At 33.1% G+C, this 52,966-nt stretch overlaps 2 protein-coding genes and 2 long non-coding RNA genes across 4 annotated transcripts; all 4 read right to left on the bottom strand.

Moving 5' to 3' along the window:
- Positions 1-6,179: 6,179 nt before the first annotated feature.
- LOC136984969 (uncharacterized) lies at positions 6,180-7,395 on the bottom strand. The gene is made up of 2 exons (XR_010882264.1): positions 7,341-7,395; positions 6,180-6,328 (listed from the first exon to the last, which is right to left on the bottom strand). It is a non-coding gene; the product is annotated as an uncharacterized lncRNA (long non-coding RNA).
- A 4,694-nt stretch (positions 7,396-12,089) lies between these two features.
- On the bottom strand, positions 12,090-26,209 carry LOC136984963 (saccharopine dehydrogenase-like oxidoreductase). The gene is made up of 12 exons (XM_067282116.1): positions 25,964-26,209; positions 24,501-24,610; positions 22,609-22,689; positions 22,406-22,535; positions 20,803-20,852; positions 19,840-19,979; positions 14,866-14,983; positions 14,680-14,796; positions 13,432-13,488; positions 13,242-13,362; positions 13,092-13,173; positions 12,090-13,015 (listed from the first exon to the last, which is right to left on the bottom strand). The coding sequence occupies exons 1-12, from the start codon at positions 26,142-26,144 to the stop codon at positions 12,919-12,921; spliced, it is 1,284 nt and encodes a 427-aa protein (XP_067138217.1). The 5' UTR covers positions 26,145-26,209; the 3' UTR covers positions 12,090-12,918.
- Positions 26,210-45,793: 19,584 nt separating this feature from the next.
- Positions 45,794-46,279, bottom strand: LOC136984970 (uncharacterized). The gene is made up of 2 exons (XR_010882265.1): positions 46,128-46,279; positions 45,794-45,986 (listed from the first exon to the last, which is right to left on the bottom strand). It is a non-coding gene; the product is annotated as an uncharacterized lncRNA (long non-coding RNA).
- Positions 46,280-46,698: 419 nt separating this feature from the next.
- On the bottom strand, positions 46,699-52,231 carry LOC136984941 (uncharacterized). Its single transcript, XM_067282085.1, has 5 exons — positions 52,227-52,231; positions 47,640-47,699; positions 47,488-47,568; positions 46,873-47,013; positions 46,699-46,773 (listed from the first exon to the last, which is right to left on the bottom strand). The coding sequence occupies exons 2-5, from the start codon at positions 47,670-47,672 to the stop codon at positions 46,699-46,701; spliced, it is 330 nt and encodes a 109-aa protein (XP_067138186.1). The 5' UTR covers positions 47,673-47,699; positions 52,227-52,231.
- Positions 52,232-52,966: the final 735 nt, after the last annotated feature.

Raw genomic sequence — 52,966 nt, 5'->3', positions numbered from 1 at the left:
ATATACAACATAATATTTGTTTTTTTTTAGATACATTCGAAGGAGATCTCATCGAAAATTATTTTTTTGTGTTAATATAATCATTTTTTTTATTATAACTTTTTTGTATTTATTTGTTTTTTAATTATTGTAATATAATCTAACTTTTTGTATTGTAATTGTAATTAATTTGTAATGTAAATAACTTTTTTTTATTTGCAATAAAAATAAGAGAGAGAAAATTGTGTCAAATTAATTTGTCGACAGATGGCGCCGGCTTAACAAAAAAACATATAAGTTTTTTTATATATTTTTATTTTTATATATGTTTTTTATATATAAAATAACAATATATAAATATATAAAAAAAATAAAATAAAAAATATTGATTCTTTTAAGATGAGTTAACAAAAAAACTTATATAAAAGTATACTAATAAAAGAAAGAGGAAAAAAATATATATATCGTAAAAGAATCGATAAAAACCAAATAGCAAATGGCGCGATCCGATTAGCGACAGACGGTTCGCGCTGTTTGTTATTTTTTTAATCACCTTCGTAATTTCGAAGGACCAAAAAAAATAATTAAAAAAAATGAAGTTTAATATTTTGCCAACAGATGGCACCAGCTTAACAAAAAAAAATACTTTTATATAAAAATATCTTAAATATTAAAGTTATATATATATATATATATAAATAATAATAATTCTCTTAAATAAAGAAAATATTGATTCTCTTAAGGTCTATATATATAAACAAAACACATATATAATCATATATATATATAAAATCTCTTAAAATTATATATATATATATATATTGATTCTCTTAAGATTATTTCAAAGTCCTATTCTACAAACGCTCGTTCAAATTCGACGTATTCTAAAAACGCTCGCTCAAATTTCGCGGTGAAGTATATCCGAAGGGGCAACACAAAATGGGCGTGGTTTTAATGTCTACGAGAGCTTTTGGGATGCAAATATCGTAGAATCCGCTTTTTTTTTTTTTTTTTAACTCTTTCCGCCCTGTGGGCACTAAGAGGGCCTCTTTTAGTAGGCCCATTATGGGTTCGGCCAGGCCCACAATGGGTCGACCGGGTGGTGAGGGACTGGGCCCGACATATCCGAACGGACCACCCCCCGAAAAATTCCTGGGGATTATCTCGACCCGTTCTGGATTCGATCCCGGGTCCCCCAGAGCGGTAGGCTGCCACCTTTACCGCTTCGGCCATCCGGCCGTCCGTAGAAACCGCTCGAGCGATTCAACGGTTTTTTGCGATTTTTAGCCCCTGGTCGACGTCTTTCCCCCGGAAATGTTGAGCGATACTGAAATAAAAGTTATAAAGTCTTAAAAGTTTAACAATTTATCCCAGAGTCTCTCTTATTTATACTACTTACGGTAATCTTATATCAACTGAAAGGGGAGATCGGACCGAAGGTCCAGGTAGTGTAACTGGTAACGTGTCTGCACGGATAGCAGAAGTTGCGGGTTCGAGTACCGCTTCGGGCCGATTCTTTTCTTCCAGTTAGGCCTAAATTTATTTAAATTATTTAATTAAAATTCTAATTATTAAATTTAGCAAGAGATGGCGCCTAACGCCTAACTCTAGTACCAAATTAACTTAAATTATTAATATTACTATAGCCATTTGCTAGCCCGATAATTTGGCAGTTGTTGGTCTTTATATATAACAGGTTAGTTGTTGTTTATTTATAAATATAATATCCTCTAACTTCAATACATTTCTGCATATCTCCTTGAGTGCATATCCCCAGCATTTTTTATCTCCAGCTGATTTGAAACTTCAACCCTTCAAAGTCTTAATTTATTTTTAACTACACCATCTATAATATAATTTCTTTCTTCATTGCTGATATGATATTTAATTTATAACTATACAAAGTTTAAATTAGTCAATGTTGTTACAAGTTACCTCGTGATATTTCTTTCTTTTAAAATCTTTGAAGTATCTTGTGGGGTTGGAGGAAGTTAAGGAACAACTTTATTATATTGTGATATTTGACCACATAAAACAATATGACTTCCTTCAGTCATCTAAAATTAAAAACAACATTATTCAGTCATATTATTTTAAATAATAATATAAAATATTCAAAATAACTTTATCACTAATTTCTCCTTCAACATTATCAGAATATAGATTTATATGATGAAAATTCCATTTCTGTGCCCATTCCTACAGTATCCAGACTTGGAGATGAAGTCTCACTTGGCGACAAAGCTCGAGAAATTCAAATACGACTGCTTAGGAGCCATTTTTTATAAATATTAAATATATAAATAAAAATTATACTGTGCAATAGCTGTGTAATTATATCATTTTTCCATTTATTGTAAATAATTGTAATTCTTATAATTTGACTGATTTAATATCTGTAAATGTTGTACTAATACTGAATATAAAACATACTGTTATATGTTGAGCATCAAACACAAGACCGTGTTATTTATTAAACACTTGGCACTTTTCCACTTCTATTAGTTGAGACGAGATTTTATTTCACTCGTTTCGGGCATTTCGCCCCTCTTCAGTCAACGTTAGTTCCTCGAACTCAAGGGTGCGCGTGCATAGCACAATTTGGACCTCAAAGTTACAGCAACAAATGTAAATGTTCTACGTACGGTTTTTTAAAATCGAACGCAATAGATCTTTAATCTTCTTTTTACTAACTTTTTTCTTTTCTTCATTGGTGTTTTATCTTGACATAAAGCAATAAACGTTTGGAACCGGTGTTCCAAACGTTTATTGCTTTATGTCAAGATAAAACACCAATGAAGAAAAGAAAAAAGTTAGTAAAAAGAAGATTAAAGATCTATTGCGTTCGATTTTAAAAAACCGTACGTAGAACATTTACATTTGTTGCTGTAACTTTGAGGTCCAAATTGTGCTATGCACGCGCACCCTTGAGTTCGAGGAACTAACGTTGACTGAAGAGGGGCGAAATGCCCGAAACGAGTGAAATAAAATCTCGTCTCAACTAATAGAAGTGGAAAAGTGCCAAGTGTTTAATAAATAACACGGTCTTGTGTTTGATGCTCAACATATAAGAAAACACGGTTTCAAGAATACCTATACTGTTATATTTTTAATGTTTAAAATTTATGAAATACTTGTACATATTTAGTGACAAATAATTTTTGTAAAATATGTTCATATTAAGCTTGTAGGCTTCGGTCGTTTGCCACTACAATCCTTTGTCTAGTCGGAAGTAGCTGAGCTCTTGTCGAACACACCTGAACTGTCTCGTGACAGGTCGAAAAAAGGCGCGGAGATCTCGGTCAAACAGAAAGTCCGTTGTTCGCAGCGTCCGTTATTCGAGGCGTACGTTATACGAGGCGCCACTGTACATAGATTAGCTATTCATGTGTAATAGTTATTTTACACAGAATGACATGCAATAATTATATAGTATATAAATGGAACCTTTCGTATCAAATGATTTATTAAACTATAACAATCTTTGTTGCTAGAAGAAACATTTTAGTAATTTGTAAAATAAATTAAAATTTTGTGTAAATAGTTACAAGACTTTCCTGAAATGTGAAATTTACTTAGTAATAATATATTGATTGAAAATAGATTTAGTTACTATATCACAAATAAATGGCCCTGAAAAAAAGCCTTTTTTTTATTGTGAAGTTTAAAGTAATTAAATGACTTTCTTCTGCTTCTGATGTTGAATTCCTCAATGAAGCAGCAATTTCATGCAAAGCAGCAGCCTTGTTTTCTGCTGCTGCCACTTTCCTTTCATCCACTGCTACCTTCCTTTCAATATTCTTTGCAATTTCATTCATTGTCTGCTGTATGTTTTTTAAAACAAACAACTTTTAATCTTCAGACATATTATTCGCCGGCTACGGCAACCTACGGAGTTAGCTCGGCAGATTTAAAGTAAGGGTCGACGATACTCGCGACTGCCAATCTGTGAGCAATATATATCGTGCTCTCCCGGACTGCTCGAAGCACGATGCCGCCGGCCGACCGCTATACCGTCTCACCATTCAGAGTGGCCAAAACTGGCCACCCAGCCTAGACTTTCTGTTTATCTAAGGAAACTTACCATACCTTCCAGACTTTCGTCAAGTACGGTGGACTGTTCTCGGCTGCAGCTCGTCGACCGCACCGAACAACAACAACTTAATCATACCCTACGTCGGGGGTTCCCAACCTTTTTGTGTTGTGGGTGCATTCGAGATTGCAAGAAATAGTGGCGGGCGCAAGTCGGATTTAAAAAAAAAAAAACAATTAAATATTATGTTTTTTATTATAACATGCATTTTGTAACATAAATTTATTATAAAAGTTGAATTAGTGTGATCTTTCACACTGCATTTCATTTGCTAATTTCTCATAATTGGGAGTGTAAGATGATAATCCCAATCGTAAACAATCTTCAAGATTATTAATCTGATTTTTGATTTTATAATATTCACGGTGGAAAATAAAGATTCGCACATGTATGTGGAATCAAAACAGGATTTGATTTCGAAGGCTCCTTTTTTCAAAAGGTTATACTTTTTACGATCAACTAAATTTCAAAAGTTTTCATTGTATCGTGAGATTTTAATACGATGTCATTATGAAAATCTAAAATCTCTTCTTCGATTATCGATGTTTCTTCTCGAAGAAGTCCTTCTGTGGATTTAGCAGTTTCAGTAATGTCCACTTGTGTAGTAAAAGGATTTACAAAAAATGTAGCCGCAGGTTCGATAATGGTAAATTGCTGGAATCTACTTTCGAATTGTTCCGAAAGTATTTCAAGACGAGTAATAAATAACGTTAGGTCAAAATTATCTTATATTAATGTTTATTTTTTCCCCCGGAGATCCAGGTTTAAACTGTTCAATTTTTCACATACGTCTGTTAAAAAAGCCAAGTCCATCAACCATTGTAGGTTATCTAATTGTTCAAACGTTTGACGTTTTTCTCTCTTCCAAAACATCAAAAAAATCAGCCAAATGCCTTGCATTTACTTAACCATCTTTTATCTGTATTTAAGATAAAGTCAGCTTGGGCGGATTCGTCCTTTTCTACAAGGGCTTTAAACAATCTATGTGATAAAGGATTTGCTCGAATTTTTTTTCATTATTTCAACACTTTGACACGGGCACGTGTAAATAGCTCCGCGAGCGCACGTGCGCCCGTGGGTACAAAATTGGGAACCCCTGTCCTACACGGTCAGAAGTTACAAATATTCGTTGCTTCTAGAGAATAAATTATATCTTCTCTACAAGAGTTGTGAAAAACATATGATACTGTATTGTTTCAAATTTCTACACAATAAAAGTATTGTCTTAATAAGAAAAAATTCAGTAACGAGTCGCTTATTCCTTCCCCCGACAACATTTGGCAGCGCCATCTGTTATCATATTTTATTTAATATAAAAACTTTATATATTCTTAACTAATATAAAATATCAAACACCTAATTTTGAGGGATGGGTTTTATAAAAAATTGTAAATGCGAATAATGAGTAAAATCGTCATTAAGTCCGACCCTACTGGAGATACCCGCGATCTCCCCCCACCATGCCGATCTTTAATCACCAAAATTTAATTTCATCAATTCTCATAATAAACAAACCTCCCTGCAAAATTTCAGAAATTTTCGACAAAAAGCACAGGAGTTATTAAATCGAGGTTTTATATTTGTGAAGAGCGTTCCCCGTTCCCACTGTTGTATATTAACAAAATTTCAGACAATAGACAACAGAGGATAAAGGCCCACGACTTACATCACAACGATTTAGTGATTCTAAGCAAAGAGTGGTTTCGTCCTTTCCCATTAGGATGCACTATTCTTTGTTTTGATAAACGTGGCGGCAGTTATCAATGTTTAAAACGGTTTTAAAACTATTGTAAAACCTTTTTGTTATTTACGCCTCTAAGAGGAGTGGCAAAGGTGTCATTCGGAGAATTGGAATATTATTGTCATCTTCACTTCGTAACCCCCAAGATGGACAAAACCCTCTATCACATATATTAAATACTTAACCGAAGAATTAACCGATCGAAAGAAGTAGAGAAACTTTTACATAATCTTATAATTTTTGGTTTATCTTATGCCGTGGCCGCCATTTCGAAAACGGGTTTGCGATGACATTGGCCGTTTCTTACATTAAATACGGACGTTATAATTTAGTTAGGTAAACATTAAAATATCGCAATAAAAGTACTTTTAAAGAAATTTCAATTTTATTTCATAAAATTCATATTTTGGACGAATATTTTATTACTTTATCTCGACGTCTGTTTCATAGCATGCTAATAAACTACTCTGCGCATCATAGACTCTAATGGTCAGTGACATATTTCCAGGACGGTTCTGAAATAAAATAAGATTTTAGTAACATCAGAATAAATAATTGTATTGAAGTTATATGCAAATATCAATACACAAATTAGGATAGAGACATTCACTAAAGAGAAACTAAATAAAATTAAATGAAAACTAGTGTTACAATTTTACTCTTATTATAACTTCGTAGTTTAAACGAAATGAGAAATATTGAAAATCGACAAGCAAATAACAAAAGAACATAATACTACACACATTACATGTAAATATGCTGAGAAATGTTCATAATAAAATGTAACAGTTTAAGACGAAAGGATTTATTTTGACAAAGACGTTTTACACCAATAAACAGAACTGTAACAATAATAACACTCGCTGTAATCAAAAGTCATTATTTAACAATAGAGAAAACAAATGTTTTCTGTCAGAGCGTTCACAAATCAGTTCTGTGCAGTTGCAATGATAATTTCGAATTTCCGAAAACTCCGAACGTTCCGAGAGTTCAAATGCTTGCATTCTGTTGTACTGAAAACTCGTAAGTTCCGACGTGGGAAATTACATTTCACTATTCGTTTTAAAACTTTTATTTAAAATTAAAATTATCGAAAACGATTTTGTCATATTTTATATTTCACCAATGACAGAATTATCACGAATTAAACAATATCGTGAAATTGTTTCTAAAATAAACAACTCTGACGTTAAAAATAAATTTGTGGTTTCGGGTCCGTCCTAAGATGATGCGACCGAACGGGAAAGGACGGACCCGATATCAAGAACAGACCACACGAAAACCATTCCTGGGATGTTTAGACAGTCCGTGATTCGATTCTGGCCGGATAAGGCATTGGTCTGCCGCTCGGGGTACCCCAGAGAGGCAGACCAACACCGTATCCGGCCAGCCACCGTGTATTCTACTATCAAACCATTTCTAAAAAGAAGTAAATCATCTATTCAGGCTTATTTACTTATCTTTTAAATACAATTTATAAACAATGCGGTTCAACTAAAAAATAAGAAAGCAACAAAATGTATTCACGTGTTCGTTAGTCTCAATTACTAAGTTTCGAAGCCGTAAGAATCCAGGACCAAAAGGACATTGCTTGCAAGGTTGGCCGTCAATTGAACAAACAACAGACTTTTCCTTCACCAGCTTACATACATCGAAACTAAAAACAAAGAATGACACATATTTACTTCTTTATTTCGATAAAATTTAAATAATACAATAATACATACCGTAAGTTAGGTTGGCACGGACAGCTATAGGTGCAATTGGGGCTAAACGAAAATTTAGCAGCAAGTTCTATTCTAGTTCCTTCAGTTATGTTCGTTGACAATATGGCATCAGAGTCACTAATTATATTATTTCCAAGTTTTAGAGGTAATTTGCCAACAGTTACTCTAGTTATGGAAATTGCTTCATTTGTAGCTGTAATATTGAAATCGTGAATAGCCTTAAATCAAAGCGAAAAATAAATAAACAAACAAGCAATGTGATACTTTACAGCAATTCTCTAGTTTAAGTTGATCTTCACTGAAAATTGCAGTTACGAAGGACAGTTGAAGCAAAAGAAAAATTATCTTTTCCTCCAATACTAAACTACTGGTATTCGGAACTTGAATATTATAACTAATGCGGTGGAGAACTGATCTCTTTCAGGTGTTAAGCTTCTTTTATACCCAGTTTTGACGTCGAACAAATAGATTATCATTATTTGTAATCTGCATTAGCCTGAACAGATGTTCTGTTGGTATGTTTTCCTATATTTTATTCAATTTTACATAATAAGTGATGTTAATTAATCTATAATATAATATTTTGTTAAGTTTTCTCAATATCTTCTATTATTTAATTAATTAAGAATATACAGTTTATGTATATATTTCTTTTTCATTTTCGATTCTCCGTTATGAACTCTACTTTTAGCGTAGGCACTACGAAGAACAGTTGCTCTACGGCCCGGTTTTATGGTAATAGTCTGACATGGAACACTTCCTTCAGATCGGAAAATTTACTTCGGAATGTCCATTTTTACACGAAAATATTCCAATTTGTAGTAATTAAATGTAGTAAAATAAGAGTTGCAGGGGGTAAGTTTCTGCAGGTGTCGTTTCTCATGTGTGTCACCTGTCCCCACGCGTACGCTTTATTAATCTGTAGCGAAAAGCGACATTTTCTGTTGCCTGCTTACAGTGCTTTGCAGTGGCCTGTAAATTGCGTATAGTTTAGTACAGTCGTTGACGATGGGCCAATAGTCTCGTCTGGCCACTGTGTAGCTTGTATTATTTATTTACTTTTTACACTTTCCATCCTGTGGGCACTAAGAGGATCTTTATTTTTCGTGTTCGTTGTGAATTTGGCATACATAATGAGAGTAGCCGGGTTTTCTATCAAAACAATAGCTGCAATATGTGAGAAAAGCAAGCGCGATTGGTTCGACAAACAATAAAAACTATTGAATAATCAATAATTCAATGAAATTAGTTTAATTAGAATTATTCAGTTATTTTCTGGAGTAGTTACTGCCTACGTAATGTTGGATAACCATCAAGTTTTACAACAATGCTATTTTATAATGTCCCCATTTTCAGTTTCGAAGTTGTGGCAACCCTACTAAGAAGCCCCCGTTGAGGTCTAGTCTAACTCTCGGTGGTATAATCATACCACCGAGAGTTAGACTAGACCTCAACGGGGACGACCAAACCATTCGTACACTCTAACGACAAGGAATCGTTATGACAGGGCCATTAGATACGTTGGTCACTACACTCTCGCTGAATACAATAGAAGGACAAGCAGGCGGATTCATATTTTATTAGGCCTAACAAAAATTCTTGGGCAGACTTGTCTTCAATTTGATTAATAATAATCTCGCCATCGGTCGGAAAAATCGACAAACACATACGTCAATTTACAGATTATTAATCCATAGCAAAGTCTTTATTAAATAATTTAACTTTAAGACGTGTACAATATAAATTAAATGCAATATAAATTAAACAGAATTCTATTATAAGTTTTAATTTATATTAACATAAATATGTTTAACATGTGTACACGACGTCATCCAAGGACTCTGGTTGACAGAAAAAATTATTCGGTTGTCACGTGTCAACTTAAATAATTTGTCGCCTGAAAGCGATCCAAATGCTCAAGATAATCATGGCATCGTACTAATCGTCTAATAGCGATTAAAATCGTTAGTAAATGATCAAAATTTTCTTATCGCTTCCAAACGACTAAAAGAGTAAATAGGCTATGAAAACCGGCAGCCTTTTCATAGCCTATTTACTTGGGCAGATCTTGGCAACCTTTGATCGCCAGAGGTGATTTTCAATCGCTCTTTTACAGGGTAGCATAATTTGTTTTCTGATCAGTTTTTGTCTTAAAATTTAGTGGCCTCTTGAAAGCTGAGGCCTCAAGCTTTAGCTTATTGGTAAATCGGCATTGAGGACGGGGGCCAGAGAGGAACGTGGGACACCCTACCGAACTTTGATAGGCACGGGAATTGCACCTAATACTGGCGCTGATGTGCAGTGACATCTGATCCGAGCCGCCATATTGTGGAATCCAGAACATTGTGGAGGCCATAGGAAAGTGCTATAAAACACGTGTATCAACTGTTCACGCAGCTCACCAATCCTGAAAATTTTTTCAGTTATATAAAAAGGTTCTATATGAATCTATCATTTTAATCGGTGACTAAAATTAAAAATATTTTATTAGTAAACACCAACATCAATATCAACATAATAGTCACCAATAAAAATATCATAAGGAGGGAAAACAAACATTTAACATGAAGCAATAAAGTTAGAGAGTACATCTCCCAAAGAAGACATTTTTTAAAATAATGCTTTAAAAAAGTTTAAAATAACAGAAACCCCGAGAGTTATACATACAAAAGACATTTACATAAAATTTTGTATTATCAAAATAAAAATTTTAAAAAATCCCGTAATGAGTTACTTGTTCTTGTTCTTGTACGTGGGTTTATGTTGGAAGGTGTGACCGTTGTCGGCTTTTCTTCCGATGCGCCGCCTGGTGGCTAGGTGAAGCGGCCGGTCTTATATATGTACCGCTCAAGGGCTGAGATGTGGTGGCGCGGGTCTAAGCCCGCGTGAGGCCAGTAAAGTTGGCTGAGGTGACGAGTCTGGTGTAGATCCAAAGAAAGGGCTTGGCCCAACTCTAATGAGTTACTTAAGTTCCTGGCAACATTTGGTGGCGCCATCTGTTACGATATTTCATTAAAAACATTTTATATTTTCAGTTATTGTAAAATGGCCAAAAATAGCGTAATTTTGGGGTAGGATGGGTTTATAAATAATGTTGTAAATGCTAATAACGAATAAAATCGTCAGTAAATTCGATCATACTGGAGATATGACACTATTCCCTTTATCTCACCACCCCTCGATTTTTAATCAACATAGTTTAATAGCCTCGATCGCCCTAATACATAAACCTCCTCGCAAAATTTCAAAACATTTCGACAAAAAGCACAGGAGTTATTAAGCTTCAAACAGGGTGAACAAAATCGTGCCCCCATACACGCTGACATCTATACATACATAACCCCCTCCAGAATCTTTTGCATCTCTCCATGTTTCAAAGTGTCCAGAGTCCGAGAATGTAAAAATCTTGGGGAGTCATTCTCTGACCGATCGCCATACTTTCCCTCTGCTGTGTATAACAGCCGAGCAAAAGTAAAAATGAAGCATCTAGTAACCATTAAATAAAATAAGTTTTGCAATTTTATGTCTGTCTAAATGTGATTTGTTTATCACAGTTTTTCCTCAATAGCAATATCTGAAGTAGTTTTCAATTAATAATACGGCATGATTCTGGGTAATGGCGATGTGTCGTGCACGTGTATCTTAAGTGATGCAACAAGATCAAATTCTAAGTATGCAAGACTTCCGTTAACTGATGACAGGTATTCTAAATTTCTGTCTCAACTTTTCTCTGCCATTTTTATGTATTGCAACTCTGAACATGGATTCACATCATTTAGAAACATGATATACACTCTTTACATGGATGGATTAAATTCCTTCTAGATTATGAGCAGTTATAAATAAAATAGCACCAATTTTAAATCTATTTTTTTCTCTCTGACCTTAAACATTGCAACAGTGACACGTTATTTATTCTATAGGCAAAAAGAACAATTGCCTGAGACTTCCATCAATAGGGGCCTCAAACCAATTTTTTAAAAGAAAAGATTCACCCAAAAAATTTCTACAAAAAAAAAGTTTGAATCTGTATTACAGGCCCTATAGCAATATACTAATTCAAATGAATGAATTTGCCTGGGCTCCATGAAGCTATACCATGCCATGCATTGCATAGTATTAGGCCTACTTTTTTAATCCGTGACTGAATTTCTCTGTTCAATTTAGTTACCAATGTATTGCTACTCCTGAAAAACATTTAAGTATCCACAAGTTTTCTAATCGTAAAACTATATGTATACCTTTTCTTGTGAAACTGTATAATCTGCTCTTGTAATAACCATGGTTCGTGAGCATGATTGTCTGCAGAAAATTTTTCAAAGCTTGAAAACGAACAATTGCACAAATAAATTTAGAATTTTTTAGATTATAGAATACAGCAGGTCTGTCAAACTCATTTAAACAACGAGCCATTAATGCGACTGGTAAGGTTCACGCAGGCATCACATTTACAAATTTTCTTAAAGTTACAATTTGAAGTGAGAATGCAGGAATATAGATAGGGCAATTAAAACACATTATGTAGTTCAATGAATGCAACTCAACAATATTTGCTATATAATATGCAATATTGCTATAGTATTAGTTTTATTTAAACATTTATTTCATTTAACATACATATTTATAAAACTAAAATCAATTGTTTACACAGCAACTTGCCAACACTATCTTCCTTTTCCTAGTTTTCCAATATCTAAATTCAAAAACTCAGAACAAACAATTTTCATTATGGCAAATTAATGTTTATGTTAGTCTTTATGTTGATCTGTAAGCCGTTTTATTTCGGAGCATTGTGGCTGCAGGCCACGAAAAATCACATTTGGGCTGCCAGTTTGACACCCTGGAACACAGTATTACATCAATACAAAAGGAGAGACAAAAAGTGTCCTATGGTCCATTTTTATGATAAGTTGTGAAAATTTTACTCGATTCCTGGGGAGCAAGTGCCATTTACCCCCTCTGAAATGCTCACGCACCACTCAAAAATAAGACACAACTTTTTATGCAAACACGAAAACCGATTTTTACTAATTTTCATAACTTAACTAAGTTTATATCTTGTGCTTTAAATTTCTTACAATTGACAAACGTTATATATGTACAGTACATAACAGAGAACATTGATAAAAATATTAAACCATTTTATTTCACCACAGGTAATTTTTACCTACGTGCATAAATCAATAATTAATATTGCTTGACCGAAAAGCAATTCTAGATTTAACATACGATAACAAATCAAGACTTAATAGATTTCTTAGTACAAATGGCAAAACATCAAACATAAAAAAAAATTGTTCCCATCAACAGAAATTTGATACATGTAAATTGTTAATATTTTATGTTGAATTAGAATAGCACAGTGGAACAGTCTGTGATTACTTCTCTATAATACTAAACTCCATTCCTGACTTTTGTAACCGTTCTAATAGCGAAGTATCTTCAAAAGCAGCTGCCGGAGTTAAGACACCACCACTGAAAATAAAATTACAGAAATTAAATTAATCCATAAAAAGATACAAAGTAAATTTAAATTATATTTTCTTTATACCTTCCAGGCATTTTCTCATTTTCTTTCAAACACACAACACCAGCATTCACTAGACAGAGTGACGTAGTAATGTATGCTGCATCTATAAAAAGACCACTATGTAATTGAATTTCAACATTACATTTTAAAGAAACAAAAGTAAACACTAACCAGGTGCAGTTAAAGTTACTTTCATATTCTTATTGGGCGGTTCTGTACGTTGCTTGTCAACATCCAGTTTATCCTTCCACCCTTCAGCCCAAAACACAGTGGTGAAAGATGCTTCCTTAATCTGATACAATAAGAGGATATTTAGAAAGCTGTTGCAAATAAAAATAATATATTAAATCAAATTCATTACCTCTTGCCTTGATGGACCACCTTCTTTAAACTTCCCAAAAGAAAACAGATGTGGATACTGAAATTTTATTTAGCAAAATAAGTTCAAAGTGATCAGAATTAAAATTCATTAAAATATTTATTTTTAAAATGCAATATTGATAAAGACAAAAATACCATTATTAATAATTAATATGGTTATAAATTTATAATCATTTGGACTAATGGTAAGTGATTAAGTTGCCATTTTTAATTCTAATTATTAAATTTTGATACAATTAATTAATTTAGAATATTCTGGAAGAAAGAAAAAGAATCAAACCATGAATGTGAACCCACAACTCCCACTTGGTCTGGAAGAAATAATTGGATAGAGTATAATTGGCAATGAATCCATGCAGTAAGCATAAGTGTAAGTTTAAGTCACACTCATTTTTTCTTCCAGTATATTCTAAATTAATTAAATTAATTCTAATTATTAAATTCAATATTTAATCACATACCTTTAGTCCAAATTGCTTTATATATTTAATAAGCCAATTTATGATGTATTGAATTAAGCATTACACAAGAGTAAGTGAAAAATGAATGAGAATGAATTTATTATTTATGAAATATATTAAACAGGGTCCAGGTTAATATGGCCTGTTTTTAACTAGTCTGCATCAAGAACTCAGTCCATCATGCCTGTCTGTCCTGGAACATGTTCTGGAACCACTCTTTTGCCATCGTCTGCTGAACTACCTCCAACTTCTTTATAATGGCTGTCAATGAGACAAACACTGGTTCCACAACTCCAATTTCAGATGAGTGAAGTCACAGGGAGAAAGGTCCAAGTTGTATAGAGGATAAAGCACACATTCAATGTTTTGCAGTCCAAATACAATATGAGAACTTACATTGTTGTGGTGTAGGTGCCAATCAGACAGATGAATGCAGCACAGGGCTTTTTTAATCAATTTGTCAGACCAAGGTCCTCAAACTGTCATGCTGGTAAACCATTACCAGCATGACAGTTTCATTTCTTTTTAAAGCAGGACTACTTTAAAAGAAGCCTTATCAACATGGACCATGCCTAATGTATTTTGTGAGTAATAAATTCATTCTCTCTTTTTTTGACTCTCCCTCATGATTTTAGGCTTTATTTACTGTAAAACTGTAAACAAATCTTTAATAGTGTAAAGTTTTTTAAAAACTGATAATATAAAAATAAAATTTTATACAAAATATATTAAGTTAAACATTTGACAATTGGCAACCTTCAACTTACGGATAGCAAAAGTTTTCGGCCATACTTAAAAGGTGAAAAAATAAAAATCATCATTCCCATCAGTAAAATGAAAAATAAATTGAATAATGATGTTGAAAAATATGTCTCTATCTGCACCTGAATATAAAATTGATTATATTAGTTTTAAAATCGTCATCAAATTATATCAGTTACGATATAAGTTACCGGTCTTTCGTTTTTATAATTGTAATTAAAAAGTTGACTTCGGAGTGTGACTCCTTTATCACTTCCAGGAAAGGGAATGCACCATTTATTTGTAATGTCACTTTTAAAGACAACAGGTCTGGAAAAAAAAAATGAAATTTATTGGAAAGTAAAGTGAAAAACTTAAAATTTCATATAAAACAAAAATTCAAGTTGCATGAATTCTAATATTTTTACAATTATTACAGTGGAACCTCGCTTAACGAGCACCTTGCACAATGAGTATTTTGCATAACGAGCAAAACAAATTGTAAAAATTTGTCTCGCTTAACGAGCGATATTTCGCATAACGAGTGACGAGGAGAGGGGAAGTCCCGAATTGTGCACATGTGGCATGCTCCGTCAGTCTGTGTTTAGCACTCGTTCCGCTAGCATCTTAGTGTCGCTTGTGATCAGATATTTTTCCAAACTTGTGTTCACACATATTACTTATAAACATCACCAACCATAGCCCGTTATATAATAAACACGCCAAAAGATATGCCAAATTCTTGGGTCATTAAATTTAATGACCAATTCCAAATTAAATTTTAGAAATGTCTGAATTAAAAATTAAATATTTATAATTATTATATTTAATATGAGATGGAAACACAACTGCCTACCTCTAGTCAAATTAATTAATTTCTCATATTTAATTATAGCCTTTACATAACCCAAGAATTTGGAATGTCATTTGGAATGTTTATCAAACAGATTAGCTGTGATTTTTTTTTGTTTCTGCAAATCAAATTCTCATTCCAGGATGGTTCATTCTGCACTAGAAGAAAAGATGATGATGATTCATGCTCCTTAACAGTGTATATTGTACAATTTTTTTTTTAATAAACATTATACATAAAACATTTGAGCATTTTTTTGGCATGGAACACATTATCGTATTTTACATTAATTTCTATGGGAAAAATTGTTTCGCTTAACGAGTGTTTCGCATTACGAGTAAGACTCTGGAACAAATTATGCTCGTTAAGCGAGGTTCCACTGTATTAGAACTTTTCTTACAAATGAAATACAATAAAATACACACATTTACTCAGACTATAAGATTTTAATGTATGATTGCTGCCAAATAATAATGATGATAAAGCTTTTGTAAAGTCATTTATACATTTATGTGTAATTTCAATTTTATTGTGTGGCATGACAGTACATTTTAACAGTCTTCAGATTGCCGGTGTGTGATTAACTTGCCAAAAACAAAACAAGATGGAGGATATCGATCAAGGTGCCAGAGTGTCACTTATGTATGATTAGTGAAATTAAAGGTTATATATTTAATGTTAGTGTGAATCTTTTGTGTTGTGATTGAGAAACATACAGCTTTAGTAATTTAACAAATACCTTCCAAAATTTTTTTACCAAGAATATATTTTAATAAATTTTAAATGTTCAGCTAGCTACTACTGTACAACTTTTCTATATCTCTTCACATCCTTATTTTTTACAAATTATGCTAGAAAAGTAATAAAAACAATTGTAATATTAAATAAGACTGATTAAAATATAAAATAACCCAGAGAAACCTTACTTAAGGAGTAAAGTTTGCAGTTAAGTTTTAAAAATATCTTAAATTTAGAATAAAAATTGGCAACTAGGCAACATTGTAGGCAGTTATGCAGAGGTATCACAACCATTTTCTCTTTGTCTACAGAAGCAAGTGTTCATAGTGTCCGTTTTAATCAATTCATTGAAATAATTAAAAAAAACACATTCTACAAAAAAAAAATCATTGAACCAAACTGTTAGACTTTAAGGGGCCACAAAATGGGACTATGAATTTTATCATAGGGGTGCTGCAATTGGATCAAACAGGGTCAACTTCACTTTCTTAAATGAAAACTCCCAGTTGTTTTTTACTGCATATTATGATTCTACATAAAAAACAAAACTTTCACCTGAAAAAGCTTTCTGAAAGATGCACAAATGAAAAGTTATGAGGATTTGAACTTTTATATGGTTGTGAAATCATGCACTCCTCTGTAGATTTGTATTGTTCATTGGAAAAAAAAATGCTTAAAAATCATTTGGAAACTTATCTGGCAGAATCATTCTTTTTCTTCAAATAACAAACTGATAAAAAAAAAACCTGTATCATGGTGCATGAAGACCATCAAGCTTGCAACGAAGAAAAGACATTGATCTTTATCCCACCAAATAATAATGGTTTTCCTAATTATTTTTCCTTTTTTCAGTTTATTTCAGAAATAACCAAAGATCAAGGCCGGATCATCGCGTAGACAAATGAGACAAATGTCTAGGGCCTGGTCAAACTGTCTATTTTGAAAAGATTTGTAAATAAGATAGTTTACCTTTTTGTTGGATAACTGTATATACATATATTGGATATTTGTTGGATAATAAACAAAAATATATTGCTTTTTATATGGTTATCGTAAATTCTAAAATCTAAAGAAAATGTGTTATGTTTCTTCTCGTGGGAGAGGGAGGGGGGCCCAGTAAGAAGGAAATGTCTAGGGCCCCCATAGTGGGTTAATCTGGCCCTGCCAAAGACGCATTGAGTGTGGCAGTTGCATAAACGTTCAAATGCTCATAACATCAAATCAGTGAAACTTTTTAAAAAATGTGCTTCAGATAAAAGTTTGTTTGATTCAGAACCATAATATTCAATAAAAAGATCATTTCCATCTGAGAAAGTGAAGTTGATTCTGTTTTCACCAATTTGATTTATTATTTATTTTTTGCTGATGTAAATAGTTTATTAAAAGCTTGAAACCTAATGTATTGTTATATAATTTTGTGCATGATGTGGTATCTACTACAGGTGTAGTCTGTAAATATTGTCTGTTAAAATGCACTTTCTGTACTTCCTTGTAAATTTTTAACAAGTAATATAAGTGGTACCTCATGGCAGTTAGTGTATTAATATGTCTGGCAGCTTGATCGTTTATTGTTAGGAAAATTTCTTAGTTAACCTGATTTGATATTAACTTAAATATATCCTTATAAATCCAATAATTAGGTATTTGAATCATTATAAATTGAGCTTATGTATAAATTGAATAATTTTAACTATCAGCAAATGCACATTTATAAGATAACATTAATATAGAATTGTAATATTTTTACATGCAAAGTGATAAAAAATATAATTATATTCATTCAGATAATTACTAATATAAAAACTGTGTGCGTGTGTGTAAATTCCTTATAACTCCCCATAATTTTTGTCCAATCCAGATAAAATTTTGGTTATATTCATTTTATGTTCTGATAGAAAGTATAGTAAGCTACTTATTTTGCAAAAATATTAGCTATATAATAAATGTATTTTGGATCGGTAATCACATTTATGTTGCAATGACATCGGTGATCACATGATGTTCATTCTTGATGAGGAAATTGCCCTTAAGTTAAAGTGACCAGATATGTTAGGTTCAAATGCGGGACGCTTCTGTGTTGTGGGAGCTAAAAATGGGGTCAACCTCCGACACACACACACACACACACATATATATATAATAATTAATTCATTAATAAATAATTTAGTAGAAAAATATATAAATACATAAATGCATAAACTTAAAAATAACTCTTTATAGAAAAAACAATACACAACAATAGTCAAAAATAATTATTAATATCTATTTTTTTTATTAATATTTTCTGGCAGAGTGAATTTTTTCAATAAAATCATAATTATTTGATATATTGTTATAAAATTCTTTGCAGGAATTGAAAAAATTACACTTCACTTGTAATACAGCCTTTGATTATGTATTATAGTATTTGATTATGTAATATGATATGCAAAGACAGCCTGAGGATACTATAGATTGCACCCTATGGAATTTCGGGACTTATTTTTTGTCTCCGGTCCAAATTAGGGTATCGTTGAACTCATCTCAGTCCCGAGTTAAAATATATACTCAACGTCCCGATATTCTATAGGGTGAAATTTATAGTACAGCCAAGTTGTCATGCATATTATCTATATATGGTGCTGTTTGCCTACAACGGCCACTACGGGCACCCCTAGATATTATTTAAATTAACAATACATTCAGTATATTATTATTGCAATAGGAATTTATTATTTATACCACGGAATGACACCATTGCACTAGAACACCCACTAGGGGGAGTCCCGGGCTACTAATAGTGAAAGAAAAAAACAGCAACTTTGTGCTCTTGATGATTTGCGAACATGTTGAAAATGTTACATGACCAAATGCGGGACACTTTCTAGAATGGTGTTCAATACGGGACTAACAACCCAAATCCGGGACAGTCCCGCACAATCCAGAACGTCTGGTCACCTTACCTTAAGTTGCATCTTAAAATATTTTGGCAAATGGCAAACTTTAAAACTCACTTCATTAAATTTAAAATTTCAACTTTAAAAATGATAGCTGTATAGTGTCACTTCTATAACAAATTTTTTTAAAATCTTTCCATAGTGACCATACGACATTCTATTATCCAATTGGAAGTAATGATCTAACAAGCCTGTTACTTAGGAAGTGTTATCGCTCATCTAATTAACGTATGTATAATTCATCTTTGTTTTATCAACATGGAACTAAAAGAACTCGCTATTTTGTCGAGAAAAAAAAAACAAATGCCCAGAGGAAAGTGAAAGAGTAAAATTGATCAGGTAAATTCTACATGTAAAAAAAAATAAGAAGAATTGAGACCCCTGAAGGCAGTGAAGTCTGACTTCAGCAACATCATGTAAGAATGGCTTTCTCAAGGACTGCAGAAACAGCATCACAACATAAAGCTCAACTTGAAGCCTTTCTCAATTTTTCAATCTCTACTTTCTCATAACAAATATTCCATCGTGTTGACAGAATATTTTAATATATATATATATAACTTTCAAAAAAATTCATTATAAAAACACAATGTATAATATAATGCTCTGATAAATTAAAAATGATTTTAGATTTAATTAATTTTTATATCTTAACATACCTTTTTGACAGATGATGTGAAAAGTTTGGACTTTTCTTAAAAACAGTCTTATTTAATTCTTTCCTAATTTCTTTAGTCTTATTCTTAGTCGTTATTCCATTAACCACAGAACTCCACGTGCCTGCGTTAATGGTTTGACCCTAAAATTTTTAAATGTTCTTTTAAAATATCTATATTTATTTTCATATTATGATTTATTAAAAACATGTTAAAGTTAACATTGTATAGCTATACAGTCAGCTCACATTAATATAAATTTCTAGGAAAACAGTACTTAGTTTGTTTTATTGAAAATTCATATTAATGATTTTTTGGGGTTGAGATTATATAATTTAGGAACTTAATAAGCAATCTAAATCTCTAAATTACGATATTTTCAATTAATTTACTAAATGAAGTTAAATAAAATTTATTATTTATTTATTTACAAAAACATATTAACAATCTAAATGATTTTAAAGTTAAATAAACTGAGGAAGAGACAGTATTTGCCATTTAAGTACAGATAGAGCAGTATATCAGAGTGGTTAAAACTTTAACTTCTATTTTCTGAGGAATTGGTACACTCAAACCAGATGTTTGAATTGTTCTACAAACCCATCTTTGCTTAATAGAAGAAAATCTATTCTACTCAAAATGGAACATTTATTACAGTATCACTTTTCATTGTTCATGTCAAAAAGTATAAAAATCAACCATTATTGGAAATAGGATTATTTCTTGGGAATGTTGAAGTTAATTTACAGTTCAGTTTAACTAATTCTAGTAAAATTTTTCTTTACTTTACTGAATGAAATTTAACATTGTGAAAATGGTGTTTTGCCAGGGAAACAACAAAATTTGCATTAACTTGAGAATTTAATTTATTAGTGTTCATTTAAGGTGAGTTGACTGTATATATCAGAGTTTGAAATAATTAAATTTATTGTGTTAACAACATATAAAAACACAAATCGTAAGCACCTGCGGTCCACTGTTAAATTCAAGATATGTTTCTACAGAATTGAGATCACCTGAAATAGATACATTTTATATATTATTTTTTCCTTGTGTTCTATTGTTTAGTACAGTGATGCCCAAACTTTTCAATTGGTGAGAAATATTTTGTATATTCCATATATACCAAAAGTAAGTCTATTTTCATCATTTATAATTGATATGCCAAATATTTTCATGGCCAAATTAAGTTGCCTGGTTTAAGGCAGGATGGATTTAGCCTAGGGACCATAGTGTGGGCACCACTGGATTGGTATATAACAATATTTTTCTTTTAATTCACTGAATAAATTTAGTAATAACTATTACATTTAAGTAACTGAAATAAAGTAGTATATTGAGTAATATTATTGTTAATTGTCTACTTGGACTTTACTTATTAATAGGACTTTAAACACCAGTATAAAATCCTATTAATAAGTAAAGTCCAAGTAGACAATTAACAATATTATTAGAATTTAAGGACAGTAAGGCTTTTACAATTAGTATATTGAGTGTTCAAATTTATCAATATAACTGATATATTGCCTTGATATTAGCTTAAATATAACTAATTTGTCCTGAAAGTGGATGTTTAGACTTCCATCTTCTCTTAATATTAATTTTATTAAATACTTTAAAAGACTGGACAGATGTCTGAGTAGCTTAACTGTTATTACATCCTCAAGCTATACAGAAAATGAGAATTCAAGCCACACTCTGGACCAATCTTTGCTTTCATAATTTAAACAAATGATTTACCATATATCTCGGCAAATAAGACAATAGTTGAACCATAAAAAATGGTCCCGAAAATCTGGGGTCATCTTATAGGACAGATACAAAAAAATTAAATTGAAATTTATATAAATTAAAACCATTATAAAACAACAGACAAACCATAATTATTTACTAGAAGAGAGTAGGGTATGTGCACAAAATAGAATAGCCCATACAATGTTTTTGTGAATAGTCATGGTCATTACCTGAATGCCTGAATTAGTGCGAATGTTTACAAAAATCGCCAGATGCAAGAAAATAAAATTTGTTCATTCGAAAAATTACAAATAGGACATAATTCCATATACGCTATACAGTATTATTATTCAGATAATGATCGCTGATCTAAACTAAATTCATAGGCCGTTGATAATTTAGGGGTCGTCTTATAAAACAGATATATGCTAAAATTATAAAACTTCGACAAAAATTTATACCTCGTCTTATCTGAAGGTCATCTTATCCGCCGAGATATACAGTATTTAATGTAATGTAATTTTTTATTATTAATATGAATACAAGATGACTTATCCTTATGCCAAATTAAATTTAGTTAAATTAATTTAATATTAACCTAAATTTAGTCTGATAAATCTAATGATTAGATATTTTAATTAATAATATAAATTTAACATTTTAAATATCAATAAATACACAGAACTGTTATTAGCATGAAATTGATCATCAAGATGAAGGATTTTATTTTCATAAATGCACATTTATAAAATAACATTCATATGTGTAATTGTTATATTTTTATACACAAAATAATGAAGATAAAATTATATTTATTCAAATAATATATCTATACCTTGAAACTTTTTTTTAACCAGAGATACTCCCAAATCACAGGGAATGCTGTCAAATCCACATGCTCCAATTATATAAACTCCTTTTTGAATTGCTTCTTCGTGATATTTCAATTGCATCCCTTCAAGAAACTAAAAACTCTAGTGATTAATGAACCATTTCCATAAAAACAAATTAATTATTAATTCATAACATTATGTTTACCAGTGATTCTGCACTAACGTCTAGATGATGAGTTTTGGCAGTAAGGCATGCTTTAACAACACATTCTCCAAATAAATTGTACTAAATTTCATAAAAGAAAGATTATGTTTTATATAAAATTCTAACTGATATTATCACAATAATCTATAATATCAAATTACTTTTAAAATATAAATCTATATCTATCATATTAAATATATTCTGAAATTTGATTTCTTTCTTTAAAAATTTTATTTCCTAATTTAAAACAAAATATGAAAACATGTTCAAGAAATTCAAACTTTTAATTATTGCACAGGTATTTTAAAATTAGCATTTGATCAAGTACAAATACTAATTTTATTACTACATATGGAAAGAATATATTTATGTAATTATGTAAATATTGTCTCCTAAACATTATAAAGTGCAGACACTCAGACACTTGAAATAAACTTAAGATGAAGATTGCCAAGTGTCAGAGTGTCTGCACTTTATGTTTAGGAGACAACAATAATTACTGACACGGTTTCAAATGCGTTATGTAAATATTGTTGAATTCCCAAATTTTCACCAGACTAGTGTTTAAATGCAACAGTGATGGAAAAGTGCAAAACTTTTAATAATGTTTGTTGTTGGCATCAGTTGCTACAAGAAAAGGTCAGCATGAATATATGTGTTTTTAATGTCAAATCATCAATCCTTTTTAACAAAGATTGTATTTTATCTTCAAGTTGTTAACTATCTCTCTCTGACTGGAATTTTTAATAAAGGATAAAGATTTAAATAGACCCAAATTTGTTTCTATGGTCATTATTATTTTTAAATTGTATATAGTCCTTGGAAGAATGTAATTTATGGAATCAATAGTACTTGTAAATCTTTTGTATTTGTAAGAAATTTTTGATCTTATTTTATGGATGGTGTTTTTCAGAAATTATCAACAAATAAAGCTATATATTAGAGCACTTAGTAATCGAGAGAAAGACCAGTCGTATCTCTTATAGACCTATCATCTATAAATCTACATCACAGATACCAAATCTCAGGATCCATTTTCAGTTAGTGTCTAGTTTTTATAGGTGGTATCTTGTCATTTGTATCGAATCTCTAACTAAAAGCAGAAGAGAAAGGGTACACATATGCTACAAGTCACGGTCACTACCATTGGCTATTGAATACTATTTTAAGTAAAGTCTACGCAAGTAATTATCAGCCAAGAATAAACTAACATTTTAATAACTAATAATGTGAAAGCAGGAAAGAATTATGTCTAATGTCTTTTCGATTTTGAAATTTATTATATGGCACAAATCTTTGGCAGAACTGTGATTGTAAATTATCATATACAGCTTAATAATAAACAGAACTGGAAGAATGATGTAGCACAGAATTTTCTTTGTAAGTATATTCACAGAAAGTCAAAATAAAGTAAACAATTTACCAGGGTTAAGTATTATAAATGATAATTATTTGTTTACTCTTTACTAAGGAAATAATTATTTATGTATTGTTTATATATTGAAGTTTAAAAACAAAAAAAAAAACCTACTACAAGGCTAATCAATATAAGTAGATTTGTATTTCAAATTATTAATTAAATAATAAACACACTCGAGTTCGTTCGACCCGTTTCTTATTTGAGTGTGTTTATTAACCTTTGTACGACAGCTTCGTTTAGTTAAATAATTATTCATATTTAAAATATATATGTGGGAAAAAATTTACAGGCCCAGAATAGGACTTAAATCCACGTCCTACGTTTACCATGCAGGAGCGTTACCAGTTACGACACCCAGACTCCTTAACCGGTAACGTTTCTGCGTGGTAAACAGAGGATAATCGAGTCTACGGACCAATCTTTTCTGTCAGACTATGCTAAATTATAATAATTTCTCGTGATTAAAACTTACTGGTCCTACACAATTTAAAAGTACTTTGGTCTTCTTACACATTTCTAACAGTGAATTTTCATCACTAATATCAGCAATGATAATAGGTATATCTGCATTTATCGGTTCACCTGAAAGAATAAAAGTTTATCATTAAAGATGTAATTTCTTACTCTTTATCGCAATAATGCAATACTTTATTATAAAAGTTTTATTCTTTTATTATTATAAACTGATATATTAAATGATTACATTATTCTTTTGACTAATATTATTCATAAGTTAATGAGATGTTTGAATTCTGGATGAAGGCAGTCTCTCCTTTAATTTAATACAAAGGACTCATTGAAAAAAATAACAGATAGATATTTAGAAAACAATTTCCACAAATTAATATAAATCATCACGAATGTATTTTCTTACTTCAAAAATTACTTACAAAGACGTCGTTACACGAAAGCCGGAAAAAAATTTCAAGGACAGATTAAATCACGTTGAAAAGAATAACAAAACAAGTATACGTCAAATTTTTTAAGTTTAACAAACAAATAATTTTGAAATATTTTACATAACTATATAAGATTCTTCTAGTATAAGCATACTTTTTTAGAAAATTATAATAAATGGTTAATTAACTAAAGTTAAGTTTTTAAACAGCACCCTGAAATTTAAAGACAAATTAAGTTGTATCCTGTTATATAATCATCTATAGATTTATAAATATAAAATTTCAGTAATCAGGCAAATGTAATTCATATCAATAATTTCATTATTATTTTAAAACAGTTCTTTAATAGCAAATACTATAAAGAAAAATATAATTAAGCAACAATACAGTTACAAATAATACAAATATGCTTTCTTTTCCTCGATGCCTATTAAAAGAACCTACGCATACTGGAAATCCTTGAAGCTTCAAGGTATTCAAGTATGCAAATTAAAAAGCTCCAACGATCTAAATCGAATTATTTAACTTCGTCAAACTCGTCATTAAACAATTTAATATTTATTACGGTATTTTTCGTTAAATACCGTGCGAATAAGTAAACCACGGAATCAAAATAGTGTCCTTGGATTATTATTTAATACAAATCTATTACAGTAAAAAATTATCATCCGAATTTATAAAAATCTACATCTTCATCAATCAATATAAAATTTACTTTAGATAACAAATGTCATACATGGTTAGACTTATTTTTATGTAAATGTGGCAAGAATTAATTCGCGAAATCTTTAAAACCCTAGGTACAGGATTTCAGTTAAATATTTAACCTCTGCATATTAAATATTAACGCGTTACGAATTATTTGTAACATTTAACATTGTAGAAATATTTGAGGTTATGTGTAGCAAGTATAATATGCAATGAATCACCATGATAACGCGCATTTTTAATGCCAATCTTTTATCGTCTACATCAGAAATAACGGTTAAAAATATATATATTATACATATTTGATAAGATTTGTCTCCATACATACCAACAGACTGCAGATACTCTTTTGATTTTTCGATCACAGATTTTAACTTGTTTTCGCTTCTGGCTGCTAAGGCAAATTTCACGTTTTCGGTTTTAGACAGTCGAGCTAATTCTTCGAACACATATTGACCCGTAAAGCCCGTAGCACCAAAAATAACTATGTCAAATTCACGTGCAGCCATCTTCACCCTTGAACGACCAAACCCACACTAGCAGAAACAAGACAGGTATCTGTCTAGTGTCTGTCGATTACATCACACTACTGTTTCACGTGTCACGCTCTCGATTTAAAACTATAATCAATTTCTTTTTTAAAAAATAATTGTTATAATTAATTATTATTATTATTTAAAGAATTTCATTAGTTAAAATAAACTTTACGTCGTTTGTACTTTTTTAAAACTGGGCGTTACTGTATTTTAAATTTAATGTCGACCAATCGGATTCCACGTGAAGTTTTATTGGTGGATTTGAATTTAATTAAATTCGAAAATTTTAAATTGATCAATTGTTTTAATTTTTTTGTTCTGTTAAATTCTGTGTTTTTTTTTTATAGTAGTGTTTGATATCTTCGTTTCAATCGCAGACGACGCCCACTCGTCTATTTATTTATTGATATTTTTATGAGTTATAAGATTAGAAATCGGTACTCTTTACCTTCGATAAATAGGAATTATGAATAGTATTAAATAATTTTAGTTGTTTTACAATAATATATCAATAACATTTAAAATGTTATAACACTGTTATCTGTAAATTAATTTTATTGAGTTCATTGTCGAAATTTATTTTTTTTTATTTTAATATGTGTCGAATGTTAAAAAAATTACTTAAATCGGGATTAGTGTTTTAACCCGAATGAAGTAAATTGAGGTTAAAGTCAATTCCGTACAATGACATTATATAATGATATTAATTAATGTAAAGTTTTTGATATGTCAGATTACTTTTGACCAATTATGGATGACAATTTTAGATGTTAATTTGTTTTTGTGGCGTCATTTATGCATTATTGCACTTTTTATATTTTACTTTTTATGTCCTGTGGGCACTGACAGAGATTGGATTGGACTGCAATGATTGTAGAGGTCAACATAACACATTTGCTTTATTAGTAAAATATCATGAAAAAAATAGAAGACGAATGACAATATATAGAAAATTAATCAAGATGAAATTACAAAAGTTGGGATAATGGCGTGCTGTGCCACAGTTTGTAACATTTACAAGTAAATCTAGTGGAGGATCAGTGGAGGATTGAATGGAGGATCGAGAAGAACCCAAAGGATTCTTCTCGATCCTCCACTCAATCCTCCACTTTTGAAGTTACTCTTTTGAAGTTACTTGCAAAATGTTACTTGAAAAATAATTTTTGAGTTGAAGACAGACGAACCCAAAGGATCCTCAACTCAAAAATTAACAATATTTAAATAATAATTACAGTATAAGTACCTTTTATTAACATGTGCAAGGATGGTCCAATAAACCATATTTACCATCATAAATATTTTTAATAAACGTTTTCAGGTTCGAACAAATAAATTTTAATTGTTTCGTCTCAATGTAACCTCCCGTGGATCCGCTTCTGAGTAACTTGTCAATAAATTACAACCTTTAAGTGCCAAATATAGATTTAAATAACACAAAGTGAGTAAATATTAATACTAAATTATAATGTTATTACGATAAAAATTTGATTAAAAATAAACTTTCCCATATTTATTAATTATGTTGTTTACTTTTAAAATATTTACGATTTTCGCCCCCGGATAGCACAGGAAATTAAAGAGATAAATGTCGCGTCTTGGATACGTAGTCGTCACGCGCGTGCGCAGTCAAATAGAAATTCCACATCCAAGGTCAATCAGGCACCAATTTAAAAACTTAAGTAATAAAAATTTAGCGTTGAAAACCGGTTTTTACTTTAATTCAGTTTTTCAATATGTTTCTAGTCGAATTCAGTCAAAAAATCTTAATTTGATTATAATTTTTTAATGTTAGAAGGTAATTAGCATAAATTACAAGGTGTCTTGTTTCGTCTTCGCTCCCCGGGAGCGAACGGGGAGCGAAGACGAAACAAGACACCTTGTAAATTTTTCCTATAGTTTGTCCTAGACACGCGTAGATATGTGTTCTGACTTGTACCGGAGTTAATGCTCTTATTTCAAAGTCGGCCGCTTTGGTTACACAAGGTGGGGAAACGGGCGTCACGTGATCGCATACCTTACTTTTTACGACAGAAATTTCGTTAGCTTGAAAATTTTATTTTTTCTCTCGATTTTAATTATTTTTAACTAACTCTTTTTGATGGATTCTGATATATTCGTGTGAGAGATCGGATCTGACGAAATGTTCGAAAGAAAATTTATTTAAATCTCAGAAAAAAAATTTTTGACACTATAGAAACATGTTACACACACGTAAAGATGGATGCCTGCTAAGTACAAAATGGTTGTATCATGACAAAATATTCCCTGCCCAACTCCAGTGGCGTAGCGAGGGGGGTGCAAGGGGTGTATCATGCACCGGGCGCCACTCGCAGAGGGGCGCCCAAATGGTCTCCAAGACAAACTATATGTGTTTCTGGAGGGGGGAGGGGGGGAGGGGGCGCCAGTTACGTTCGTTATGCCACTGCCCAACTCAGTTCGAATTTAAGTTATAAAGGTGTTTGACTCACTCTGTGTAATGAAATGATAAAGGTAAACTACGAAACCGATTTTTTTTCAAGCTCCGATGGTCCATAAAACAAAGGCAAGTGTAAATAAGAAAATGAATTTATTACCAAAAGTTGGGTACAAACAGGTTACTTTTCGACATATTCACTGTGAAGATTGAGGCATTTGTCATATCTGTTGACGAGCTTTTCCATCCCCTTGTCATAGAATGTTGCCTCCAGTGAACTGAGAGCAGGAACGAATTCTCTGGGCTTGTTTAGTACGCGCCGCATGCTTAAGAGAAAGTTTTGACTGTCAATATACTTTTTATATGAGAACAAATATGCCGATAATAATTTATTCTAACGTGTAAACTCTTTTATCACTTGTGTTTGCTTTTACATTGGCAGCTAGCGGCTAGCCGTTTTAAGTCAGTGCCATGCTTGCGGGAACTCGATCGCTTGCTCGTGTGAAAGTTTGCCGCAGCAAACAAGTGCGCGCGCATGACGTCATTCGAAGCGCTTAACACGACCTGATTGTATCGAAAGCTTGCGGTACACACTGGATAGTATTACCCAGTCAGCATACATGTATTGTGTACAGGGGCGGATCTACATAGAGATTAATAGGACTTAAGACCTGGGCCCCCAGTGTCAAGGGCCCGCAAAAATTGAATTATCATCATAAATTTTTAATACTTTTTCATTATAATATATTTACTGTGTAGATATAATGGGCTTTATAATAATCCATACTTTTTTATTCACACCAAATAACGTTTCTGCCTATTGTTTGGTACTAGAGATAGACCTATTATTCTTATAATTTTCAGCATGCCCAAAAATTTTGGTCACGGTTCGCCCTTGATTGAGATGGCCTTAACAACGTTGTTTCGAACATCGTCATTAGTCTCAAACCTCTGCCCTGTTAGCCACGTTTTCAGTTCAGGAATGAGATGGAAGTCTTCACAGATTAGAATGTTTTAAGCTGGGTGGAAGTCTGAAAGGTGGAAATCTTCGCCCCCTTTTAACACCCAGCGTATAGTCCCGATTTAGCGCCGAGCGATTTCCACCTCTTTCCTAAACAGGAAAAGTGGCTAGGAGGACAGAAGTTCGAGAGTAATGACGATCTTTAAAACAATGTTATAGTCCATCTCAAGTCATTGGCGGCAACATTCTATAACAAGGGGATGGAAAAGCTCGTCCACATATATGACAAATGCCTCAATCTTCTTGGTGATTTTGTCGAAAAGTTTGTACCTAACATTTGGTAATAAATTCATTTTGTTATTCACAATTGTTTTTTATGGACGAAGAAAACAGCCTACGTACTGTACATCCTAAGAAATAAATTAATATTTTAGTCTGTTTTCTGTTTACAAAAATTTCTAGTAGTAATAAGTTGTCAAGAATCTAAGATAAATGAGATTATAAAAGATGTCAGGTATTTTATAGGTGTAGATTTGATTAAGACATTGCAACTAACAGTGAATAATAACTAATTTTGTTAATGTATGAGAATATTTATACCAAAAATATTTCAGAATTACTATAATTTACACTGGTAGATAAATATGGCCTTAGATGTATTTTCATGTAAGAGAGCGTACATTAATTATTTGTTTAGGGGAGGGAAGATGGTTGCGAAAAGTCTACATTGTGGAGGGAAGGGGTAAAGGCATTGTCTACGTGAACTTTGTTTTAGTGGTATTATTGGCATACGAATTTGTTGTTATAAGCCTACTTATGTTGATAGTAATGTGAATAAACAATTTTTAAAGTCATTTCTTCAATATCAGAGGGTCCATGAAATATTGTACACGTAATTAAATAGGAGGGGGATTTGACAAATATATATCGTTATATACAATAAGAAAGGAGGGGGTCAAAACTGATTCAAAAGTGGTACAGGTAATTAATGAACGGCACATAACAGAAATTTAATCGAAATTCATAGCTGAAGCAAAAGGTGATAATTGAAATATTGTTTTATAACTTTAAATGAATGTTTTTATAATAGACCTACCGCTTTTTTTCATTTTATTGTGAATTTCATACGCGATGATGCATCATTTCCTCCGTTATATGTAACAGCCGGAAAAGTAAAAATCTTGTGACTTCCGGTCTAGGACAGAAGTTTGTATATAGTTAATCCGGACCTCCGATCCCTATGTTTTCCCTATCCGGTTTCGATTTTCATCTAACTCCGTTTTCGAGATTAACGAAAGACGGACGGACGAGAGTGGGAATGTATAGATCTAAAATTTGAAGATTGCAGCCCAAAAATACACAATATATTGTTCTATTAACATTGTTCTCCCCACATCAATCCGAGAAAGAAAGAAAGTAATATTGTTCTTCTTGAAATGCTTGAAAGAGGTAAATTCCCAAATATCTCGTGCACATGACCTTCAAACTATACATTTCCAAGCATTTCTGTACGCTAAAAATTATATCCACTTTTTTTAAAAAACTCTTTCCGCCCTGTGGGCACTATGAAGGTCTCTTTTAGAGAAGCTCATTATGGGTTCGGCCAGACTCACAATGGGGCGGCCGAGTTGTGAGGGACAGGGTCAGAAAAATTCCTGTGGATTTATCGACCCGTCTGGATTCGAAACCAGGTCCCTTAACAAAGCGGTAGGCCGCTACCTAGACAGCTCGGCCATCCGGTCTATAACTGCCTATTGCAAGGTGTTAATGTATGTGTGAGGCCCGAACTTAAAAAATTTTTGCATAAAATTTTTCGAAAGAAAGAAGAAAAACCAAAAAAATAACGTTAAAATTTCTCCCAACATAAAAAAAATGTTAAAGGATATAATTATATCTTTCCCGGGAGTCACTTCCTTTCCGAGGTGACATATCGTCATCTTGGAAAGGAAATGACTCTTCGTTAGATTCCTGATAACATTGTCACCAGGAACCTAACGAAAAAATATTCGCTATTAGACGCAGAACTTCTCATGCCCATCTTTGGTAATGTTAAGAAAAGGGAAGGACCACCAAATAAAAGCGAAAAATCGATGAAGACGAGGCAGTTTGCTGTCTCCAGAGTTCGTCCGTCATCGGGAGTCGGTCTGCCATTGAGAGTTGGCCGATTACTACGAGTTCATCACCACCTCAGCGTGGACCAGAGATTCCGCCGTGCTCCGACATTGTCCAGTAACCTCTACCAATAACCGCCAGTAACCGCCACCAATAACCTCTACGAAATACAGATTTCCAGAGCTAGTATCTGACCTACCTATCCTCCACCGGCTGGTGCCAACATTTCTACCAACCGACGGTTCTTCATCGAACTATCCAATACCCTACTCATTTGGGTTAATTAAGTGTCCGCTCCTCGAACAGCTTAACGAATCAAGGTATTTATCAGCCCGCGATCGAATGTAAACTCTCTCTCGCGGCTGGGGATCTGCTACGATAATCCTAAAATCTCTACACTGAAATCCTGAATAACTGAATATAGCTGTAAATACATATATAACCCTATGTAAATAGACGGATATTTGTTTACGTTAACTCTGTAGTCGAGTGCACTTCTTCCGGACGCGCTGTCTCTGGGACCTCCTCCATCCCGAATCCGACCTCCTACAGGCGCGACTGATCGCGCGTGAAACGAAACATAACCGCCATGGCGATTTCTGTGTCAGTCACGAGGTGGCATCTTGACGTTGCACCGATTCTGCGATTACACACCGAGACGACGTTTTATTGCCGACCTTCAATAAAAGGTCGTCTCCTTATGTGAAAATTGTTTTAGACTGTCACTGGTGTGTTGAAATGACGGAAGAAAAAAAAACGAAAACAAGAATTTTTGTGTATTTGGGATATTTTTATATTTTTTTAAATATAAATATCATCGGCCATGTTTTAATTGTTATAAATGAAATGTTTGGATTAAGTACAGTACATACCTTTCCGCTTCTTACCGCTGGTCGATCGAATCATAGTCTTTATTTTGAAGTTGAATTTATGTGAAGTCTTATGGCATTGCATGCTTCATATTCGCAGGGGTGGCGAACCTATGGCACGCGTGCCCAAAGTGACACGTAAGGAAAAATCATCTGGCACGTAATGTATCATACGATTTCTGTCTTTTTCAATCATCCTTTCGGTTTATCACCCGATCATCCTATTTTCAATCAGATTTTTTACATTTATTCTAATTAAAGCGTATTCGTTTAAATTTCTTTAAATATCATTATTCAGAGTCTAAAACTTTGGCACGCATAAACATCTTTAAAGCTAAGTATGCTTACAATATGGTGTGAAATCTGGAAGTTAAGAACCTAGAATTTCTAAATTATTTCACTCCAGTTATAAACGACTTAATCAACAACATTCCATACCCGGGAAATTGTTGACCCTCGAATGACAGCGATTGTCCCCTAACTGTCAACAAGCCGTTATTCCTTCGGAGCAGGTAGATCATCTTGCACGATGGTTTATAGTTAGCGTCCGAACTAGTCGTTTATTTAATATCCCGGGAACACCTATGGCCCTAATAGTGATTCGTTTTCGATCACGTGACAAGTTTTCCCATCCAAAACTTATAAAAGACGCTTCCTTCCCCCCTAAAGGGCTCTCCGATCGTCTCTCCAGTACGAATCGCACGGTATCGTCGACCGAGCCCGAAGTCTCTACGTTGCCCAGTGCCACTGACCCGCCTCGAGTTTTTAAGGTTCTACGTGCCTGCGGCCATTATTTTGACTCTCCGTCATCTCGAAGATTTCTATCACTTCGAAGTGAATATTTACCTAAGGGACCTTCGCTGGACTCCGACTATTACGCTATTTATAGAGGTATGAACCAATATTTGTAAACTCTCTCTCTCCGGCCCCTTTGTGTATATGAGAGTAGACGTATAGTTTTGTTCGTTTCGATTTTAATAAATCTTGTTTTGTTATAAAATGGTGTCTTTCTTGACTGTCGGCTTCACCTTATCGTCGACCCCATCCTTCCTCCTCCTCCACTCGCGTAACGCGTAACGCGCCGTCGACGTAACAGCCATCCTGGACACGTGAGTCGCCGGAAAAAGAGGTACGACAAACTCTTACCTCCCCGGGATCTCACACATTGGTGACAATCGAGAGGGGTTCCGACTTATTCGGCACCCCCCGATTTCACATATGGCATGCGGACTCAGAACGGTTCGCTATCCCTGATATATAGCATCCGAGTAACTATAAATAATATTAATCTTTAAAAATTATTCATAATTTTGTATTTTGTTCCTTTAGGTGTAGCGAATATACACATTTTTCATCATCAAAAATAATTTATTATAAACTTATAAACATTTTACTTACAATAAATACACACGTGAAGAAAAGAAATTAATGTGATGTTTGCATTTGTTTTTCATTTAAAATTTTCTCCATACGTTGATATACGTTAGAAACACAAAAGCAAATTGTTTTCGAGTGGTAGAAGATGATTCCTGTATAATAGGAATAGTTTTATTACATTTTTTATACTGTCGGTATTTTCTTAATGTACAAAATTAGTGCAATGCGATTATATAATATTTTAGAAAATTTACATTTATAATTACAGTCAAAATTCAATTAGTAATAGTAAAGCTTACTGTTATTATTCCTTTGGGTGGGGGATCGCGAAATATTAATTTTATTTATATTTACTGTGGGGTGGGCCGCTGCCTTAGCGTTTTTTAACCCCTGTAATGCAGTATTTATTACACTAAGGATGTAGAGTAAATCTCAGTTTTTTCATTATTGAGGAAAAAAATTTTTTTTTCTTAATTTTTCTGAAGGTGTAGAAGTTGGTACCTGAATGGCACCTTTCCCTCTGGATAAACAACTTTACAGGGGCAGAGGCAACGCCTGCGATTGGCGCTTCTCCGTAGAAGTTTGCGGCATTGCAGGAAAGCTGCCATTCTTGAAAGTTCGATATTTTTACTTTAAAAACTAATTACAGAAAACAAACATGACGAAACATAAAATTAACATAAATTTGATGATATAAAAATAGATTTTATTATTTACATGTAATAATGAAGGGAAATGAAAGCATAAATTTATAAATTTGTACTTATAATAAGGTAATGTGAAAAATTAAATATACAAGATGTTTTTTTTTTTTTTAAACTGACGGTACTCGGAGACATCTGTAGAGCAATCTAACAGCCGGACTGTCGCCAAATTTGGGAGAGTGACTAAGGACGACATGGGAAAGAGATTCCGCGAAGAAAAAAAGTAGTACCCAAATTCGCCGGTAGGGATTTGGCGCTGTTGTAGCGAAACAGCTAAGAATTTGTTGAAGGTTCACAGGGGACCGTTGCTGGTAGTTAGCAGCGCCTGGGGTGTGGCACGACAATTGGAAATAACGCCTTCGACGGTTTCTGCGAAAAGTTCTCAAGTTCTATCCATACAAGATAAGCCACCTGCAAGAATTAAAACCAAACGACCATGCTACACGGTTGACATTTGCTCTGACATTTCTTGCTGTTTCACTGCAACGGCGCCAAATTCACTCCTACCGGCGAATTTGGGTACTACTTTTTTTCGCATAATCTCTTTCCCATGTCGTCCTTAGTCACTCTCCCAAATTTGGCGACAGTCCGGCTGTTAGATTGCTCTACAGATGTCTCCGAGTACCGTCAGTTTAAAAAAAACACCCTGTACATTACACATCCAAATAAAATTATAAATAAAACTTGAACTACAACTAAAAATTATTGTATAAAAAGTTAAATATTTATTTCAGTATGGTTTATTTTGAAACACGGCACTGTTCATAATGCAACGTACAATTGCCACGAACCAGTTAACTTGTGGCGATGTAGGCATTGATTGGTCTTTATTTACATAAACTAAGTGTGTTTCAACGAATAAGATATTTGTTCACACCCTGTAGCTATAAATTTATCCACAAAACTCCTCCTTCTCATGCTAAGTGTATGGGGGACCCTTGTTTTGTTTATTAGACGATAAAATCCACGTTCACATGTCTGTTTTGCTCAGAAAGATATTCGCGTTTTTCATAAACTATAGAGGGCGCTGAATTTTTACAAAATGGCTACTTTATCTGGGTCGCTTGTAACTAGTAATGTAAAATTAATCATATATTACTGCCCGATATAATGATATATGCTGCTTGTAGCTGTTTATCGACAAATTTTATAGTAGCAGAACAATTATTGCTAGCGGGATACGTCATTATGTGGTATCGAAGCAAGTGAGCGAGATCGTTCTATGCATATTTGTGCCCTTTGTGTTAAAAACATCAGCTTTGACATTGTCCTATCAGGGTTAGATTTACAAGTAAAAAGCTATGTAAATTGTTGCTTAGGCTTCGACTTTCAAGGAGCGTCAAACATTTGTACAAACAAAAAAAAAAATTAAAGTCGAATTTTGTAATAAACATTTTTTTTGCAAACCAACAAAACATACTTTACTTTTTATTTTGTATAGTATTTCGTTAAATTTTTTTTCTAAAAATTAACGTAAAGTCTTTTTTTAAAAAAATGATAAAACCAATTTTAAAAAAGATTTTTAAAGGACTGGGTATAAAAATTTAATTAAATTCAGTTATAAGACAGAAGACTAGTGAAACCTCATATCTTTTTCTTCCAATAATCGTATTGAATCAGAGAGATAGTCCGATTTAATTTTTTTCTTTTTATGATTGACTTCTAAAATTGTGAAGGGTTGGTAAGGGACTTACATTCAGCTTAAGGCTTCGAAATGCTTAAATCGCCGTCCCACACAAAATAACTGGCATTTTAACTTTAAGAAAATATCTTTTAAAATTGACAGCATAACTTGTTCGTGTAAAGTTGGACAATCGGGAAACTGCCAATTCTTAAGTCTAATTCACTCTTTCACAATTCGGAGAAGCTCATAAATATAACCGACCGATTTCCGAATAATCATCTATTTTTCATGTGGGAATAGACGAAAACTTATATTAGGCTCCCGTAAATCTTTGAAATTGCAATTTGGAACGCAACAAAAAGCTTTGCTTTTTCTATTGTTATTCATATTTACTGCTGATAATACACAAGAATTAATCAAACGACCCAGATAGAATAGTTTTGTTTTTAAACACCAGAGGGCGAGCATCCGGTGAAAAATGCGAATATTATAGCGAAATGAATAGCCTTCAACGACTAAGCATCGACTCGGGTTTGTGGGGTGGAAATTTTCATGGAAGAAGCCACGTATTCTTGGAGATAGTTTGTCAGCTACAAACGTGTACAAACAATTATAAATCATTATTCTCATCTATTTTTAATCTGAGTTTAATAAAATTATATGTAAATTTATCATATGTAACGAATATGCTTGTTTTCAGAACATTCCTGCCATAAATCTTTCTAAAACACAAAGTATTTCCTGTTATTGTGCTACTTCGTTAATAAGTAAAAAATACATGTATAATCGTTCATATAATAAGGTAATAATCCCTTATTATTGTGCATTGTTATTAACTACAAAATGTTTCTGATATCATTTCTAAATATTATGTATATTAGTGGTAGTTTTTCGTAAAACTTTTCATGCATATAATATAATAAAGATGTTATTGAGAAGATATGTTATTCATATTTCTATATAATTATTTATATACAAAAGCATTTGTATAGAACTTTTGAACATCTCTGTGCAATTATAAAGCAGTCAGACAAGACGACTGCAATAAAGCCATTAGGCTTGGTAATTGGAAACTCTTTAGACTATGGTACTATAAATAGAAAGGTTTCCGATAGCATTTTAACTTATTATGTATATTTGTGGCACTTTTTTCGTAAATCTTTTCATGCATATTATAAAATAAACATTTTAGTAAAAGAATATATGTTATTCATATTTCTTTACATTTATTTACGTATCAAAGCATTTATATAGAACTTTTGGACACCTGCAAGTAATTATCAATTCTCAGATGGGAAACTAGTAATAAAACTGCTTCTTGAAAATGTTTATAGTACTGTAAGTACAGTCTTTCGATACCGGGGTTTTATTGCATTTATTTTTCATTTACTCATATATAAACTTGTAAAAATATTTATTTGTACTTTTTTACAAATATAAATATAATATGTTAACAATAAAGTATTTATTTTATAATAGTTAGTCCCAGTGGCGGCCTTAGGGGGTGGCGAGCAGGGCAATCGCCCGGGGCCTCGCGCAACAACTCGAGTAAAAAAAAGTTAATATTTAAAACTTTTTATTTTATCCTTAGCTATTAGTTATAAGCTGCAAACATCGTTTTTAAATCCCTGCGTATATCTTTTAAGGCATTTATGTACAGTACCTTAGTTTATCATCATTACTAATTTGTCGTCTTTATGATTGTTAACTTTTATAAATCTTCTAATATAATATTTTAAAACTAAATTTATTTATTTATAACTTTTGCATTTCTCGTCAATCATCAGAAATATCTATTTTCAATTCACATACTTTGCACAAAGGACAAGGGCCTCGCAAAGATCTGCTGCCCGGAGCCTCGCAATCATTAAAGACCAGTTGAGTTTTTATACTTTTAACGTAATTATTAACTAAATTTTATTAAAATGTATTGAAAGACACTCCCGACAGTTCCCTTGTGAGTTGTCCAATCTGTTAACCTTGTTTACCCCTCGGGTTACTGATTTTCTTTTGTCTTAGATATGAGTCACCAGACACACCCTGATGATTAGGGTAAACAGGAACATTCCAGAAAGACGCGACAAAGAACAAAGGAAAGAAAAATATGGTTGCCGAAAATATAATGCCAATGCCACGATATCATACCTTTTGAGCTGAAACCTTAACTTCTTCGAAAAATGTAATTTGGCGAACGCTAACAAGAAATATGGCGGTTTCCTGCAAATAATATTGTTCAAAGCAGCTATTTTAAATGTTACGTTACAGATAGAACTACTTGATTTTGAATCGGACGAGGACGATCTTATTGGGGATATAACTGTAGAAAAAATGAAAGAAGATCGTTTTAATATGTCTAGCGGACTGCGTGGAATATTTTAAATAAGGTTAATTCTCTTACAAGTTATTGTTAAATGAAAATGAAAAAATAATCTCTTGGCCATCACAGAGCAGGATGATGTAAGAATAATGGAATTTTTTATACTCAATCTGGTTTTCCTGGAATTAGAGGCTCTATTAATGAAAAACATATGGCTATTAAGACATCAACTGAAAAAGCAGCAGCTTATTTCAATAGAAATAAGTATTACTCTGTCATCATATAACTTTAGTTTGCAATGAGAAAATGGTATTCAAATGATACAATTTCTTGAGAAGTCATTTCCCATACGTAAGTGAAAATTCATTCGAGTATACAAACTTATGTAATTTTGGATTATTATTAATGCTGTTCATTTCTTTACGATTTATTTAATGCTCTGAACATAACACTTCTGAAGATTCCAAACGCATTTTAATCATAAACAATGAATCAAACTTAATTTTTTTCACATTAACTCTCTGTTTATGAATAAAGTCATCTAAAGCTATTGAACCTTACAATGAAAAAAGATTATTGTGAACATTTTATACAACAAATAATTGAAATTTATCAATAAAAATATTTTCTTTTGTTTATTTTTCCAAAAGTAATTTCATTTTCATTTCTTTGTACAGAAAGTAATTTTTTCACGGGAGCAGCTATACGTAACAGATGGCACGTGTGTGGCACCATCTGTTACGTGATCCTATTATTAATTATAAAATTACAAAACGTGTAATTTTGAAAGCAGAGATGAGTTTTATAAAGAAATAAAACAAAAGGTTAAACATATTAATACTGTTCAAATAGAGTTTATTAAATACATATAAACACCGGTTACATTGCCATTAACTGGCTAATAATACATGTTACATTAAAAAATTAACAGAAATAGTAAGAACAGATTTGAACTTATAATCAATACAAATATACCTTCCCCAATTGGCAAGCGCCAAATCCGACAGAGGGCGCTCAAAATGGCTGCCGAAACAGGTAAGAAGCCGACAGGAAACGTTGTCTTGTAGAAGGTGAAACCGTTTTGGATGCTGGACACATCGTATTTTGTGGATTAAACTCTAACAACAACACTGAACATAGTTTTATTTATCATAATAGTTATGTTTTTATATTGGAACATGGTGTATACTGCTTAAAATATTTAAACACTTCTCACCTGTTAACGTGTAACAGGTGAGAAGTGTTTTAATTCTACACACGATAGTCTTTTATTTTATTTTTAAATAATAATTCTTATGTAGTCATGACGTAGCGGTAATATTCCTATTCAAGTTTGAAAATTATTCTCTTGAAAATCTGAAGCCGTCCACATAAAAAGAAAAAAATGTCTAATTTTTTTTTTTGTAAATGGACATGCCTGTCGAAAAATTGTTTTTGTACGCAGATCGGAAAGAAAATAGGTAAATTTTCTATCTTCATATACGTATGTCGAGATAACTTTCCAGTCAAATTTTTAAAAATATTCTTAATTGAAAATGTAAGTTAATTTACGCTTTTTGTTTTCATTTTAGTATTATGCTCGGCTATCACATGTTTACGAAAACCAGACAGCCCCGCTTTGCACGTGCATTCTCCCCGTAATTGAGATGTATTAAAACGACAATATCTGAGATTGCAACACTAAAGCAACAACATGAACTTTCAGTGTTGTTGTTAGAGTTTAATCCACAAAATACGATGTGTCCAGCATCCAAAACGGCTTCATCTTCTACAAGACAACGTTTCCTGTCGCCGATACAGTCTAGAATTTGACATAAATTCAATGTATTTAATGAATATATAAAAATATAAATACGACTATACAAAGATAAAACTTGCTTTTGAAAGACAGAAGCAAAGTTTTATCTTTGTATAGTCGTATTTATATTTTTATATATTTATTAAATGTAAATAACGCCGGCCATGTACTTTTTATTAATTATTTACTTTATAAATTCAATGATTTGTTCTCCATTTGGTCATCGCAGTAGTCGTCACTGATGGAGACTGAATCGGCTCAGGCATTGAACAAACACATGGTCGGTTCCTTACCTGTTTCGGCAGCCATCTTGAGCGCCCTCTGTCGGATTTGGCGCTTGCCAATTAATTAGTTGCAGTGTCATTGAATTTATTAATATTTTATAAGTAAATAGTTGATTTACAATTGAACATATTTTTACTTTTTTTTAAATAGAGAAATCATTATTTTTTTTTCTGTCTGAGAAAAGCTAAAAGAACTGCTCGTACATTACACCTTACGGAAATTGTTGCTAAATAATAAATTTTTTACAATTTTTTATTTACTCGCGTATAAGACGAAATGTGACTTTAAAGATCAAAATAAAAAAATTAGATTTATGAATATAATTCTAATTTTATTTCGTTTAATCTCAAATAAAATATCAAATGTACGTATTAAGGTAAACAACCATGTTTTCTTGACGCTATCACCTTTTGTCTACGCGGACTCGCCCTCCGAAGTTCGTTACAACCCTCCTCGTTGGAGATGGAAAAAGTGGAAATTTATAAAAGTAAAATGAAAAAAACCGTTGCCTAAAATGCTAGGGATGCTAATGCGCTTCCAACAGCGTGGAATTGTATAATAGAAAACAGAATGGGGCTTAAAAACCCTTAAATCACGTTTCTTTCTAGTTAGGTTTGTTTTCTATGTTTTTATTTATTTATTTAATATACGCACTTCTTCCCATTTATTTTAAAGTTAAATTATTATTTTTTTAACTTTAAATATGTAAAATATTCGAAAACGGTACGTTCCATTTTGAAACATTTATATTATTAAACCTGTATTAGGTTGAAAACGTTTGTAAAAATAAAAGAATTTTAAGCTCAGCAAAATTAGGTGTTGGTGAAACTGAAGTGAATTATTTGCTGAGAAAGGGTGGATAGGTATGAAGTTATCAGTTTTAGCATTTCCTCTCCTATAAGACATCTTTTTCTATCACCCACATATTCTAAAATGCCACAAAGTGTAATAATCATCGTGACTTAAACAACTACGAAATCAACTAGAATTAATGTCGGACACAAATGCGGATAAAACGTTTTGACTACAGAGAAAAGTTATTACAAAGACAACACACAAGTAACTAGCGTATGTTGTCAGGCACGCTATACCCTTTGTGGCAGCCATTTTGTTGGATCATACCCCACCTATATTTACTGGCACAAGCGAATTAAAGTTTTCAGTTATAAAAGTTCGTCTAAAAGTGATTTTTTGCTTGGGTTTATCAGTGACGATCTTGTGTAAGAATAATGACCCGCCATCTGTCGCAAATACTTTGAATCATATAAACGTATTTCGGAAAATCGTAAATAAAATGTATTTTTAACAAGATATTTGCTTACATTCTTACAAAATAACAATAAAACATACTTATCATAATTAAGAGTAAATTTGATGTTTAAATAATTAAAGTATTTATATTAAAAACAACATTTTTATTGAAAATAAAATGAATCAAAACGTTTTTGATATACTTTAATACAAACGGTTAATAACTTATTCGTTTGTTAAGAAAAAAATCATCTGAAATATTTGTGAAAAATATAATCTTTATAATGACACCACTCCAGGTGAACATAACTTCTCCATACGTCACAACTAGTCGGACGACAAACGTTTAATCGCCCGTTTAAAGCGATTTACACCGAACTTAAATATTTAATTCTCCTCGCTTTAATTACTTTTGTAATTTCTGCTTTTATTGGCATGTTTTCATTCCTTATTCAATTGAAAGGAACAAGCAGCTCTTCGCTTGCCTTCGTCATTTCCAGACGAACGACAACCCAGAACTCACCACGTGGAGGTGGCTGCTTCAGAGTTCCACCAATAGTTCAGAAGAATGCTACTCCACAAGTGATTCGAATCACTTCTCGAGTTTCATTCTTCCTAACTCACACAATGAAAATATTTCCCGGCCGCATCTTCTATCTTCACCCAAGGTAGCCTTAAATAAGCGAGACACAGAGAGCCTTCTCCGCCTTTGGTCAGCATCTCCTGTCTTCTCTCGAGGGAGTTTTAAAGATGTGAACAGAATGAGCCCTCTTCATCTCCCGTCGGCCTTTTCTGGATCGTGTCTTCAAGAAACGGGATACAGAGAGCCTTTTCTGCCTTCCGTCCATTCCTGAAATATTCTTAGTTACAAAATTTCCGGCAAGTCTGAAGAAAAAAACGTGAAACTTTGGAACAAATTTATCTTTAACAATAGCCACTTAACAATAGAAAAAGCCAACAATACTTTCTAACAATTCGTTACGTATTGTTGGAATATATTTTTAACAACGCGTGACGTATTACGATTCCGTCGTGTTTTTACGTTACGTGTTACGTAAAAACATTAATGGGTTTGAAATATTTCAGAAAGGAATATTTTGTTAAAATAATATTTATTAGAAAACTTTTTAAAGTTGAAATAATCTTTTTTCTAATAAATAAAATTATAAAAATGTCGAATTATTCATTTCTTCTAAAGTAATGTTATCTGTATTTTTGACAATCCGACAATCTGTATTGTAAAAAAAAAAAAAACATTTAATTGTAAATCATATTGTCGCGTAGAAATGAAAAGAAATACCTTTTTGATGGAGTTAAAAAAAATGCTAACAAGAACAACGTTACATGAATACATGATAGTAGAAGAGAAAGAGTTATTCAGAAAATATTTACTGAATGATTACCAAGGAAAAATCTTAAGAACAGTGGTGTAATCATTATACCAGTAATCATAACAACGTTAAAAATGAAAAATAAATCCCGCTACTTTCTGTTCCCATATATAAATTGCTTATATGAAAAATACAAAGGCCAGTTTAATAATTTTTCCGTTCATATTAAAGCAAAGAAAATAGACTATCTAATATAATAGAAAAGAAGAAAAGGTACAAGATCATCAATTGGATACCGCAGGAGTCGTGTACCTGTCCACAGCCCAAATATTACATAGGAGAAACTAAAAGAAAATTAAAAAACGACTGAAAGAACATGAAGCGGCCGGAAGACTGAAACGTAGTGAATCACCTTGGTTTTAACACTGAAATCATTCTAAATGTAAAATCAACAAAAGTAATATAAAGAAAAAAAATCTTATTAAACGCCATATTAAGAAACACTGTAGTATAAAAATTTATGCAAATAACATAAATTTGAATACAGCGTGATCGTTGCTGCATGCTGGGATAGTACCGTTCATCATGCATTTGGATTTTTTAAAAAAAGTAAAATTAACGTTTTCCTTTTTCCATTGTTAACTGTCTTGATACAATTTACTCCAAGTCGGTAAAGAAAGAGTGTTTTTACTGGAAAAATTGTTCTGAGAATTTTTTATTTTTACAATTATATTTATTAATTTGTTCGTCATACATATTTTGACAACTAACGTTGTTGTTTATCCTTTACTGCCTGACAACGTGTCAGTTTGCACGTTCATTCTTTGACCTCCCGGCCGTTTTAATATCGGAACCGACGGCCCAGTGAAGCAGTCGCCGACTCGACAAGTCGTCACCCGGTCCTATAACGGAAGTCGTTGCCACTCCGGAAACGGATATACGATCGACTCTGACCCGGAACATTATCCACAACTGTTGTAACGTGTCAACCTCTTCGTTTATTAACCTTCCTAAAAGCAGACCTAATTCTCTCCTGCATCAGGTCAACAAACGGATCCTAACTCCACGCGGATCTCATTTAAACTCTCTCTCTCACAAGTCACAACCACTTTCCATATAGATCAGTTAATTTAATACCTTACGAAGTTTGTATCATGCATTATTTTTCTGTACAATTAAAAGGTTATTAATTGTTAACCTGGCATCCGAGTGATTCACTTCCGACGCGCCGTCTCTCACATCTCTTTCGTCTGCGTACGCGACCGCTTGTGTGACTCGACAACAATAACAACACTGACATTAAACAAAACAGCCCTAGTTACTGTGCGGTGTCTTCTATCCTGACGTCAAGTCGTGCGCAAGCCTAGTGGGCGCTTGGCGCATTATCACAATTATACGACTAAGTAATGAAAAGAGATGAATTGATGAACACAGGTGTATTTTAAAACACTTCATCGAGTCGTCTTTAGAGCCGCCGCAAACCACAGGAAGCAAGAGCTAGCGTACTCTCGGTCGCGCTCCTAAGTCCCGCCTTTTTTCCCATGATGCTATGGGCCATTTTTGCTAGGTAAGCTACTCGAGCACGAAGCAGCCGCAAACTACACAACGTTTGCTCGCATAACTAGTCCACGTGACGTGGAATCCAGATGTGGATTGGCTATAGAACAAAGATTTTATTATAACCTATACTTGTCAGTTTTCGTTCCGTCAGTTATTATAACGGAATCTATCTGTCAGTTTTCGTTCCGAACTTTGAAACAGAATGGGAAAAATATGCCTATTAGTTAAGCCTAACTAGGCTTAAGCCTATTTATAAATAACTATTTTAATATACAACGTTTATACCATTTTCTTTTCAATACTGAATGTATTAATCATGTAATTTACGTACATCGATAAAATTCTATTATTTCTTTTTCGACGTGTGGCATGTTTATGTAGTTATCCATTTTCCGCTGCTCTCTCTTGCTAGCGTAATGCTCTCGTTGTTGAATTCTGTGAACAGCGAGAGTACTCTCGTATCGCTGCTCTACAAAGGAAAAATCACGTGAGCAAGAAGACAGGGGCGGAGCCTTTGACGTCATCGGTTGTGCTAGGGCACGTTTGCTAGCATTTTGCTCTCGCAAAGTGCTAGTTTGCGGCGGCTCTTATACTTAATAAAGGCTCGATAAAATGTAATGCCAAATCAAAATAGAGAAACAAATTTCTTTTTTACTTTCCCGGCTGTTATATAGAGGCAAAGTATGGGGTGATTCCCCAAAGTATGCCCGTCCGGATTCGATCCCGGGCCCCCAAAGCGATAAACTACCATCTTGACCGCTCGGTTATCCGGCGCCCATCACTATCTTGTTCGATTAGTCACCCTCGGGCTACGTCAAGAATATATTTTTTCTTTCTCCTTATCACCACGGGCACAAAGACGGCCATTTTAAATAGCTTATTGTTGGTTCCGTCACGAACACAATGGGGCAGTTGAACCCAATGTGTGGATGGAATAACCCGGAATCTTAGATTTAGTCTTATAGTAACAATAAGAAGTCGCTTTGACTTACAGAATACCGATGTGTACAATAAATCAAGTTATTTTTATATGTTTGTTTATTAATTTTGTACGAAGAGAACAGCAAAATAAATTTTTGAGAAGATAAATTAGTATCTTTCTTCGAATGGTATCCAGATTTTTATTCTACAGAATCAAGCAGACGGCAGCCATTAACACAGTCTTGAGGATCTTTCTGCAAAGTTCTCTGCGCAAAGAAGGGTTTTGCAGGATCTAAACAAATAACGGAAGAGGTCATATCGTATTTTCTTGCTTACAATTGAATTTATTTTGTTAAAAGTTATATTAGAATTATGAAAATTTAAAGGTAGATCTTATGGAATTTAAAGATAAAAGAATATTTTAAAAAATTACTGGAGAAGAAGAACTTGTAGGAGAGCAATTTCTATTGGATTTTGCCGAATGTTTCTCGCACATCCGACGTAACGACTTCCTCGACTTAACTGGGTTTCGTGGGATGTTACGTTCGTTACTCGATGCCATACACAATTTCTTTACGTTATTATCATTCTAGAAAAGAAAAGTTTATTGTTGAACATAATTTTTATGTTAATTTAAATACAGTCAAACCTGTTTATTAATGCGCAACCTTTTATCGTGCGTGATGGCGATTTTTTTCGAGTGATAAATTCCAGATATGTCGAGTCCCCGTCCCCCACTCCCCATCGCCTCCATAGTACGCCGGGATTATTAAAACATTTACATTTTACACTATAACCGTATAAAGACTCGAAAAAACTGTTACCTACAGTAACCATATTGTTTTATGCGCAAACTGGGATATATTTTGAAGAGCGAGTGAAAAATGGCTATACTTATATTATAGTTTTTAAAAATATATTTACATATTAACCTATTAATTTGTTTTATCGCATTAATTGTCTTATAAAATGGTTCTGTTTAAAATTTATTCTATTTTTGAGAGTTAAAAACAGGACAAACAGGTTACTGTTACCTCCATAGTGTTTCGTCGGTTTGTTCTTTTTAAGGAACTTCTTTTCTACAAAAAATGATTTATTTTATGATAGAATTTCTGAAAATCGTAAAAGCAATAAATAGTTTAATACCATATTTAAAACAAGAAGTTAAAATGGCTTACTTTTTGGGCCACCGTTGTTTTCTTCTTGTAATTTCTTTTCTTATTTGATACTTTACATGGATTTTTTCTGGTCAATTTCTGCTTTTTCGACGGAGGATTGCAATTCACCATTTCTATGGAAAGTTTTCTCTTCTTTACTGCCTAATTTTAATATAATTCAATTATAAATATTGTAAATTTATTTATTTTTTGACTTTTATAAATTAAATTACAGTTTAAACGAGCAATTATTTATTGTGACATGGTCACAATGCCGGGCTGCAATTTTTAATCATATTTTGAACATATTTAACTTAAAATATATGCTTTCCACTTCAAATTAGCAGTGACTTGCCCCTGTACAGTACATCATACTTTTCCTTTAACGATACCGTCGTGCCGGTCATCTATCTAACACCTTTCGAGGGGAAATATTTAAATTGGAATAACGTAACTTCCGGTTTGCATCGGAAGTTCGTATATAATTAATCGGGCCCTCCTACTTCTACTATTTCCACATCCATCTCCGATTTTATCTATTTAACTCCCTTCTCGAGATTAAAGAAAGACAGGCGGACGGACGAACGACTTAATATTTTATTAAAATATATTTAATTACAATTTACAAGAACCTACCGAAGTTTGTGTTTCAATTGTTTTAGTTGCTCTGTCCGATTTTGTTTCTTCGTCAGTAACGTCTGGACAAGCATCTTCCTTCTTGAATGAAAGTATAAGTGAGTTTAAACGTTTTTCATTTCTTAAGATTAATTGATGTAAAGAGTCCTTACCTTCTTGCGAGAGAAATTGCGAGGAGATTTCATGTTAATAATTACTGACACAGAAAAAAATGCCAATGGGATTTCGTATATTGTCGTTTAACAATTAACGACGGAAATTGTTTTATAATAATCAACTAATGGGCTGCAATTAAAAAAAAATTGTAGGCCTATTGCTATATTACTTTCCCGGCTGTTATAACAGAGGGAAAGCAAGGCGATCGGTCGAAAAATGACCCCCGAAAAGTTTTACATTTTTAGACCCGAGAGACCTTGAAATATCGAGAAATGTAAAAAACAGTTCGGCATTTTTTGTATGGATGGATGATAGCGTGTGGGTGGGCACGATTTTTCCATCCTCTTTCAAGCTAAATTATTCGGTTAATGTTACCCTAGGTACACAAAATGGCGGCTGGTCCTCCGATCTCCAATCAGAAGACAGGGAACAGTGGGGATGCACGTTCTAAGCTAACCTAACCTAACCTAACCTATTCTAATAATTTGGTTGCTAATAATTATGGTAATTTATTAGAATAGGTTAGGTTAGGTTAGAACGTGCATCCCCACTGTTCCCTGTCTTCTGATTGCTGGGATCGGAGACGAGCCGCCATTTTGTATACCTAGGGTAACATTAACCATAATTCCTCTGCTTTTTTGTCGAAAATTTCTGAAAATTTGCAAGGAGATTTGTTTATTAGGGGGATTGACGCTGTGAAATTTTGGCGGTTAAAAGTCGAGGGGTGGGGATATGATAGGGGCAGTGTGTAGGACTCCAGTAGGGTCGGACCGAATGACGATTTTACTCGTTATTAGCATTTACAATTTAATGGCCGGATGGCCGAGCGGTAAAGGTTAGCAGCCTGCCGCCCTGGGGGACCCGGGATCGAATCCGGACGGGTCGAATAATCCCCAGGAATTTTTCGGGGGGTGGTCCGTCCGGATATGTCGGTCCCCGTCCCTCACCACCCGGTCGCCCCATTGTGGGCCTGGCCGAACCCATAATGGGCTTGCTATAACAGGCCCTCTTAGTGCCCACAGGGCGGAAAGAGTTTAAAAAAAAAAAAAGCATTTACAATTTTTTATAAAACTCATCCCTACCCTCAAAATTAAGTTTTTCCCCATTTTATAATAGTTAAAAATATTAAAAGTTTTTAAAATAAAGTGTAATAGATGGAGCCACCAAAATTTTAAATGTTACCGGGAAAGTTGAGCAATACGTTGCTGGTTTATTTTAATTCTCTTTTCGTGGAAGCTCCCGGGTACGTTCTGAAAATTCCTCCTATAAATCCGGCCCCAATCAGAATAGTTAATCACTTGAACTTTTAAGATTATTATTTTCTATATTTCAATGATTTGAAAATTTAGTTGCATTTTTTAATATCACTTTCCGTTTACAAGACACATTAATAGATTTATGTCACACATTTATAGGACCTATTAATAGGTTCGTTTGTATGTGCCTGCTCGTATCTGTTTGTTTCTCTCGTAATAAAATGGCTTCCATTTAAATACAAATACAATTTTTCAAAATAAAAACAAAAGTTATTGTTAATTACTTTTTTCCATTGTTCATCTGTAAACGCGCTAATTATATTGTTAAGTAAATATTATCTTGGTTAGTAATTTCAACTTAAAATTAAAATTAAGCCCTAATGTGTGGATTTGCAAGAGATGTAAGTAGATAATGCAAACAAGGATATCCATTGTCTCCTAATAATAAACCCGATATTTGTTCTGTCAAACTTTTTTAACCTCACTATTTTGAAAACTTCTCGAACCGTGTTCCTCCTGCCATCTTGTTACAAATTTTATAATTTTTTCCATCTGCATCACATAGCACATAAAAATGAAATTAACTTATATTTTCGAAGACAATTATAATCCATATATATATATATATGATACATAATGAAAGAATATAATATTCTATTATTCCTTCAGTTTTGAGTTGCTCTCTTTGCAATCATATATTGCATCACGCAAGGATAATGTTTGGATTTTTGAATGAATTAGTTTTAAAAAACACTAAGGTAATAACGGTTCATTTTCTATAATTGTTCTTATGAACTTTTTATTAAGTGGAGGTCATAAATCAAACGTTAATAACGTCATAAGTTTTTTGAGAACTTTCCAAAAGTGTTCAATGAAATATTTTTTTCGATTAAGATATGGTAACGCTTGGTTGCCTGCAAGATTTATTTTTTATCCGAGTCCATTCAATTAAAACAATAGCTTTAGGAAATAAAACACTTTGATAAAATTTATTCTGTGAACGGATCACTTCTGGTGACAATGATGGAAAATGTGTATATTCGCTACACCTAAAGGAATAAAATACAAAATTATGAATGATTTTTAAAGATTAATATTATCTATAGTTACTCGGATGATCATGCTATATATGAAGCATGCAATGCCATAAAACTTCACATAAATTCAACTTCAAAATAAAGCCTACGGTTAGATCGACCAGGGGTAAGAAATGGTAAAGTATGTACTTAATCCAAACATTTCATTTATAGCAATTAAAACTTGGCCGACGGTATTTACGTTTTAAAAAATATAAAAATATCCCAAATACACAAAAATCCTTGTTTTCGTTTTCTTCTTCCGTCATTTCAACACGCCAGTGACAGTCTAAACAATTTTCACATACGGAGACGACTTTTTATTGGAGATCCGCAATAAAAGGTCGTCTCGGTGTGTAACCGCGGAATCGGTGCATCGTCAAGATGCCACGTCGGGACTGACACAGAAATCGCCATGGCGGTTATGTTTCGTTTCACGCGCGATCAGTCGCGCCTGTAGGCAGTCGGATTCGGGATGGAGGAGGTCCGAGAGTCAGCGTGTCCGGAAGAAGTGCACTCGACTACAGAATTAACGTAAACAAATAACCGTTTATTTACATAGGGTTATATATATATTTACAGCTATAGGACGTTATTCAGGATTTCAGTGTAGAGATTTTAGGATTATCGTAGCAGGTCCCCAGCGCGAGAGAGAGTTTATATTCGATCGCGAGCTGAAAAATACCTTCATTCGTTGAGCTGTTGTTCGAGAAACGGACTCTTGACCCAAATGGGTAGATATTGGATAGTTCGATGAAGAACCGTCGGTTGGTAGAAATGTTGGCACCCACCGGTGGAGAATAGGTAAATACTCTGTAGGTCAGATACTAGCTCTGGAAATCTGTATTTCGTAGAGGTTATTGGCGGCGCAGAACTGGACAATGTCGGAGCACGGCAGAATCTCTGGTCCACGCTGAGGTGGTAATGAACTCGTGATAACCGGCCAATTCTTAACGGCGGACCGACTCCCGATGACGGACGAACTCTGGAGATGTCGAACTGCCTCGTCTTCATCGATTTTTCGCTTTTATTTGGTAGTCCTTCCCTTTTCTTAACATTACCAAAGATGGGCATGAGAAGTTCTGCGTCTAATAGCGAATATTTTTTCGTTAGGTTCCTGGTGACAATGTTATCAGGAATCTAACGAAGAGTCACTTCCTTTCCAAGATGACGATATGTCACCTCGGAAAGGAAGTGACTCCCGGGAAAGATATAATTATATCCTTAACATTTTTTATTGTTGGGAAAAATTTTAACGTTATTTTTTTGGTTTTTTTCTCTTTCTTTCGAAAAATTTTATTCAAAAATTTTTTAAGTTCGGGTCGGGCCTCACACATACATTAACCGTTGCAATAGATAGCTATTGACCGGATGGCCAGAGCGGTCATGTTGGCGGCCTACCGCTTTGGGAAATCCGGGATCGAATCAGGATGGGTCGAAAAAACCCCGGAATTTTTCGGGGCATTGTTTCGTCCAGATATGTCGAACTCCGCCCCTCACCATAATGGGCCTGCTAAAAAAGGTCCATTGTGGTGAAGGATACCATACTCTTTCTGCCCTCTTAGTGCCCACAGGGCGGAAAGAGTTTAAAAAAAGAAATAGGCAATTATGAAATTTGGATAGTTTTTCAATGTTTTAATGTACGTTACAATGTTCTAAGATAATAATTAACATAATTGTAAAATAGTGGAATTCTTTTTGGAAGGTCCACTACTGGTATATTGGCATCGGTAGTTTTCTCTCTGGCAAAGAGCAACAAAAACAAAATGAATGCTATTAAACACAGTCGAGTTCGCATAAGTCGTCATAAGTATAACTCGACACCGTCGGTTAAGTAGTCACTTTTCTGTGGTCCCGGCCGACTTACATAGACATTAATGTTAAAAAACTCTGGATTACTCGACACCGTTTAACTCGTCACTACTGGACAAATCGACATAGTTTTGCTGTCCCACACCAGTGTTGTTTCAAATCTTTCCATAAAAGGTACCAAAAAGAGTACTAGATAACGAAAAATGGTACTAAGTTTTCTCTAAAAAGAAATCGATGAGTAATGTGCAGTAGTATTTTTTTTAAAGATATTAATATCGATAATACGACATAAGTATGTGCAGAATCATTAAGTCATTAGCGAGGACCGCATAAGTCAATAGAACATTTTGAATTAATAGCGAGGTTGAGGCCGAAGTTTTAAACGCGAAAACGTCTACGTCGGACGTTCGGCACCGCTTTCCTGTAAGCATAGAAGTTTGACAATGGCGTTTGGAATGTCGAGCATGATTCCACTGAGTTTCCAAACACCATTGTCAAACTTCTGGGCTTACAGGAAAGCGGTGCCGAACGTCCGTTTTCACGTTTAAAACGTCGGCCTCAACCTCGCTATTAATTCAAAATGATCTATTGACTCATGCGGGTATTACTTTCACTGTAAACTGCTGAATCTATGTATATATTATATATTATTTAAATATATATTTATAAATAATAAATTTATAATTTTTGAAATTTCAATTTATTAAAATATACATTATAGTGTTACATGTAACATACAAACTTCATACAGGCTAAATTCATAAATTACCATGTGGAGGCTGGAGGTGGAAACTCCACTCCACAGTGGAGTTCGATCCAAAACATTTCACTAATATCGGTGTTCATGCACCTCTAATGATCACTTTGAACACTACCAATTGTTTAGCATTGGAATTGTTAGAGGTTAAAGCCCAAAAAATCTTTTAGAGAGGTTGCGACCGAAGTTCAAACGTTAAACTTGTACGGCAAGCAGAAGTACACGTTTGATGTTTGAACTCCAAGTAAAACACGTTGAGCCACACGTTCACGTCGCGCACTGACTCATGGGATATTGATGAAAAATGGTGGAACCGTGTAACAACGACGAATGTTACTAGCGAAGGTAATTAAACAAATTAGACTATTTTAAAGTATTTATAGGATGTTTAATAACACTAAATAATTATTTTTAATCAGCGT

Source organism: Centruroides vittatus, unplaced genomic scaffold (assembly GCF_030686945.1).
Source record: "Centruroides vittatus isolate TY-2023 unplaced genomic scaffold, ASM3068694v2 contig_941, whole genome shotgun sequence".
In the NCBI taxonomy this organism is placed as follows: Eukaryota; Metazoa; Arthropoda; class Arachnida; order Scorpiones; family Buthidae; genus Centruroides; species Centruroides vittatus.
Note: the sequence above shows the minus strand (reverse complement) of the source record. Positions and strands in the feature narration are given on the sequence as shown.

What these genes read in the sequence shown, in the direction of transcription:
- LOC136984941 (XM_067282085.1), bottom strand. Translation starts at nt 47,672, where the DNA reads ATGAAATCTCCTCGCAATTTCTCTCGCAAGAAG. An exon ending in GCAATTTCTCTCGCAAGAAG is followed by an intron (nt 47,569 to 47,639) that starts GTAAGGACTCTT and finishes CTTTCATTCAAG; the next exon opens with AAGGAAGATGCTTGTCCAGA. An exon ending in CAATTGAAACACAAACTTCG is followed by an intron (nt 47,014 to 47,487) that starts GTAGGTTCTTGT and finishes TATTAAAATTAG; the next exon opens with GCAGTAAAGAAGAGAAAACT.
- LOC136984963 (XM_067282116.1), bottom strand. Translation starts at nt 26,144, where the DNA reads ATGGCTGCACGTGAATTTGACATAGTTATTTTTGGTGCTACGGGCTTT. An exon ending in GGTTAAAAAAAAGTTTCAAG is followed by an intron (nt 20,853 to 22,405) that starts GTATAGATATAT and finishes TATCTATTTCAG; the next exon opens with GTGATCTCAATTCTGTAGAA. An exon ending in AGTAACTTTAACTGCACCTG is followed by an intron (nt 13,174 to 13,241) that starts GTTAGTGTTTAC and finishes GTCTTTTTATAG; the next exon opens with ATGCAGCATACATTACTACG.